The 72,089-nt window shown below is 47.2% G+C and overlaps 1 protein-coding gene, 1 long non-coding RNA gene and 2 pseudogenes across 2 annotated transcripts; 1 reads left to right on the forward strand and 3 right to left on the reverse strand.

The window, feature by feature from the left end:
* Positions 1–6,425: 6,425 nt before the first annotated feature.
* LOC146184785 (uncharacterized) lies at positions 6,426–9,104 on the reverse strand (annotated as a pseudogene).
* Positions 9,105–10,029: 925 nt separating this feature from the next.
* On the reverse strand, positions 10,030–11,802 carry LOC146184786 (uncharacterized; annotated as a pseudogene).
* A 41,878-nt stretch (positions 11,803–53,680) lies between these two features.
* On the forward strand, positions 53,681–54,457 carry LOC146184787 (uncharacterized). The gene is made up of 3 exons (XR_014708592.1): positions 53,681–53,816; positions 54,079–54,284; positions 54,434–54,457. It is a non-coding gene; the product is annotated as an uncharacterized LOC146184787 (long non-coding RNA).
* A 1,677-nt stretch (positions 54,458–56,134) lies between these two features.
* LOC146184788 (uncharacterized) lies at positions 56,135–56,752 on the reverse strand. The gene has a single exon (XM_084608620.1). The coding sequence runs from the start codon at positions 56,750–56,752 to the stop codon at positions 56,135–56,137; it is 618 nt and encodes a 205-aa protein (XP_084464746.1).
* Positions 56,753–72,089: the final 15,337 nt, after the last annotated feature.

Here is a 72,089-nt window from a genome sequence, read left to right on the forward strand (position 1 = left end):
AGAATTTTTCGACGGTGGCGATATTGTCGCGTATAACAGCGATACAACTCCGATATCGATAGCGACTGAAAATCTTGGAGATTCTTGACTGAATAAATTAATTTGTAATTTCCCGTTTTACAAGGGTATTGTGCTGCGTCAAAGGAAACAACGTAACTGCATGGAAGTCGTGAGTGTGGTGGGACAAAGATGCCGGTGGATTGCGCAGCGCCGTTTTGTGACTTCACCTTCCTATCTCTCCTGCCTTACGTCGTAGATAGCCTAACACTATTTCTTTTGTGCTATCATCGGCATCAGCTTTCATTCCTTATAAGGACACTGTCGTCAAAATCACCATGAGGGCGATGAAAGTGTCGTATTCTCGGTGCGGCGACGCTTCAGATGCATTTCAAGAACGTTGAGAGCCTCTATATTACCGAGCTTTTCCATATCCACAATAAGAATTCTCTCTCTTTTTTTTTTTGCATGCAGATGACGTCAACGTCTTTTTAACAGCGCAGACAGTCAATGAACTGCAATTGAAAGCCAGTACATTGCAAAAATATACAGGGAGTACCACATCTTCACTGAAAAGAAAAGCTACATGCTTTTCACGCGAAACAAAAAATGCCACTGTGCCCTAAACCTACTCTAACTCTTGGTACAGGGTGGATTCAAATATGTTCCTCACTGAAGGAGCGAGATCCGACATTTCAGCGCAACATGTATTGAGCTTTCATATCGCTCTTCGTGTTGAGAACTTCGCCAGATACACAGGTATATTACGAAGGTGCTTGTTTGTTTTCACTTAATATCAGGCTTTTATTAACGATGAAGTATTTCTGCCAAACTTTATTTCAACTTTTAACCTGTTTCTTTTAAAAAATTAAGCGTTAACTTCTAGCTCAGCATAGCTGTTTCTAGGCTCTTTGGGCATGCCCATAAAGTCACACATATGAACAAAAGGTCAATTGAACTGTATTTATATTCCTATAATCATTGTCCAAATGAATACCATGTGACTGCCAGCTTTAACTCAACTGTGTCTTAAAACTAAACCTGGGTTTTTGCTTCACAGTTATATCATTTAACACTCCGTTACTTTTGTTTCTATGACAATATCATCTCTTTATGTAACCAAAGCCGCATGACGACCATTTGTGTGTTAAGTGCTGGACTAGCGTTAACAGCCTATTTTAATGACTGCTGGCAAAATGGCTCCCTACCTCCTCAGTGGAAAACAGCGAAAGTTGTTTTTATTACAATTTCAGAAAGCCGATCCACCAGACTAATCTCCGACCCATCTTACTTGATGCGTTGCCAAGCTCTTCGAGCATGTGCATGTTCAGACACGATTGAGCAACTACTTGGAAGATAATGAGCTCCTGCCTACCAGTATGTTCGGTTTCAGGCCAAGTTTGCCTGCACAAGACATATTCCTACGACTACATCATACACTAGAATCTAAAACGAAGGACACCAAAGCCATATTAGCGGTAGACATCAATAAGGCCTTTGATCAAGTTACCCATGTGGCTATCTTAGCGAACCTTCAATCTCTTGGTGTTGGAAGACGAATCTACAACTTCATTCATTTCCTCAGTAACCGTACCACTCATCTTTCATACGGCCCGTACTCTCTCAGCGACATTTCCCTCGGTGCACGAGGTTCTCCACAGGGAGCGATCCTCTCTCCGACTCTGTTCAATATAGACCTGTTGGGATTACCCAAATCACTTAATTGGATACCTAACCTGCACTACAGCTTTAAATACAGAGGTAGCGACGCGGAGATAGAGCACCGTTTACAAACAGCATTAAATATAATTTTCACCTATGTAAATGACAAAGGGCTGTCATGCTCTCCAATGAAATCGGCACTTTTCATACACGAACCTTACCGAACGTCTGGTACACCACCCAATATTCAGATCGATTTGAACACAGGATCATTTACTACCGCCCAAACATTCGCATACTAAGCATGTTTCTCATGACCCACGGATCTCACACTGATACAATTCAAGCAGTCCAAAAGCCCACCCAGCAGACAATCAGGCTGATCAAACGGGTGGCACACAGGAAAACAGGCTTACGAGAATCAAACACGCTTCAACTTACACAGGCTTACATTACCAGCAGAATCACGTACGCACTACCCTCGTAGCGAAATATAGGGAACGTTTAGACGGACTGATTAGGAGCAGCATGTGTGCCAATTTATTCGTTCCCCCGAGTGCTTCCGCAGAGCGCCTCCTACGACTAGGAATGCACAACACTTTCGAGGAACTCTATGAAGCAACCAAAACGACACAACTAGCCAGACTCAAAACAACCCCTGCGGGACGAGCTCGTCTGCAGTCGCTTCACCTATCACTCGCCGGTGGAATATCCGACCCAATCCCCACTACAACACGAGCTGCGCTCCAATACCCACCTCCCCCTCCTATAACACATGCATCCAGAACTCGATGAAAAACGTAGGAAGGTCCGGGCCTTGCCGCTGCACAGACTGCATGGAGAGGATCCCAAAGTTTTATAGTACACTGATGCCACACCATTTGCATGGGAGGAGCCGTTGCGCGGGCCCCTCCCAAAGAAATCGGGGGGGGGGGGGGGACTAGGACCCTCACCTGCATTTTAATGGTCAATAAAGTTTGCACCTCCACCTTACGCGTCTTCGTGATAGCCCATGTTGCACAGGCTAGAATACATGGCGCGTTTTTGAAGAGGCAAGCCGGCGTTTTGCGCCCGACAGCGCGCACTCGACACCCGGTGTCGGAAAAAACGCGCGCCGCCGCCAATCTGGTCCTGCCAGATATTTGACGCGTGGGCGGTGCCAAGGAGTTGGTTGTGTAGCGCGCGTCACCCGTTTCGTGAACGAGGGCTGTCAGCTCCCAGGGCGGTAGCGATGAATCGAGTCGGCGCTGGTGAGATGAAGAAAAGGCTTTATACACTATTTACAGGCATTTACACAAAAAGACAAGATAGCCAAAGTAGCCGAGGAGTTCTATACAGATCTCTTCAGTAGTCAAAGTAGTCAGGACCGTTATGAGATTGGCGGTAGGGAAAAACAGTCAGACGTTCCACCAGTGACGACGGACGAGGTCAAGAAAGCACTAGAAACTGTGAAAAGGGGGAAATCAGCTGGAGAGGATCAGATAACTACAGATTTGCTGAAGGACGGGCGGGGATATAGTGCTAGAAAAACTGGCCACCCTGTATACGCAGTGCCTGGTGTCATCGACGGTACCGGAACCATGGAAGAATGAAACATTATCCTCATTCATAAGAAAGGACCTTAAAAATTACAGACCAATCAGCTTACTGTCTGTTACGTATAAGGTATTTACTAAGGTAATCGCTAATGAAATCAGGACAACCTTAGACTGCAATCAAGGAAAGGATCAAGCAGGGTTTTGGAAACGGTACTCTACTATCGATCATATCCATACCATCAATCAAGTGATAGAAAAATGCTCGGAATATAAGCAGCCCTTATACATAGCATTCATTGATTACGAACAAGCATTTGACTCAGTTGAAACCTCGGCGGTAATGCAGGCATTGCGAAATCAGGGGGTAGACGAGCCGTACGTGAAAGTGCTTGAAAATATATATAGGGGCTGCACAGCAACCATAGTTCTGCATAAAGAAAGAAACAAAATTCCGATAAAGAAAGCTGTTAGGCAAGGAGACACAATCTCCCCAGTACTATTCACAGCTTGCTTAGAGGAAGTATTCAGAGACTTGGAATGGGAGCAGTTAGGGATAAGGTTAGATGGAGAATACCTCAGTAATCTGCGATTTGCTGATGGCATTGCCTTGCTAAGCAAGTCGGGGGATGAACTGCAAATAATGATTGATGGCCTAGACAGGAAAAGTAGAAAGGTAGGCTTGAAAATCAATATGCAGAAGACTAAGATAATGTTCTACAGCCTCGGGAAGGAACAGCAGTTTACATTAAGTAGCGAAGTACTGGAAGTAGTAGGCGAATATGTCTATTTAAGACAGGTAGTAACCGCTGATCCGGACCATGAAAAGGAAATAACAAGAAGAATAAGATTGGGATGGAGCGCATTTGGCAAGCACTCGCAGATAATGACTAGCAGCTTACCGGTATCGCTCAAGAGGAAAGTATACAACAGTTGCATCTTTCCTGTACTCACCTATGGTTCTGAAACGTGGAGGCTAACCAAGAGAGTTCTACTTAAGTTGAGGACAACCCAGAGGGCTATGGAAGGAAAAATGGTAGGGGTAACATTAAGAGATAGGAAGCGTGCAGAGTGGGTCAGAGAAATAACTCAAGTTACAGACATTCTAGTGGAAATTAAGAAGAAGATATGGACATGGGCAGGACATGTAGTGCGAAGAGAGGACAACGGATGGTCGCTGAGGGTAATAAACTGGATTCCAAGGGAAGGAAAGCGTAGTAGGGGGCGGCAGAAAGTTATGTGGGCGGATTAGATTAAGAAGTTCGCAGGGGTCAAGTGGATGCAACTAGCACAGAACCGGGTTAAGTGGAGAAATAAGGGAGAGGCCTTCGTCCTGCAGTGGGTATAGTCAGGCTGATGATGATGATGATGATGATGATGACACAAAGAGATCGGCTCTGGGGCCGAAAGTTAACATAGCTATACGCGACTGTTCTCGCGCAGCGACGGCCGGGGAGATTCCGCCGCGTCCGGTCTCTCAGGGGGTGAACTGCTCCCGATGGACGCTAGTGACGAACTCACACTCGGAGTCTCGAACGGAAGCACTTGGGGCTCCGTAAACCGAGAAATCGTTGACGCTCAAGTGGTCCATTCCGACGGCAGCACTTTCGCAGGGCCAATGGGAGAGCTTGCTGCTCTCTTGCTTCAAATATGCCGCGGGGCGAGAAGGGGTCCACCGCCACGGCCACGGCGCCGAGCTGTCTGGAGCTCAGCTCATGTTCAAACACGTTACTTCTCTTCCCTTGGCACTGCTTGCTTCCAGTGCACCGGTGCTTTGCACACAAGTATCCGGATTTTGTGAAGGAGGCGTTCGCCGGAGAAGTTTGGCGTCCGGCTGAATTTCTGGGCGACTTTGGCCGGGAACAACAGCACTCCCGCCATCAGACTATTCAGCGGGAGGACGAGCTGCTCGCATGTGTATAGGATGCCGGGCGCACTCGTTCGCCAGGTTCCTCCAAGCTCACGTCCAGTGTCCGGGTGCCAGGTAGCCTCACAAGCCTCGGGTTCCACTCGCCAGGTCAGGATCTCTGCCGACAGCCTTGTTGCTGGGCATGTCGACCAACTTCGCTCGGGTCGCTCCGATGCCCTTGCCTCTCGCCACTGGTAGTGGCAGACTCTTCTGCGGCTTGCAAAACCGACCGACAACAGGCAACACCTAACACAAGCAAGTACCCTCGGTCACCTGTCAACCACCAGACGGAGGCAAAATTTCAGATTCAGTTAGCTAAATTGTTGTTCCTTTTTGCTCCCACTACAACAAGAGACAAGTGTATAGGATGCAGTACAAAGGTTCAAAAAACAATTTTGTTCATTAATAAATCATTAAATAGCAGGGAAAAGTAATAATCAATAATGAAAGAGTCCCCTTAAAATCACTTGGACCGTAAACCACAACTGAGGAAGCAAGGAGGTCCTTTAATTTTTCCCGGTCTGCCTGCGAACATGACAGTCCGTCGCGAAGCAGGAGAAGGTAAGCAACGCCGAGTCACTGCAGGAAGCGCGGCCTAGAAGGCCCAGCTTAGAGCGTCTGCGTTCGTGTTTAACCTCCCCTTTTTATAGCGGACGAGATTGTGCTGCTGGAGTGTCATGCTCCACCTCAGCGAACGGCTGCTTTTAGACGACATGTTAATTAACCATGTCAGCGAGCAATGATCCGTTTCCACAAGAAACTTAGAACCGAAGACATAGCAGGCGATCCTCTGAACGGCCTACACAAGGCAGACGCACTCTTTTTCAGAGGTGCTGTACGGCTTTTCTCTACAACTGTGTTTGTGGCTCAAGAATAAAACGGGTCGTTCATGACCATTAGCATCTTCTTCGTATAGCACCGCTCCCATTCCGCGATCACTCGCGTCACACTGAATAATGAAGCCCTTGGAAACGTCTGGCGCCGTTCGAACTGGCTTGTTGCTCAAGGCTTTGTTAGGTTTGGGTCGCGTGCGCCTGGGTAGCGTACCACTGCCAGCAGTTATTACGTGCGGCTCGCGCTTGCGCGCCCCTCGGTAGCGTTGGCCCGGCGGCTCCGTGGACGGCATGAACGGTTCCAGCAAAGACGAGGCGTCTTCTAACAAAACAACCTTTACTACAACATCGTGAAGTAATGGGCAGAGAAGCTGACCCGGAGAGAATACAGACACGTTCACACAGCTGGTGCCTAGCGTCGTCTCCACGGCGCGCCAAAGTAGTCTCTATCTCAGCGGAGTCGGCCGCTGCTTTTTGTAGGTTTCCAGTTCACATGGAAAGGGAGAGCCCAACATGTCTGGGCAAGTTGGGATGACTCAACCGCAGGTGATCCGAACGCATCTCCTCCACCTCCTGCAGACGGGCGAGGGCGGCGCACTCTCTCACGAGCTCCAGGCTTGGCCGGAGTTTGCACACACACGCACGCACACACATTTGGCGCGTGGCAGGATCACGTTGAGACATGCCCGCGGGAGGAAGCGTTGCGCGGCCGATGAACGGCGTCGAAATGGCCGATCCGCTCGCGGTTCTGCCTGTTGCTATTCGGTGGCCGCGTCAGCTGTCCCACTTGTCGGTGGAGAAACGTAACAGACTGCCCCGACGGGGAAGGGAGATCCCGAAGGGCAGGGGACTGCATCCGCTGTCCGGAGGGATCGAGATGTTGCTGCTAGCCGGGGTCATCCGACTGCTTCTCTTGAGCCAGTCAGCCTGAAGAAGTCCTTGGCAGTCCGGTTTCCAAGGCACTCTGCAACTTGTCTTCAGGAGAAATTTCTGACAACCCACAACGTCACAACCATGCTAAAAACTCAACCGGTCAGCCAGCAAGCACGGCACAAACTTCACTAAGTTTTGCCAGACTATTTCCCTGTTATGCCCCCATCTATATTAAAGGGCAGCTCAGCAGCACTTGGAACGCGTCCACAAATTTGAAAATTGCATTTTCAAAACATCATTCTCAAACAAAAATAATGAATATAAATGTTCAAAATCCTATGTCAGGAAGAAAAACACCAACTAGTGAATACAGGCTTCTTCTCACGTCATGGGCTCCGACTTAAGCCAACGGCGTTACCGTTGAGATCACCTTTTTCACTAAAGTTTCGGCTGTCCGTTTCACGGAACAACCGTAACTTCCTGCTTCTGTGCAAAAAAACACATGAGCTTGAGTCGCTCACTTTTCTAAATAACCTATCCCTCTCCTTACGCTTTGCGCACCAGTCACGTATTTTCTCGGCACGGGCGCATTTGTGCCGTTGGGATAGTCGCTTTCTTTTCTGGGATAGCCTCAATTTGCTCCATTCTTTCTCGCGCCTGCCTTTCCGTTTTTTTTTTTTTTTTTGCGGCAGCATGGGCCGTCCAGCAGGTCATCAAGGCGCTGGCCCGGCAGGGAACCAGCGAGCCGGCCACGGCGAGCGGGGACCCAGGCCGCGCGGCCGGTGCCTAGAGGACGACGTAGGCTCCGTCCGGAGCGCGCGCGCGCGAGCGCGCGTTCTACTGCAGGCCCCGAATAAACGTTTTACCAATCCAATTGCGGCAGCACTGGAACACAGGCTTTCTCCTTTCTTTTTGGAATCGTTTGAGTTTGCTCTCCTTACGATGGCAGCATCCTTTCTCGCATCTGCCGTTCCGCGTTTTTCGGTGGAAGCACTTGAATACTCTAGTTCGACTTTCTTTCGGCTCGAGCTCTGGAAAGCTAGCGGTAACCGGAGCTAGAAGGACACCGGTGTCGTCTGAGTGGTCAAAGTGTAGTGCCGCGTCTGATTCGCGGTCAGCAGCGCATGACTCACTTTCAGTCAAGTCCGGACAACAACAATGGCTGACGCCAGTCGCGTCAGTCTCACTTCTAGGCATTTTTTTTATAATATGGCCCAGATAAGTCACTTTTGCACAATCTAGGTGATATTTAGCCGGTTTCGCAGTAAGACCTGCCTCTTTCAACCCGCTGAACACGATTTGCAAGTGATCCACATGATCATCCCAAGTATTTGAAAAGAGGACCACATAGTCGAGGTATGGTAACGCGAAATCGCCCAAGCCATGAAGCACTCGATCCATCAGACTGGAGAAACAATACGGCGCTTTTTTGAGCCCAAAACTCAACATAACTGGGCCGAACGTTCCGAATGAAGAAACAAATGCGGCGTAACGGCTAGCTTGTTCTGTAAGGGGTATTTGCCAATAGCCTCTCACTAGGTCTAGCGTAGAGATGTTATTTGCCTTCGACACTGTCTCCACCCTTTCTTCCAGGTTCGGTATTGTATATTTCTGATCTCGGGTTATCGCGTTCAGACGCCAATAATCGACGCATGGCCTCGGATTCTTTCCTGGAGCCTGGACTAGTATTAGGGGCGATGTGTAGTCGCTCTCGCTTGGTACTATAACCCCCAAGTCACGCATGCGCTGGATCTCTTCAGCCATGATTTTCTTTTGCATAGGTGAACATCGATACGGTTTACTACGAATCGGTTTCTGCGATGTCAGCTCGTTGTCGTGCTCTACACTGTTGTTTTTCTGGGACGCTTCGAAAAGAACCTCTTCAAATTCTTAAACGATTCCCTTTAAATCTTCCTTTTGGGTTGCGCCTAGACGTGCATCCAACATCAACTGATTCAACATTACCTCTAAACCACACCCTTTCATGTCGGCCGTCGTCAGGATTTCCTCCCCTTCCTCATCGGCCGCGTTCAAAGTCAACTTTACAATTGTCTGACGCTGAATGTATGGTTTCATCAGGTTGTTGTGATAAATTTCTTTGGGCCGTCTTCCCAATTTCACTTGATAGTTAGTATCAGAAAGCTTCGACACATTCTTTGCGGGCCCTTCCCATTGAACTTCGAGCTTGTTTTTCTTAAATGGCCGAAGAAGCATTACTTGGCTCCCTACTTCAAAGGTGCGTTTTTTCGCTGACTTGTCGTAGTGCTCTTTCGACAAGATTTTCGCCGCCTTCATATACTTTCTACAATATACTTTGTTTTCCCAAGCATCTGAAGTTGGTTGAGGACGTATGAGACTACAATTGAGCCTTCATCGCTGCCTTCCCAAGACTCTCGCAGCATGCGCTGCGGAGTACTCAAGCTTCGGCCATACACAAGCTCTGCTGGGCTAAAACGTGTGGTCTCGTGGGGAGCAGATCTCAAGGCGAACATAGCGGCGGGAATGCAGGCCGCCCAATCACACTTGCGCTCAAAACACAGGGCTCTCAATATTCGCTTGAGTACCGAGTGCAGTCGTTCCACTGGGTTAGATTGCGGGTGATAGATCGAACTGTGTACCACTTTGATTCCGCTAAAAAGGTGGAAGTTAGGCAGCTGGGGAATACGCTGCCGTTGTCGCACTGATTCTCGGAAAGGAACCCTACGCGTGCAAACATTGAGAGCAGAGCGTCCACGACCTGGGGAGAATTTAGCTCCTTAAGTGGTACCGCCTCTGGGAACCTGGTAGCCACACACAATATATCGGCAACCATTCGTTGTTCCTGGCAGAGGACCTACTATATCAATTACCAGTCACCGAAAAGGTTCTGTTATGACTGGCACCAACTTCATCGGCGCCTTCCATTTGTCAGTGGATTTGCCCACTCTCTGGCAGGTGTCGCAAGAGCGCACGAATTGTTCAACATCTTTCCAACAAAAATAGGCAAATAAAACTCCAGAGAAATTCTAGCTTTGGTCTTTTTCAAGCCAAGATGCCCTGTCCACGCATTTTCATGCACGAGTTCCAGTAGCTGACCGCGATACTTCTGAGTAATCAAAAGCTGCTCATATTTGAAACCCTGCTTATCGGTGTAGCTGCGGTACAATAAGCCTGATCTGTCATAAAATTCAACTCCCTTTTTCTTCACACTCAATTTGACGCTCTTCATTAAATCGGCGATCTAGCAGTCTTCCTGCTGCTCAAGAATGAGAGGTTCCTTCTCAACTTCAGCCAGCGCTTGCCAGCCGGTGGAAATAGGAGCGAGAATACAGCCCGCGGCGCCGCCAGCGCAAGCATCATTCTCAGCCACGTCCAAACACGGCTCGCTCACACCTGCTCCCGCACCCCGCGTTTCCTGCCGTGCCGTCTCACCACTCAAGTTACCCTGTTCGTCCAGTGTGCCCCAGCGCGGTTCGCTCCCCGACGCAAGATCAAGTTGCTTCGACAGATTGCGCTCTTTTAATCGCGTGAGGGCCATGTACGCCACATCGGCAAAAGATGATTTGCCCTGATTCTTTAGAAACTGCTCCGAGCTGTTTGAGAAGAGGTAGGGAAATTGCTCCGGGAGGGCGGCAGACACAGCGGCTTCTGTGTTTAGTTTACCAGATTCTTCCTCAATGATGACCATCGCTATCAGTAGACAGACGCTCTGCTCGGCCACTTGCAGTATCCAAGCGCATTCTCACGTAAACTCACTCGGGGATACCAAAGACTGGTGGACAACGTCCATAGCTGCTGCCGAGTCCCGAAGTGCTTTGCATTTATTTCCGTTTACCTTAATCTCCTGCATATATGGCTCCAACTGTCGCAGGTTTTTGTCTGTTTCCCGAATGGTCGCCAACACAACTCTGTTTGCTTTACGTTGCGAGGTGCCTTGCACTCTTGCGTTTTTCAAAATAACGTGTCGCATCATTTCCCTGTTTGCGAACATCATTAGCCCTCTGAGACTCATTGTGCCCCTCCCTTAGTTTCTTTTGTAAAAGACGAGTTTACGAAACTCGCGACGCGTGAATGGCTTCCGTTCGTCGGGCCTCCTCGAGAAGCGATCTTTCCTGTCAGTTTTCTGTACGCGCACTGCCTTGTTGTGCAAGCTTCGGCGGGCGTAATATTCTTCCGCTAACTCTGCTGCCTTGTTTAGCTTAACCTCCGTTAGCTTATCTAGCAACCAGAGCCTGACATCATCATAGATGCAACGGTAGAATTGCTCTAATGCGATGCATTCCACGACCTTGTCGCTATCGTTGTAAACCTCTTCGCCCTTGAGCCACTCAACTAGGTCGGCTTTCAGACGAAACGCGAAGTCAACATGCGACTCCTTACCCTTATGGGCATACCGGAGTCTCGGCCGGAAAACTTCGGGCGACAATTTGTACTTCCGCAGTGGTGCTTCCTTGACATCACTGTAGCTTTTGAAAGCCTATTTCAACAGACACGTGGTTATGTCAGATGCCTCCCCAGGAAGCAAAGCCAACAAATTTTGTGCCCATAGGGATGGCTCGATGTCATTCCGTTCGCACAATGCTCACACTTCACGAGGAACTGAGCCATACCCTCGCCAATGGCAAAGGCGATAGTTGATCACGGATTTTGAGACTGTTAGAGGGGACTGTCGCAGAGCTGAGCTAGGGGCTGGCGAGCTTTTGCGGAGCTCCAATTCTTTTATTTTAAGTTCCTTCTGTCTAAGCACCTCACGCTCCTGCATTTCTTTCTTGCGACGTTCCCTCTCTTTCTCTTTCTTGCGGCGTCCCTTCTCCTCCTCCCGCTCAGTACGTTCCTTCTCTTCCTCCCGTTTATGGCGCTCAGTGATATCAACCCAGGCCACTGCGGCTTCCTCAACTGTCACGTCCTTAGTCTGCATGATCTCAAGGATCGCCTTCTTTCTTTTCGTTGAGCCCAAATCGATGCCCAACTCAGCACAAATTTGGAGAAGTTATTTGACCTTGTAACTCTCCATCTTTTACACCGGCCTCTTGTTGTCTGCCTTTAAGAATAGTGTACTAGACGTTCGCTGTCTCGCTCCTAGCAAGAGACGCGCAAGCTTTTCTCACACTGATTGCCCTCTCAGCAACCCTTGGTTTTCAAAACACTTCCTGTCGGCTTGAAACGCGCAAGGTCAACACAATGCTATGCTCAGCCCTTCTCTAAGCTACCCTGTGTGTCAGAGAAAGTCTGGCGTTTGAGGGAAACTTCAGGTACTCACCGCGCCAAGGTGCCTGACGCCGGTCAATCCCACCGCTGCCACCAATGTTGTGTCGGTGGGTTTGTCACACAGTAGCCCACCGTCAACAGGGTTGTGCCAAGGAGTTGGTTGCTTAGCGCGCGTCACCCGTTTCGTGAACGAGGGCTGTCAGCTCCCCGGGCGGTAGCGATGAATCCGAGTGGGCGCTGGTGAGTTGAAGAAAAGGCTTTATGCACTATTTACAGGCGTTTATACAACGAGATCGGCTCTAGGGCCTAAAGCTAACATAGCCATACGCGACTGTTCTCGCGCAGCGACGGCCGGGGAGATTCCGCCGCGTCCGCTCTCTCAGAGGGCGAACTGCTTCCGATGGACGCTAGTGACGAACTCACACTCGGAGTCTCGAACGGAAGCACTTGAGGCTCAGTAAACCGAGAAAAAGTTGACGCTCAAATTGTCCAATACGACGGCAGCACTTTCGCAGGGCCAATGGGAGAGCTTGCTGCGCTCTTGCTTCAAATGTTCCGCGGGGCGAAAAGGGGTCCACCGCCAGGGCCACGGCGCCGAGCTGTCTGGATGCTCAGCTCATGTTCAAACACGTCACTTCTCTCGCCTTGGCACGGCTCGCCTCCAGTGCACCGGTGATTTGCACAGACGTATCCGGATTTTGTGAAGGAGGCGTTCGCCGGAGAAGTTTGGAGTCCGCCTGAATTTCTAGGCGGCTTTGGCCGGGCACAACAGCGGCGCGGCGTTCACTATAGCGGCGTCCTCCCGAACCGGAAGCTGCTGCGGACGCGAGCCAATAGGAGCGCTGAAAGCTGGCATTTCCAAGATGTTACTGTATATGCTACCAAAGGTAGCAGAGTAGCGCGTAGGTCCGCCATCTTGCCTGTCAAGCAACCGAAATAACTGCGGCGAAGCCGCACTCAGTTTCCGCAGGCGGCATGCTTGTCATTTCCCCGATCGATCGTCAGTGCTTCTCCAAGGTTTGTACACCACGTTTTCGCTTGATCGCGGACAAAGAACATCAAAATGGCTGACTGTGTAACGCAGTCAATAAATATGTCAAGGAAAAAAAGCGCCGCTGTTTCTAGCGCCTGGCGTAATCAGCGCAAGGCAGCAGACAATTTACTATGTCGCCTGCTCCGAACATTTTACCTGATAACTTAAGGACAGTCTCAATATTGTACACAGGCGCCCTACAAATGCAGCATTCATCTTTGGGCCAATATTAACCCGCCTGATCTGCATTAGAAAAGCTGTTTATATACCTTTTAATTGGATGCGGAAGACATTTAAAATGTTACGAGTGAAAACTATAACAAGGAGATCATATAACTTCTAAAACACAGTTTATTCAAAACTGTATGAAATTTGGCATCTGAAGTAAACAATCAGATGCCTAAGCATGGTTGGCTTCGCCTAAAAATTGTTTGCATACAAGTTTTATGCCAACAGGGATAAATATACAATGCAAAGTAGCGCGGAGCTGTATTTTAGCGCCTAAACAGTGTAAATGAAAAAGCACTGAGCTGAAAATCTGGCTTGTTTTCGATAAAGAAACCCAAATGCAAGTTTTAGAAAAAAAAAAACAAGTGCCTGTACTTCGACAAAACACGAACAGAGTGCAAAATAACCAGATATTTTGATCTAGCTTGCTGTATAAAACTGATGCACAATTTGCATGAAAAATTGTGACAAATCAGGTCTGTACCTATTTATGCGCAGCAGCTCTCAACATCTAGGTTCTCTGAGATCATATCACTTATGCATAAAGTCATATCATATCACGTATGCATAAAGTCTGCCAGGCCTCTTCCTTGATTGCCCATATGGCACTACCCCACTGAGGGTTGTGAGCATTAAAGACACCCACAGTAATATGAGGAACTGGACAACAATGGATTGTTGAAAATAGATATGGCTGGTCAAAGTCATCTCTCGGTAGAATATGAGCACCAATTAAAGAAGAAACTCGTCCTTTCAGGGTTAATGTCAAACAAATGTAGGGATTCGTGTTGTGGGGCTGTAGAGCATGACGGACGTGCGCAGTGTCTTGGCGTACACATACCAACACTGCTTGTTTCTTCTGCTTCTCGAGAGCATAGCAGAATATATCCAGGAAGGCGGAAAGCAGACGGCGTGCAGGGCTCATAGTTCACAATCACAGGAAAGCGGCACTTCTGTACTCACTACCGGAAGTCACTCAGACGACCACGCAGGCCTCGGGCATTTCATTGCTTCACTAGACTGCGGCGAATGTACAGTCGGGAGCAAAAGGGGTATACAACACTCAGCCACTGGCGGAGTTCTAGAAAACTGCACCCCCACTTTATCTAGCAACAGCTATCTAAGATCGAGACAATAGCGCGGGTGCCTCATTTCATCCACATGCATGTACCGATGTCGCAGTCCGTTAAGCTGTTGCTAGATGGCAGTTTGATGCAGTTTTCCCGGGCTCTGTCTCTGGCTCAGTGTTGTATACCACTTTTGCTCACGACTGTACATCGTCACAGAGATGGCGTTAGTTTGTGGCGCCATTCTGAATTATTGCAATGCCGCCAAAAGGGGTTCAAATGCATTCAAAAACTGAACAGAAAACTTCGATTTTGGCCAGTTGATGCTAGAGAGCAGCACCCGCATTGGGAACGAACAAGCTGTTTTAGCATTTCGTTCACCTGCTGGCTGTCGGGGTAGTCGGTATTTTCAGCACGTGTTGCAACCAAACTAGGACATGGCCTTTGATGGTAGAGCAGGCCACTCACCATCAGAGAAGGCAGGTAACACAATAACTTCTAAGTGATCATTTGCATTAGCCTGTGATATTGCAGCCAGAGTATTCTTAGCCGGATTAGGCTGAAGCTGCTGTGACACCTAAGCTGATGTTAACTGTAAGGTCTACTTATCCAAGCTAGGCTTGCTTTCTGATCCCTTGTGTCGGCGTCGGGAACGGTGCATGCGGCGACGCAGCCGCTTGTTGATGAGTTGAGTTGTCTCTCACCATCTTTTTTAATATACATCTTTCATTCCGAATTTCAGGACAGTGCTTAACTGTCACTTCATGCACACCCGAGCAGTTAGCACACTTGACAGCCTCCGTCTGACATGTGTCAGGAGGGTGAGCACCGCCGCATTGACGGTAGTTCTGCGCGCATCCGCGAGGGGCTGCCACCGCCGCCTTCAATGTAGCAGCGCGCGTTAGAGAAGCCGCACCGCGCTTTAGTCTGCCTATGCCTGCCTTCGCCTCTTCGCTGTGTGACGTTAATTTCCTGCCTCTGTATTCTCGGCATTGCGACGGCTTTGTTTTGCGATGGACGATGTGACGGAATTGTGATTACTGCTACAAAGATTCGATACCGGCGACAAAATCACTGCGCTAGGCTCCTGGACAGGCTACGTGTACGTGAAAGCCAGAACGATCTTAAAGGTGCGATTCTCGGAAAATAATGGGAGTGGGAATATATCCTACGTAATCAGTGTAAAAACATGGTGACCTCCATAATCAGTCCGGACCCCTAAAAAATTGTTTCTTATATTTCGACAATCAGGCAATGACCACGCCGCTCCAGCCTAGTTTTTAGTTGTCTTTCATTCTGTGGCATTGTGGAAATGATAAGTCAGGGGAAGTGCGATCAGGACTAGCCATTGCTGTCGCATCAAGGGACCACGAAACCTGACACAGTTGTGAGCAGGGAGGATCAGCCAGTTACTGCACTGGCATCCGTTGACCACAGCCAGAATACAGCTGAAGTGATTTTAGGCTGATAATTTACATTCTGGGCATGTTGCTAAAAAGCGTCAAATGAAAATGATTTGCGAAGCTTTTACGTATATGGAAGCCGGCCAACCGCGACGTCACCTAGATAGAGATTTCGGCTTACTCATTACAACCTTCCGAGGCAAAGGGAACAGCTCTACTCGTCAGCTCAGCTGGACAGCTTCTTGAGGCTCTAAAATATTTTCGCGCAGAGAATTTTGTGCCACGAGCTCTATTAGCGTACCAAATTAATTGATGTACTTGGAGTAGTAAGAGACGCTTCCTCGCAAGAAATCGGATGCTCATAACATGCCTCAAGTCTCTCAGGTAACATTAGCATGGGTGCATTTTTTGTCCAGGAAGGAATGCCAAATAATAAGGAAAGCGAGGAAAGGCTACAGGCATATGAAGTTGAGGCGCTGTTACCAACCAGGTCGAGAAGCCTAATAAATGCTGGTTCCTATGTTCCTAGATCTCCTAGATGTCCCATCTTTTCCTTCCTATATATCGGTCAGTTTTCATAGCGTACGTAACAACATCGTGCAAACGAATATAACCAATTTGTAGTGCAGTTATACTGCACTACAAACTGCTGATAGTGCACGGAGGATGCGCAGCTGCAAGCTTTTAAGATGCGTTGAATATTTCGTGGGCAAATTTAAGCCAAGAGCGTCTTCAGTAATTTCACGATCCAGAAGGTGGGCGCAAAAAATGATACTGAGAGCTACGGCCTATTAGAAATACGAATACAGCTTTACCTGTTACCTGCGCAAACCTAACTGCCCCTGTACTGTTTGTATCATAGATGCCGCTAGTCATAAACCTTAGAAAGTGGGCCTATCGAACGCCGTAGTCATTTTCATAGATGCGTGTCTTCACTTTTCTGGGCTAATTTGCGCCAAGGACGCTGGAGAGAAATCAGACTCGCGTTTGCAGTTAGAAAAGTTTGACCTCTTAATCCATCGTATAGCACTAGAAGTAGCACAAGTCACTCATATATCCAACGTCGGCATACCTTCCACACACCAATATAAAAAATGTGGAAGAAGATGACGCATTTTTCCAAAGCGAGAAGGCCGGCGTCGCAGGAATAGAGCCCCTAAACCAGCATAGCGCGTCATTGAAGTTGCCAGTGGCGCCACCTAGCGCATGTAACATACACTGCTTCAGGGAAGGAGCCCCGACGAGCCGACTACCCCATTCTAGCTAACTTTAGCGCAGTGGTCGTGCGCCCGCCATCCCGAAGGATGACAAGATGACAAATATTTTACACAGATTAAAAATCTAGAAAAGTGGAAGTAGCTAGCTTGAGACGTTAGGAAACCTCAACTTCTAGTTGGCAGTGTTGGCAAGGCGCACCCAGTCTGAGAAAGAAAAGAATCTGCTAGCATCATCGGCGTAAAGTACGTATTTGGCTTCAGTGCATGTATTTCCAAGATCATTTTATAATGAGCTTTATTGTAGAGCTCGCTCGCTCGCTATGCATAAGTCCAGGTAGGCGTTTGCAGGTCCTGGCTCAACCAGCTGGTGCTCGCGTCTCGTGCCGGCGCCAGGTCATCATCTTTTTTACAATCACCCCCCCCCCCCCAGGAGAGGAGGGAGCCATCCTGGCGACTTAAGGGGACAACAATACGTGTGGGTCGTAGTAGGGTTTTAACCGAGAGACATGGACGGTCTCACGCCCACGTCGTCGAAGGTCTGGCAAAATCGTGACGAGCTCAGCAGTGTAGTTGACGGGTGAGGTGCGCTCAAGGACGCTATAGGGTCCTTGGTGTTTCGGCAGCATCTTGGAGAAGAGGCCAAGTGTTGTAGAAGGGACGCGTAGCCAAACACGGGCTTGCGGAGGAAGCCTTTCGGTGGCGTGACCGGCGTGAAAACAATTTTTCCCTGCCCTGGTCGGAATATGTGAACGAACGGGCGCGCTCCTGCTCTCCTCAGCGTATCTAGAGGCTTCAGACATGGTGGTGGCTTCAGAAAAATCGGACAGGTAAGGAAGCATGGTGTCGAGTGGTGAAGATGGCTCACATTCATATAATAGGAAAAATGACGAGAATCCCGTGGTGGTCTGCGTATCGGTGTTATATGTATACGTGACGAGTGGTAGCAATGTGTTCCAGTTGAAAAGGTCGGTCATTGACAGCATGTCGCCTAGGGTTCGGTTGGATCTTTCAGTCAGACCATTAGTCTGCGGGTGGTAGGCTGTAGTAGGTAGTAGTGTGATGAATGATATTGCATCGCTGCAGGAGGGATGAAACCCCTTCAGATAAAAATACACGACTACGGTCGCTCAGCAGTACTCGTGGCGCGCTGTGAAGAAGGATGAAGTGGTGTAACATGAAGGCGGCAACATCGCGTGCCGTAGCAGCAGGTAGAGCGGCGGTTTTGGCGTAGCGGATGAGATTATATACCGCTACACTGACCCAGCGGTTTCCGACTGCAGAACAGCGAAGCGGGCCGTCGAGGTCAATGCCTACTCGGTGGAAAGGTCTTATGGGCGAGAGAGCCTCGGAAGCCTTTAATCCCGGCTCAGAAATGCTGCTCGGGCACCCGGGCTCGTTCGCATACGGCTTGGTTGAAGCTGTACGAATATCTATATTGGGTGGCCCTTAACATAAATGTAGAAAATTCAGGATGAAGGGAGCGATTCGCTATAATGCCGTCGATTTAGGTTAGTTGGCAAGATCACCAGACGCTATATTGGGAGATGGTTGGATCGGTTTACAGCATCGACGGGTTGCTTTTCCTTTTAATATGTTTTGCCTTTCACTCTAAACTGATTACAGTGCTATGTTAGGTCAATAACTCAGTAAAAACTTTTAAAAAAGCCTTTATGCTTTCCTTGGCCTCGCCGACTGTTGGCTTCTTTCCTTCGATCGCGCATCATAACGATACCCTCACTTCCTCTTCAGTTTTCTGCTTAATAGCTCACGAGGGTGTCGGTTTTGGCTGTCTTGAATCCAAAGGTATAGTGCAAGGGGCAAGGGCTTCCTGCACAACTCCCCCCCCCCCTCCATCTTGATCTCATTCCGCGTCTCATCCGATCTCATCTTGATCTCACTCAAGCGGTAACACAGGACGTTCCAAGTCAGCCGCTGTGGAAGAGGGTGGCCTGGTGAACACTCACAAGGTTCGGTAACAGGCAAAATTAATAATTCAAGGGGCACTTAGGGCCACTATAGTGCAATGAGTCTGAAGACCTTCACTATGGCACCTCTTTCTCTCTTTTTCCTTTCCCACATTCCTCCTTTCCCTTAAGGCGCGGTACAGGTGTCCGCGGAGAATCGACAACTACTACGCCTTTTCATTGCTGTAAACCAATTAGAAACGCCGCCGATTACTGCTTTACTGTGCTTTGTTCTGTATGCCCTTTGGTGCGGCGTCCGAAGAAGCGCCAAATGAAAGACGCAACACGGATGTCTGGATCGGACGCCAGACGGAGACCGCTTCGTATATGCGTGAATGACGTCATGACCGAGTGTAGCGTCATGATTACGTCGGTTCCGGGTATTAGACATGACCGGATGTGAAGTCATCATTACGTCACATCCGGTCTTGACGTCAACTCACTGCAGATGACATGACCTTGTGATGACGACACAGTTATCTCGGTCATCGTCATCACTGTCACTGACCACCACTGTCATTATCGGTCACTCTTTACCACTGACTAAACTACTTCACTGACAGCTTTCACGGTAAACAGCAGCGGTGGTCTCTATGGCAACCGCGCTGAAATGACGCTAGAGAAGGAGAACTAAGATACGTTTCTCACATTACTGGCGTAGCTGTCAGAATGACGGACAGCTATAGTGGGACAGGACTCCGGGAGTATGAGCCATTAAAGGCTCTCCCCTTAATACCCAAAGAAGTAGAAGGCTGGACCGCCGTCGATGTAACTGAGTTGGTAAAAGCACTAGGCGCGATAATCGGAGGTCATGGGTTAGGTTCCCACCATCGGTGCGTTGTTTTTTCTTCTACTTTGTATTTATCTTTTCCCCTAAACAGATTACAGTCCTAATTTTGGTCAATAACGCATTAAAGGTTAACAAAAAAATCCCATACGCTTTCCTTGGCCTCGCCGACTGTTGGCTTCTTTCCTTTGTTAACGTAATATAATAACTTAAGACTGTATGTTAATGAACACTTTGAATAATGAGATCCTATAGTATGGAATTAGTGATTAAGTGAATAGCATAGTTCATGTACGGGAACGAGGATCCCGAAAAGGAGCCCCTGGTGAGAGGCATTATTCTTCGTCAAATCCTTCATGGCAAGCTTTAGTGTCCTACCAAATTTTCAAATCGAAATTATTTCTTGTGCCTGCGTGGCCTGGACAGCCTTTTTTGGCAGAGCCTGTCATCTGAGTGTCGACAGAGTCTGTAGGCATGAACTGTTGATCATAAATAAGGAAACAAAATGTCACGGTAAGGCATCGAAACAAAATACTTCCGTTCCTTACCCGTTGTCCCCACAAAGGCTCGCGTTCTCTTACTGCTGCTGAGACACGTCATCGCTCAGAAACGAGATTCCCTCGAACGCGTCGAGGAGGAGAGCCCCTAGCGAGGGAAGTTCACCGCCATGGTCACCGGCCAAAGTTGAAGGGGGAGAACAAGTTGGGTAGTTGGGCAGCAGCGGGGAGACGAGAGAAACCAGTGCAGCCGCCGACGCACCACCATTGCTAGGCCTCGCATCGCCAGAAGATGACAAACACGAACCGCGCACGAATGGTCTCTCGAGTCGGACCTGAGAAGTTGCAGGTAGTCGTCAGCCCAAGTAACACACATCGCGTGTACACGTCACCCACAGTTGGCACAGAAAAAACTGCTGGTTACTAAAAAAGCGGCCTTCAAGCGGCCAACGTGGGCGGAAATTGTTCCCGCATCCTTGGGCTCATAAGTCGAGTACCCTAAGCATTGCACCACTGTGGCGTAATAGACGCAGGTATGTTACAAATATTACTCACAGTCATGATCCTGTCGTGGTCATGATTAATATCTCATAATCATTACTCAACGCAGCATGACTGAGTACTTTACAAAATAGCGTAGTGCTTTAGCATCTCATACGTAAACAGTCCAAACAATGTCTGCCAAATATTTGAGAAGAGTTTGAATCAAAGAGCGGGATTCGCACTGACGCTTCACTTGGTTCACTTATAAGTGATTAGCCCCCGCGGGGAAATGTTCTGAATCCTGTTTTTCTGAGCAAGTCAGCTGGTTTACGAATGTCACAAGAACCTTCATCTGATGGAAAGTGATATATTTTTCTCACTTAGTTGCTTTACAAATACGTTGAAATAATATAGGAGCAGAAGGGCTGCAACGTAAAGCAGCCGCTCAGAGACCCATCATCACAGAGACAACTTGCGCTTTCTTTTTCCTGTATCGTGTTTGCGCTACTGGCAACCTATAAGTTTTGAACACTCTTGCAAATTCCGTGAGGTTACTTGACAAGTAGGTGCTTTCGCATTGTTAATGAATCCTGCATTGAGAACACGGGAAAGGATTTCAACCAGAGAAAAGATTTGCAGTAGGCAGCAAAGGCGCGCTCCGTTATGGAGTGGATAACGGCAAAATTATAGAAGGTAAAGCACGTATTTAGTGAACCCTATCTGGTAGAAATGAAACGCAGGAACAACCACACTTAGCAGTGTAGTTAGCTTTTGTCTCCGTGTAGACAAAGCAAAGTTCAGCAGTTAAAGGTTGATTTCTGCGCTACCGCGGGATGTTTATGCAGGGTGACGAGAGCAGAATGCAGGTCCACACGTAGATAACAAGACACCACTGCCGACACCACTTTCGACTCCACTTTCGAGATCACTGTCCGGATCATTGGGCGCGTTTAGTCACAAGCTACTATTGCCGCTGAGTGCCATGGTTCTTTAACACATTCCTGTCCGCGGGAAATGGATGGTTTTTTTTTTAATAACATTGTTTATTGCCTCAGAGCATAATGGAGTATGCAAACAAAAATTTAAAGGGGTATTAAATTGGTTTTTGGCAGGTGTCATTAATATTTTTTTCTTTAGGAAAACTTGCTTGGTACAGGTGTGTCTAGAATCGAATTGTAGAGAAGAAATTCTTTTTCAGAATGGTAGTAGTAACAATCCATATATTAATTTCATAAGTGATGAAAAAAGAGTTATCATCAAAAAATTGTGGTTAAAAGACATACAAAAGTATCAAAGTTTTTTTATACATATGAAACATACAAAATTTTCAAAATATGCGTTTTTTACAGCAGGGATCAATGCAACATTGCAGGAAATTCTAGCTTTCTGTGTACAGTATTCGATGAGTTAAGAAAGAAAACAGTCATCGAGGTCGACCCCTGGCCGTCCTTTAGCGAAAAATATGACTCCCTGCGCTGCTGGCGGCAAGTGATACTACCTAAAAGACGTTGTCACCCTGCAAATAACAGTTGTAACCTTCAGAGCAGTAATCTTTTTCGATCAGTGCGCAGCAAAGGCGGAAATTTGCGTTGGAGCGAACGCGAAACTTATCGAGGCATGGCTGTCCGCGTTCCGGGTCGGTTTGACGTAGTTTCGCTGTCAGTGCTAAAGTGTCTGAAGAGCTGAATTTGTCTTTCGAGTCATCACTGCCGCTGTTCACATCCAAAAACGAGCTTTCTGATGCGTCAACTTCCGCGGAACTGTGCGGAACTGCGCGAAAGCAGGAGAGCGCGATGTCAACGCCGTTATGTAAACAAGGAGCGCCGATCACCCGACTCCAGAGACCATCTCGACGGTCGCGCCACGGCGGAAAAAATAAAGCCATGAGCAAAACTGAAAGAAGGGTAATTCTATCTCCCACTGAATGATGCCAATCATCAAGAAGCGCTTCGAAAGCGGGAAAACTCGACCATCGATAGCGGTGACACTTATCGGGGCATGGCTTTCGACGTTCCGGATCGGCTTTACCTAAAGCCTGAAGAGCTGAATTCGTATTCCGACTCATCACAGCTGCTGTTCGCATCCAAAAACGAGCTTTCCATGCAATGCTTCAATTTCCGCGGAAATGCCCGTTTCCGCTTAGCGGGAGTGCTCGACATCGACGCCATTATGTAAAAAACGTCGATCACCTGACTCTGGACACCATCTGGACGGGCGCAGAACGGCGGAAAAATTAAATCAAAAGCAAAATTGAAAGAAGGGTTCCTCAGTTTTTCATTGGATAACACCACTTGTCGGGGAGCGCTTTGAAAGAGGGAAAATTCGAATCGTGAAGCCATCGATAGCGGGCTATCAATGAGAATAGGCGCGCACAGGAAAGTATTAAGCAGACCACCAAATCAGTATACGGTTTGGTATGTTGGCAAAACGTATCGAAATGGAGGCATAGAGCATGAGACAACGCGGTTAAACACTGTAGACATATTTCGACCACTAGTGGGTTCCTAAACGCCCACTGGCAAAAGCGTAGCACAGTGAAAGTTCTGCACCGCGCTTCTGCCCAGACACGGCTGCCATGGGTGGCATTGCATCTCCTGTCCTTAGACTCCCCTGAGCCATCGCGCTGAGTCTCTATACAGTGGGTAAATGGAATCATTACCATCATTTATTTAATTTATACTCTTGATATATTAACTTTAAAAAAGTCCTTGAGGTGTGATGAGTGCATACAACGACCACGGGGTGTACAGATAAGCACTAGTCAGATGAGCAGCATGTACATTTGGCGGTAATGCGCTTCGAGGCCACGCATCTGTCCCTCGTGCCTGGCAAGACCTCCTGTACGAGCCGTAGTTCTTCAATGGTAATAAATTCATCGCATGGAGCTTTCCTCAGGGCACCTGCCTCTCGGTCGGCCATCGGGGAGTGTTCCGCAGCTGGGAAGAGTGCCAGAAACAGTGCACGCTGCATTCCAGCCCGGTATCTGATGTGGCGCCCTCGAAGGCAGAGACGTGATCGCCGCGCCACCTACTACACCCGTATTTCGCTGACATGCAGGCCCACAGCGACGCCCACTGTGTCAACGCTCCTCGGTATGGAGGAAGGATAAATGCTTCTCGGCGAACGCTTCAGACGCAACCCTGCGTCATCGGCTCCAACGAGTTCTCCTCTATGTCCACCTGCCGCCAGGCCTGCGTCAGGGGCTAGCGTCCCACGGCTTGACAGTGGTCGCCTAAGCTACTCCCACCAGCCGTCTCGCACTGCTCATCTGCAATAGTTGGTATCGCCATTATGGCTGCAGAGTTCGTGGTAAACAACATTTCCGCGGAAAAGTGGGGACTACAAACCGTCGATTTTGTTTGCTGTGTGAGTGAATGTTCCGGAATTTACAGTCGACACAATATGGCTACGAACTTTCTTCGCGTTGTGCAAATTTAAAATAAAGTTGAGCCGCATAATTTCGCTAAAGTTTGTTTTCAAATGATATGTAACAAATTATTTGTCATAGATTATCGCTTGAAAGATGACTATAGGCTCATTAAATAATCTATATTTTAATTTCACTCTCTATACTCTTCGAGTGTCAGTAGCCGAACGATTGCAGCTAAGCTTGTTAATCCATCGCACACTAGAGAACAGCACTATTGTATCGCACAAGTGCCTCATCAAGCGAATTCTTTTTTTTTTTTCATATATCGCGGGCTTTCATTTAAACGCAGAAGAAAGGACTACGTGAGAAATATCGTGTAAGAAAGAAGTTGATCACTCATTTCTGAAGCTGTCCTGCATAACTGCGTATCACATCCCTGCTCTGCAGCCAGTATTTATCGAGTTGAGTAAGTTAAGAAGAAAATAACAAATAGCTTTAATTACTCTATGCCAACACCATCGCACCTGGCTCATTTTGAGTCCGAAGTGCCTTTTATTTTTTAAACCTTGGATCAATCTTCGTGAGTCGACCTGTATAGCGCCAGTTCACACCATGCAGTCGCTGTTTCCAGGATGGTGTGATGCTTATGTAATGAAAAATGTAATATCATGTGCCAAGGTTCCCAAACGAATTTTCTATTTCCGAACTCTACAGTGCGGCACGAAAGGCATTCGCGGAGGACTTTGAGTCTTGAAAATGAGCGCACTGCTTTTCTCCTTCTCAGCTTTACACTCGTTATTCAGAGTGGAAGCCGGATGCATCAACGAACGTATTCTAAAATTCGTAAAAATATAAAAAGATAAAAATAGAGCAAATCTTCAGCAAAAACTTTCAGGCCCAGCAGGCTTAATTTCCTGCAAAATTCTAGCAGTTGTATAACAGTTGAACTAAAGCTCACAAATTATGTTTTTAATTGTCCCAGTTGGGTGGCTAGCGTCAATGTGGAATATGAAACCGCGGTCAAGGCGATACCAGTGCAATGTTGGAAACAGAACAAGAATCGTATTTCAAGACTTTATCACGTGACGAAGTCAGCACCACCCATAATTAGAGCGGATAAGACGCGCATCATCATCATCATCATCATCAGCCTGATTATACCCACTGCAGGGCGAAGGCCTCTCCCATATTTCTCCACTTAACCCGGTTCTGTGCTAGCTGCATCCACTTGACCCCTGCGAACTTCTTAATCTCATCCGCCCACCTAACTTTCTGCCTCCCCCTGCTACGCTTTCCTTCCCTTGGAATCCAGTTTGTTACCCTCAGCGACCATCGGTTATCCTCTCTTCGCACTACATGTCCTGCCCATGTCCATTTCTTCTTCTTAATTTCCACTAGAATGTCATTAACTTGAGTTATTTCTCTGACCCACTCTGCACGCTTTCTATCTCTTAATGTTACCCCTACCATTTTTCGTTCCATAGCCCTCTGGGTTGTCCTCAACTTAAGTAGAACTCTCTTGGTTAGCCTCCACGTTTCAGCCCCATAGGTGAGTACAGGCAAGATGCAACTGTTGTACACTTTCCTCTTGAGCGATACCGGTAAGCTGCTAGTCATAATCTGCGAGTGCTTGCCAAATGCGCTCCATCCCAATCTTATTCTTCTTGATATTTCCTTTTCATGGTCTGGATCTGCGGTTACTACCTGTCCTAAGTAGACATATTCGCCTACTTTTTCCAGTATTTCGCTACCTAATGTAAACTGCTGTTCCTTCCCGAGGCTGTTGAACATTACCTTAGTCTTCTGCATATTGATTTTCAAGCCTACCATTCTACTTTTTCTGTCTAGGTCATCAATCATTATTTGCAGTTCATCCCCCGAGTTGCTTAGCAAGGCAATGTCATCAGCAAATCGCAGATTACTGAGGTATTCTCCATCTACCCTTATCCCTAACTGCTCCCATTCCAAGTCTCTGAATACTTCCTCTAAACAAGCTGTGAATAGTACTGGGGAGATTGTGTCTCCTTGCCTAACACCTTTCTTTATGGGAATTTTATTGCTTTCTTTATGTAGAACTATAGACGCGCATGAATCTGTCTAAACGCAACATCCGCTGACAACGGCGGCTAATTTTAGCTACTTGCTCTAATGTGCCACGTCAAGAAGACTGTTTAGCTTCACCACTTGGCTGAAGGAAAAAGAGTGCCTTTGCTATCTGCGCGGTCGTAATTTATGAGTGAGCCAGAGCAAAGGAAAAATCCTGATACATCTCAATAAGGGAGTCAGTTTGACTAGGGCGCCGTATTCACTGCGGAAGTCACCAGTGGACATGCCGTTTTCACTGTGCTTTCTGCTTGTGTCCTGCGATTAGTTTTTCTTTTGTTTTCTGAGGAGAAAGTCGGCGAATTTCGATGAGCTGCCCAGCGTTAGAATTTGATTTTTTTTTTTCTAAACATAAGACTCCATCATCCCCATGGCTTCGATCTCCCTGTTGGCACCAACCAGCCAACTGGTTTAAGGGTTATTTAAAAGTTACCTTTTGAGTTTCATTGACCTAATTGTTTAATTAAAACGATTTTTGCATAAAATTACGTCTGCCGTGATGCAGAGATTGTTCCTGAATGTTTTGTTGTTTTTTGAGCTGTTTATCGAAAGTGTCCGCTGAAGCGCCAGGTATATTTACAGAACTCTTCATACCCTTCTAGACCCTTCAGTCAACTACGAGCACTTTCTCCTGGCCGTCAAGCAGCACATTCGCAAGGAAGTCCAATCTTAACCCATGTGATCGTTACGGCTCAGGTGTATACGGGTGCGACCGCTTCGTTCGCACACGTGCTTTGATTTGCGCGCCCGCTGCCTTTGTGCTACTGCCGATTTACTATGCCGATGTGCCATGGGTCTTGGTACAATGGAAGTAGCAACCTCGCCGACGGTTTTTTTGATCAACGAGGCTGGGAAATATTTTCCTTTAAAAATAAAGGCAATCGAATTGTTGGAAGCCAAAAAAAAAATAATAAAAAGCATGCAAGGCCTCGCTGATCGCCCTTCTCCGTTAGCTTTGTTTCGATACTTCTCGGGAGCTTGCTTTGCCTGTTCGTGTGGCGGAGCTTTTGGGATGCCGTGATTTGTAAAATTAAAGAGTTACAGATAAAATCGAAGTTTCCCTCTGTATGCTCTTTTCACGAAGTTCACGCCTCGACACGCAGCTCCCTATTGAAAAATATCTAACCTGAGACGTCCCTGACCCCAAAAAGCGTCCCCTGCTAATTCCTTCAAATACACTTGGACGTGTTGTCGATTTTCTAATGGTCTGTCGGCGAAGTATTATTCCACTGAAATCTGTATGCACCGAAGTACTCCGCGAAAGTTTCCGTGAAACAGTAAGCGTTACTTCGATTGAAAAAATGTTATTCAAGAATGGAAAAGCGTAAAGTGGAATTAAAAGTTTACTTATATTCTCTCCCGTTTCACTGTAGGACTAAATGCGTACTGAGCAAATTTATGGACCTCCGTAAACGGTGATAATTGCCTGCAAACGAGGTATTTTACTACTTTGCTTTCAATTTTCTCATCCACAGCTGTTAAAAGTTTTAACGTTTGATTTGTTTGAGTCTTGCATACTAAGGTCACATCAGCGATGGCGGTCGTTTCTTTGCACTGATAATTTCTTTATATAAATTCAAACGACCTGAGGAGCCGTGCAGAATTCCCCGAACTTGGCTAAACTCGGGATCTAGTCTGAGCTCTGGCTACACCTTCAAACGAACTCAGTAATCGTATCAAGACATCAAATTGAACTCTTGGCACGTCTTCAATGCTTCATTTGTTTATCTAGAGCGACTCTAGGGCTGTCACTGCTTGGGCGTCCTCCATGGTCATCGTGGGCAGTCGACAAAGCATGACGCACGTCATCACACTCTCGGGGCATTCTCTCAATTGCTTATCGTTCCCCGAAGTGAAGTGCATATATTGTGAGAGCAAACTGTGGAATAAAACTTTGTCGCATTTGTATTACGCTTTACCTGTTATTGCCTTACAAGCATTTTATAGTCTCCAAGAGTTGCACTGAATGCGCGTTAGAACAGTTTGCAACTTATGAAATTTTCCACTGCGCCGCGAGGGAATGTTACGCCGGCTTGATCAGCTCGGGTGGGTTTTATTACATGCCATAATTTCATGGTGGACATAGCCCCTCTTACCACGTGACCGTGCAGACTACGTGCCGGATTTGAATGGAGCGATGACTCTGGCGGTTAGTTTAGGCAGTCATGTAGAAAACTCTTCGAAAACGTGTATATAATAGTGGCAGTATAATGTCTGCTTCAAGTCCATGCTAAAGCTATAGAAAACAGTGTTTAGCACATGGTGACAGTCAGCTTCAGCGTTGAAAAACATTTTGTGTTTAAGATGAGCAATCCGGAACCGTCGTAAAAAGTAAATGATGTATGTTTTAAATTTCCAAGAACTTTTTCTTTGCAATAAGTGATTTTTTTATTGAGCTCCGCTTCTACGCACAGTTAAAACAATCAAGTGAGACAACGTACGCGGGGTTTCATCCTTCCGCCATCGTCCTAGCTTATGTATTGTAACCTGCTTAATTCATTTACCATGTCAGCCTTTAAATTCCGAGGAACGCTTAGCTCAATGCATGTGCTGTCTACACTTCTTAACAAAACCCGCGATGCTGCAGGGAAGACGGAAATTTTGCTTAGCACAAGAATGCTCGGCCGGCAGTCTGTAAATTGAGCGAGGCATCGCTTATGCACTACGTCTTCAATAAGTACGCCGAAAACGCCGCTTGCAATATGCATCAGTTGGCTGATGGCCCCAAGTGTACAGCCTGTCAATTCTTTAAAAGTACTGCACGAGCGCCGACTTCCTGGCACTACTGCGCCGGAAGATACAGGAGACAACAAAGCGAGAGCTAGGGCAAGGGCATGTCCTCATTCCTGCAGATGCAGTGAGCGTCGTTTAGCTGCAACTAGGCTGTTCTGATTATTGCGAAGCAATCTGTGCCCACAATCGGCTATAACTCATCGGCATGCCAAGAAGTGCCGCTACTTGCTTTTATCCGCTACAAAACAATATTTGCAAAGATTTACATTTGGAGTAAACAATTTACCATCCCCAATAATTAGTTGCAATTGCTACTATATGAGGAATGAATTGTCGAGAGCATTAAATGTCGATGCATTAAGAAATTTAGAAAGGAACCCCCCGAGCCTGCAGGCGCAGATGAAGCACACTCAAAGCTCAGTAATTGGAACGTTAGAAGTTTGCTCGAATCAAAACCACAGGCACATAGCAGATAGGACAAACTATCTAAATCAGATATAAAACTTCATTCGCGCTGCTGCTTCCAACGAAGCAGAAAATCCAAATATACGACACCCACTCGAGAAGCATTCTTAGGACAACCCCCCTCCCCCCCCCCCCCCCTTTTTTTTTTGTTCACCCTCTGGATTTCCCCTTTGCTGTGGCCCTGCGGCGATGCGCCGGGAAGTCGACGATCGTACGACATATACTGCTAATGGATTGGCCTGGCGTATTTGTGTCGGCACTTTCTCACAGTCTACCACTATATAGAACCCAGAGGACGGAGAGGAGTTACTCTTGAACTCTGGACGAGTGAAACCCGCCACAGTCTTCGAATACGTGTGTCGTCGTCTATCTCTTCGCGCAGCCAGTGCGACAGCATGCGAAAACGACGTTAAAACTCTACGTCGGCCACATCCTCGTTTGCCACAGCACATAGATAGATAGGTGGATTTATTGAAAGGAAAAGGTAGAGAGGTTGGCCGGAATAATTCAAATCTGGCCTGCTACTCTGCACTGGGGAACAGGAAAGAGAGAAGAAAGAAGGTCATGATGGGTGACGATGTGGGAGAGGGCATATGAAATACATATACAGACACAGTAGCTTGCTTTACAAGCGCGAATCAAGTCCTCTGGCGCACAAAAAAACGGCAAAGAGCACGCACTGCCTGGACACCCTTCCCTTGTCCTGCCAAGCGCCCAGCAGCAGTTCCTCTGACAGAGGCCTCTTAAACGCTTCAAGGAAGCGTCTAGCACACTTCTTTCGCACGCATACGCTGGGCACACCAATAATACATGGTCCACAGTCTCTGGGATGCCACAAGTTGAACATTCCGGTAAGTACATCTGTCCAATTAAATGTAAGTACTTGCGCGTGAAAGCCACGTTTAAACGAAGTCTATGTATCAAGCACGCCTGATGACGCGGAATATCACGCGGAACATAATATTTCAATGTTCTATCGAGCCTTCTTAGACGAATGTGTCGGGCGTCTGGCTGGGCCCAATAAGCTGCTGTAGCATTAGAAGAAGGCACTCGTAAGAAGGCACGTCGCGTCACCTCTTGAAAAAGGCACAGCTGTTTGGAGGCCATTGATGAGTGCGCTTTTCGCTTCAACATCGGTCTGTTCATTCCCATGGAGTCCGCAGTGGGCAGGGATCCATTGAAACCTTATCATGTGGCATATGTGGGGAACCACCTTAAAAATGGTGTATATTCACGGACTCAAAGACTGCATTACAAATTTTGGAAAACTTCTTACGCCACATTGCCTATCAGTCCCTGGCACTAAATATTATGGAGCTCCTCACAGCCGCAGCAAAAAGTGATTGCTCATCTAGCTGTTGCTCTTGCCGAGGCAGTTCGCAGTCTAACTCAGGAGTTTTTGAAATTCACGAGTTTTGTCCTACTTTGCTTCTAAGTCAAAGCGATATCTCCGGGCGCGGAGTGTAAATATTATGGGCGCCTTTTCCCGGCCACAGTTTTGCGGAGCGTGGGAGTTTGCGACAAATCGGCATTCCAGTCCGTCTAACAGCCCATTCTCGCTCTCTCATCTCTCGTAGAAGCTCTCTCTAGCTTCAGGCCTTTCTTATGCCAGCCATTCACGGATAGAAAACGGCACGGAGTGCCACTTTGATAGCTCGCGCCCCAAAGGTCGAACGTTGAGCTTCTGGGCCACTCACTTTGACCACCGAAGGATACCGCGTATCACTTTTCATGGGGCTGCGATTTTTGCAGAAGGGAAGAAGAGCACGTTCAATCGTACCTTTTCGCTTTCTACCTGCTTTTGCGCTCTTCACATGTGTGGCTTTGACTTTTCATTATCTGTAGACTAAATTACTTCAAGTACCCAAACAGAAAAACTGCCCTGACTCCAGCGACGGCTGCAGTACCAAGAAAAATGAAGTCACAAAGAGAACGTGCCAATCAGTTTACACGCGAACGGGTGTCGCGAAATTGGAGCAAATTTTTATTAAGCCAGCCCGGCGCGAAGGAAGGCCGCGCGACGTCTGCTTCGAACGTTCGACGACATTCCAGAAACGTCCTTCCCAGCGCGAGGAGAGCAAGTGGGCTTATACGTATCGGATTCACCCTTTTTTTTTTCTTTATTGCCTGATTTTTGCAAGAAAACACAAACACACCCTTCTCATCACTCGGCGACAACGGTGATATACGACGACACCCTCGGCCGGAAGGTGCTCGGCTTTTCTAGAAGTTTCGGCCGCACCTAACCAATGACGATGCGCGGCTTGGCGGGAAGATGAGAGGACATTTACATTAGCGAAGTTAAGTGTATGTGCGCACCAGCCTTGGCGCGTCGTAACAGACAGACGAGGCGCTCCCTATCTATTGAGGTCGCGTCGCGTCGCTTGTGTGAGTCACCCAGTGTTTCAGCTACTACTGCGGCGAGTTCTCAAGTGAAACGTTACTAGAACCAACTTCAGTTTAAAAACTCCGGAGCTCCACATCGCACCGCCGCTACCTTGCGCGGTGAGTGGCGCTGCAGTCGAACTTAGCTTCACCGCGCCGGCGCGTTTGCCGGCGGCTGCAGGCGTTTTAGCCGCGTGCTCGCGATTTCTAAGCACTTACTTGCGCCGTGGAACCTAGCTGCTCCGGAAATATGTTGAAGTTAGTATTCCTATTTACTTGATTTTTTATTCATAGTTGCTGAGTTGAGTAATATATTTCATTCATGTAGACGTGGTGTGCTAAGTTGCCACTGCACCTAATAACGGCAGTGAGAAAGATAGGAAATGAAGAGCACTGCACAGGCCTGATTTCCGACCCAGGCCTGTCGTTTGAAGATCGAGCCCAGCCCGGGCTCATTGCTCCCGGCCTGTGCCCACGCTGACATGAAGCAGGCCCGAACCGGGCCCACGCCTCTATACCAAGTCTCGCCCTTGCCCATGCCCGGCAGTAAATAGGAGCAGACTCCTTAAAAATGCCCAGTTAATGCGAAAAAACAAATGCTTAAGGCTTTTTTATTCCATCATAAATGATATAGTTCTCATTTACATGCAACAGTACATAAAAGAGTCAACATTCCAAATAAAGCGTAACGAAACCAAGCGCGTAACAGAAAACACTTCCAAAACCTGAAGTATTTCTTTGTTACTGAAAGAGCGCGAGACTGTACTACCAAAGAGGCTGTGCTACCAAAGCTCCTATCTGAGCTAGTTGTTTGCTAGATTCGGTTATAGTTGTTGTCAAACGAGGAACTGCCCGCCTCTGTATGCACAGTCCACGTGCTCTAGCCACTAAGTCCGAAGTGAGATTGTGATAAATTTATCAGTATTACTGTATGTGCTAAGAGCCGCAATTCACTCTGTTATCTCACTTGCTGTATTAGCGCTTGTGGGTATGATGTATCATGTTTAGTGCAATCAGTAGTGCAGTCGTACTCAATGCAAACTGTCCAAAGATATATGATTTGCTGCTGTACTATAATTTTCTCATTTAAGCACAATTTACTAATTACAATAATCACTACCGAAATGATGTTATCTTAATCATAAGCTATCTAGCGATATAGGATTTGATGCTGGAGCATGAAGGTATCCATTTTAATCGCGGATAAGTAATTAATGACAACTAAATAAGTCCTACACTTAATCCAGCGAAAGTATGACTTACAAAGCAATCCAACTATATATTACGTAATGATGTAACGTTCAATGTAGTCACAATAACGAATTAAAGGGTAACAATGGAGAACTACTATTAGTCGAGTGCAATCATGTCTACATAAGCTACACAGCCACTGCGGACGTAATCTGTACACACATTCCGTACATGGCGGGTAAGAAACAAGTAAATTTACTTGTTTCTTACCCGCCATGTAAAGCTTAAGCTACGCATTAAAATTGCCCATTGATCAATACGCATGCAAGCTCATTTCATTTCAGAATATTTAACCAACAATAACCAACCACTGGGAATAGTCCGTATTTATTCTCGCAAATTGCCCGACCGGCAGTTCCCTATGCCACTTTTGCGATATTTCACTATTCCAATTGCCAAGTGTGGCAGTTCAAAAATTGCAAACCTGCTCACGAAACATTTTACCACATAGACAACTTGCGTTAATTAAAGCATGCGCGCACGACTAGTTTATCACAAGCAAGACCGACTGAAATACAAACCTGCACAGATAGCACTGCTCCAGCGCGCAGCTTCTAGTTCATAGCCTTCGCCGCTAGGGAACGAACACTACGGGTAACCTGGCGCTACTGTAAACCTGTTAATAAGAAGGGTCTATTAGTTCTGTCATTTTTCTTCGTCGTTATAGTTTAATTTTCTGTCCACGCTGTAATGCACAAGCACCTGTTCTGCGCATGTGCAGCGAGTAACTGCAGTGCCGTCGCACAAAGCAGGAATCGCGGTATGTCTTCTGGCGAGAGAAAAACATTATAAAAATAAACAGTCCGCTAAAATGCAAAAAGGAAAAATTTTAGAAGTATAACTCGGGCAAAGATCTTTTTTTTTTAATTTGGGTACAGTTTGTTTATATTAATTTGTGATTTGATGATGATGAAAATGACAGACGAACCGGTCAACCAAGCGCCCTCAACGACGAGAAAGGTAACGAAAGTTGGCGCACGAGGTCCCATAGGACCCTGTTTTTTGTGCAGGTCTGTATTTCAGTCGGTCTTGATCAAAAGCAGGTGTGTAGCGTTTGATTGTTCGCACAAATCGCGCAAATTATACCAGAAAAGTCTACTCTTCTTTGTTGGCGAAAACCAGACAAACATCCCGTGCGTGGGCTGCTGCACCTTAAGAATGGCTGCAAGCAAGGCTTTACATCAGTTCTTAACCGTTTTGGGACCATGATGGTTTCAGCTACTAAAAAAAAAATCGTATTATTACTTCAGACAAATCATTACTTCGGAAATGCTGCGCTTCACCCATTGCGCCCTTTCACTGCCGCTGTAAGGCGTCAGTCAGGAGGCGGTTTCCGACCGCCGCGCCACATATCTGGGAAAGGCGCCGGGCGCCGCCTGCGATGTGCAGCCGAGGCGGAGAGTTTTCAAACAGAAGCTGGTTCTAGTAACGTTGCTCAAGTTCTACTTCTCGGCTCCCGGGGTTCACCCGTTGCTGGCAAACCCACGGATCTGCGAGGGAGCGACGCTCGTCTTAGGTGGCGGCCACATCGCGGCTCTCTAGGCGTCTTTCTGCGACAGTGCCCGGTCAACAATTCGGTGTTTGTTTATTTAACTCGTGTATTGTCAGTGTTGTAGTGCCTCTGCGTTATTGAATGCCTTTAAGTTGCATGCTTAGCATTGCCCTTCTGTGAACCTCTAGTCTGTGCATTTTAAGCGTTCGTGTGAATTTCTCTGTATCGTCTCTTGCTATGTATAAAGTTTGTTTTTGTTTGTTACTTCTGACTCCGACCCTTAATCTAGCTGGAACCGGCGAAAGCTGGGCACCAAACGCCAGCCTTTTCAGTCACTGCACGGCAGTTTACTTCCGGCTGAGCTTGCCACGCAAGTCGAGGCAAATCCTTTGCGACCGGAACAGCTACCCCCACTCACTCTAAGGGTATTTGGGAGTGTGCGCACCATTAAGGGCCTGTCACACTAGCGCGACACGACGGCGACGCAGACCCGACAACGACACCGACGGTCGGCCAACTCGTCGGCCGACCGTGTCTGCGGCCGACCAAGCTGTCACACTAGGCCGACGACGACACCAACACGACCGAAAACCAAATGTCTTCCCAGTGTGACAGGCTTTGAGGTCGGGGACGCCGACAAAACCAGCCTGCCGACTGTCGGTGGCCAAGTCGTGAGATCGGCCGCCGAGCAAACATATTCTAAAGACAAGATCCCGTTCATTGTCTAGCCAGCGGAGAATACATTTTGAATGTTTTGCGGCACTCATAAAACACTAAATTATTGTGACATCCGCATTGACATCGCGTCAACATTGCTCGGCTCTCCATGCCTACTTAGCTTGCGTGACGCCTACGAAAGCGTGCGCTTGATCAACACAGATGGAGGTGCAGCTGATCTCCCTTGTAGAAGAACGCCGTATAATATGGGATATTAGAGATAAGCATTATCACCACAGGGAGCTCAAAGAAGCGGCACACGCTGAGATATGCGAGGCGCTGGGAGGCCAATACACTGGTATGTACGAAAACTTCGCACGGAGATCCGGCGTCCATTTCGGGTGCGGTATCTGATGCTGTGATGTCTGTTTTTATTTTTCCTCTACCCACACCCTATAATTTTAGCACTGCTTGTCTGGTTGCTGTGGCGTTGCGACGAGCCGACCGCCAATTGCAATAATTATGACTGGGCGCCGTGCGTACGAGAAGCCAAACACAAGTCAGCCGCTTTATCGCTGTCTCCCAATACCCACTGCTGATTTTCTTACTTTTCAGTTGCACAAGTGCGCTCGCGTTTGCGGACGCAGTTTATGCGCGAAAAGCGCAAAATCAAAGCCCGCTCCGGGACCAGCCCGGACGACATATATGAACCTAGATACAAGAGGCTGCTCTTTTTGGCAAGCTCCTGTTCCTCACAGCCCAGTACGTCAACGCTGGACACGCAGGAAGAGGAGGAGATATGTTGTATTCATCCGGCAGCCATGCAAGCGTCAAGACTGCCGTAGTAGTAGTTTTCTGGTCCCTTCATTGAAAGGTGCGGTTTGTGTTTATAACTTTCAGATAATTTTTCAGGTATCTATGAAAATCCCATATCACTGAAGCTGATTTTTTGAAGATTGTTTGATGATGAAATCTGGCTTGCGTTTTTGAAAAGAAAAAAAAAAGATAATCTTTCCTTCTGTCAAACTGCTAGAAGGAAGTAGTTGTGGTCGATACAGATTACATGAACTCAGATTTGCTCTGGGCCACATTACACTTTGTATATGCTGATATAATTTTGCCTCTTCAAAGGAGTATTTTTATATGCGTGGCTCGAATTAACTGTGCCAAATTTTTTAGAGACTAAGCTTCCCTATGGATTTTAACGTTGTTATATGCTAACTATTTCCAGACAGTCGACTTGGTGCAAATATACAGAGGTTATTTAAGATGTCGGTTATTTAACAAGTCACATTAAATATAGCCACCGAACAAAAGAAAACAGTGACTTCCTCGACCAAATATTTTCATTGAATTTTGAGAGCCGGACACCAGCGCAAAATTCCGTATGATGACTGTTTTGTGGTTTCATGCTTTTCTGTGCCGTGTTGCCATGCCGACTGGCGTTACCATTTCTCATATGGCATGAACAGTTACTTTTTCTGATGCTTTGCTATATTAGCACTTTAATCTGCACGTCCTTATTTCAAAAGTAATGGCTAGCACAATACCACAATTGCAGTTGCCCGCCACTCTGCTATAAAACAGATATTAGTCAGAAGCATTTTTTCTTAATCTTTTTTTTTCATAATTACTTCACGCTGAAAATACAGAAACGGACAATAGTTTTTCTCACTGCTGTCGACATTCAATGAGACAAGAATACTTGAATCCGTTACACATACTTTATGAACCACTTAGCTTGAGAACCAAAGTGTAGATATAAATGAAGCACAACTGCTTTGCCTGACGTCACTTTACCTGTGGTGTCAAAAACTTGATACGTAATTTATGGAACTGCAGTGGTAATTTATGAAAGAATTGCAAAACATTCAGTTGAATAGCAAAAATGTTTACTATTTAGTGTTATTTCTCAAAACAAGTGCCAAATCATGTATTGCTTAATATGAGCAGAAGCTTATTCAACATATTGATAGTTGCCTATGGCATTATGCCATTATGAGCAGAAGCTTATTCAACATATTGATAGTTGCCTATGGCATTATGCCATATATCATTCATCATATGGTAAGCGGTCAGAATTGATCACTTGCACTGATGTTTCCACCTGTGTTCAGTGGCACAGAACTTTTTCAAATTTTATTTCTTATTCATGCTGTGTAGCTGCTCAAAACACTTGCAATGTGTTTTGCATTTTCATGTCTCATTCAAGCTAGCAGAAAGTATCACTGTTTATTGCAATTATGGCTTGCACACTTCTTAAGTTAACGTGATAAGGCTTCCAGAGTCGCTATAACTGCAATAGAAAACAATGTTTAGAGAGCTGTGGATTGAACAACCGCTATGCGCTTTTAAAGTACGATTGCAGCAGAGCAACACACAAATGTGAAGAACATTGCAAAAGAAATTATATACAAATAAATGCAGAGACATTAGCACTATTGAAAACACGAAATGGTTTAATGAAGTATGCCCTGTCAATACTCCTAATGACTGAATCAGCTGTCATAGAGTACAATGAAATTATGACATTAAGGTATTAGGCACCACCGAGTTCCTTATTGCGCTGCAGAAAATGTGTTCACAAACGAGCAAGTTAATGGGCTTATCCAACAACAGGTTTGTACCCTGCATTATGATGTAGCTCACTTTATTAACGAAAGAAATACTCTGGATGCCTTTAGGTTGGTCGCAAAGATAATATACAGTAGGGCATCTATCAAAAAGCATTAACAAAAGACACAAAAAGACTGATATGCATGAGTTATTCGAAGGAAACAAGCAAACAAGTTGGCCGCCAAAAACAAAAAAGAACGCAGAATGGCCCAACGTGGTTCTACCTATGAGCCTAGTATAATTTAGGCCTGCAAATTTTGATTTCTATACTTCTAACATAAATTAACCCCATTTTTCGTTTCTTTCCATGTTCTCAGTAAAGGTGTTCGCTTTATCACCAATAATTTTAAAGTGCAATTGGTTGTCATGTTCTTTTCTTGCATAGTGCATTAATACAGAAACTAATAACATCCATCACGACATTCATCTTGTAGCTCATTGTTTCAACAGATTGCATTATTACACATCACATTTTCCTGGCATCATTTAGTTTTCCAAAACTGCATTTGCAGTATTCACTTCAATACCTTAACGAGTCGCTATGGCCTTTTGCTCATAAGCCAAAGGGTGCAGAATTAAGTTCTGGTCTTAGCTGCTGCATGCTGATGAAGGAAAAATATGAATTGCCCATGTACTGTGCAAAGACAATGCAGTGCAGGCCCAGGTAGTCAAAGTTATTTAGTAGCTCTACACTACACTATTTCTCATACTCCATGTGCAGTTTTGGGTTTTGAGAAATACTGTACGGGATAAAATAACGACTAACCATTAGCAGAAGTGTGGTTTCAGTTGTGGTCTCATACCTTATATAAGAGAAACAGTGAAAAACAGTTCAGCCTGTGTTGCTTTGTCTCAAGCTCTTGTGTCCTTTATTTCAGGATATTGAACGCCAGTGTGACATCTGGAATTCTGAAGCTTCTGTTCCAGAAACCAGTCCCGAGGTGGAAGATTCGCCACCAATGTGTGCGAGTCTTATTGATCCTGAACAGAAGAGGCTAGCTGAGTCGTCGCCTGTGACCGCATCAAGACCTGCACAAAAGAGGAAGGCCTATGATGAAGAAAAAGAGCAGAGAAAAGTTCTGCTGACGTCGACGGCTGAAACTTTGCAGAGGAGTCAGCAACGTCTCGTAGCTGCCGATGAGTGCGATGCATTTGGCAGCATGATTTCCCATGCTGTGCGGCATATGCCGGCAAGACCAGAGCGCCAATTGGCAATGTTAAATGCCCATCAGGCTATCGTTAAAGTAATCCTATTGAAGCATACTACGTGAAGTACCTTGATGTACGTTAAAACAGATGCTTGGGCAAGTTGGTAACTCATTTTGACCGGAACAGCGCGCACTAAGACACAGACAAGAAGAGAGACACGACACACACGAGCGCTGACTTTCAACTGGTGTTTATTGTTTGGAACGAGGCATATGTACACAGTTCCAACAACACAAGGAAAACAACCATCCTTCATACATTCATAGTCAATTCATGCAGTCACACTAAACAAGGACGATAACAACGATAACAAAATTGAAGGGAAACAACAATGAAGGGAAAAAGATAATTTTGTTATCGTTGTTATCGTCCTTGTTTAGTGTGACTGCATGATTTGACTATGAATGTATGAAGGATGGTTGTTTTCCTTGTGTTGTTGGAACTGTGTACATATGCCTCGTTCCAAACAATAAACACCAGTTGAAAGTCAGCGCTCGTGTGTGTCGTGTCTCTCTTCTTGTCTGTGTCTTAGTGCGCGCTGTTCCGGTCAAAACCTTGATGTAATCCCACCAGTCTTTGGCAGGGGCTGGATGGCACCACGAGGGCCTGCTTGATCCCGCCACGTTCCTTGACAGATATGACCTGCATGTGAACAAGCAATATGCAGCAGCAGCATGAAGCATGTGTTTTAGCACATGAACACGACACTACCTTGTAAAGGCTAAGATCCTTCCACATCCAATTCTTTTGTAAGAGCTGACAGTGCATGCTCTCTTCTGAGGTATCTAGCCTAAAAATATTCTTACAATACCTCATAACTGAACCATGTACTTTCCTGTTTTAGCTGAAGATCACAAATCAGCATCCACCAGTAAAAAAATTATGGCACTGCTGAAAACCAAAAAAACACCGATTTCTGGTATGTTCGTGCTAGCCAATGACTTACTCTTGACATAAAGCTTCCCATTTTCCTTCCCTTCAGAGTACAGAAAGTGACTAGCAAGCACTCAAAAAGCAAGCAGTCAGGGAGAGGGGGGGGGGGGAGGGGGTTCTAGAGGCTCCACCCTGCTGGCTGCCGAAACACTTGCTGGCATCTCCAGTTATCAATAAGCCAGATTGTCCCCCAGGCCTGCTTTTTGACCGCAAGGACTCGTTCCCAGACAATACTCCCTCATTCATTCATTCTGGAATAGTAGTAGAAGAGCTACTAGATGAATTCACTAGGTGCAAAAGGTTTGGCAGATGAAAGAGTTACCACCAGCGCACAGTGTGCGCTCTTGTCTAGCCTCCTTTGTTTTGGTAATTGCATGTGATTGGCCATTATATTAGCTTAAGCATTTTTACGTTTTCCTGCGTTATGCACTAATGCTGAGCGAGTATTCTCGAAAATTCGTGCTTGCAATACAAAGGCCCACGACAGTCTGTCTAAGTATGCTTGTGTCTTTTACAATAAGCTCTGATAGCAGTTACTCCAAGGACAGCAAATTGTCTTTGTTTTGTAAAGCTGCATGCTTTGAGAATTTTTTTTCAGCAATAATCGCCATGTTTTACAGTTTTTCACCATGCAGCTAGTTTAAAACACTGATTTCAAGAAAGCATATAAATTTTGAAAAATATCCGACCAATTTTCGAAAAACTTCAGAAAGTACATGGCATACACATAACCGTTATTGAAAAGCACTGAACCCAACTTATCCTGTTATAATGTGGTGTAATGGCACGTCGAAGAGAAAAGCATTCTGCATTTTGAATGAAAGCGTCACCCTCCTATCTTTATCCATGTGATATTGTAACGTAACGTTACACAGAAGGCGCTCTGGCACCGAAGAACACCAACAACCAGTCAGGTCAGCACGAAAGCGGAGCACCGTCTTTTCTTCGTCGTCTTCTCCGAATCGCCCGTTCAAATCTTCGTCGTCTATGAATGGCATGTGTCAATATGATGGACAGAAATGTACGTTGTTCCTGCTGTAGGAAAACTACTACCAGGCGACATTGACAGAAAGATTGTGTGGTTGTGCCTCGTAACTATGGGCAGGCTAGTCTGCAAAAAGTGAATAATGAAGGGGAAAATGTTCAGGCAAAGGACAGTAACTTTATGAGTAAGATCTCTGGACCTCCCAGTGCATTATACTCACAGCCAATCACCGGGTTTCACCACTGCACTTGCAAACGGATAAAGTGCTCCCTTTGATGACATCTGGCCCTGTGCATGCTCCAGCTATCAGTATTCCGAACAGATGGCTGCATTAAGTAAGGTCATCAGCGACTTGCATATTTATGCAGCCTACTAGTGCAAAACTTTAAGGCATCTCTTTTAAAATGTTCGCAGCACTAAAAAAAAGAAAGTAAGGATCCAAACATCGGTGTTGTTTCAAGAAAGATAAACCAAGGCTTCTGCAAATATTACAAAGTAGAAGAAACTGACATCTTGCCTGTAAGGACATCTTCAACATCAAGGCTCTTAGGTGGCGTATACAGCTCCCTAGATGCCCTCCTCGACCACAGGAAATTGTGCAAGGCCACAGTTGCCAGCACAAGCTGCATGACCTTGATAAGCTTATGCCTAATTGGCGCACGGTATATTAGCCAGCAGCTGGCAAAATGCCGAAGGCATTCTCAGAAGTACGCCTGGCACGAGATAGCCTGCAAAGAATAGGTTAGAGCATGAGGACAAATGTAAAACAAATGAGCCCTCATTGCTGCTTTATGCTTTCATGATTGAGCAGTCAATGCTCTCGTAAAGTACTATCGGCGTCAAATGAAACACGAACAGCGCAACGCGTGGCGATAGGCCCAACTGAGGCCATCTGCCTGTCGTTATCAGAGAGAGGCGTGAATTTCCGGTTCGCGATAGTTTGCTTCTATTTTCTTTGGCGTTCGTTTTCTTGTTTTGCCGCTGGAGCGCCACATTTATACTTACCATCGATCGCAAGTGCTGCAGCGCGGTTTATGTGGCGAAAAAGGCTTATTAGAAAAAAGAAGTGATTAAAAACGTCCCGTATCGCACCGACCGTTCCCAATCGGCCGCCTGCGCGGTTCGCATCGCAACCAGATGCTCATAACATGGCCTCGGTGGAAGCACAATCAAAGCGCTGTGCAAGGTGCAATCGGTGCTAAGTATGAATGTGGCGCTCCAGTGGCAAACCAGAAAACGAACGCCGTAGAAAATAGATTTAAACAATCGCGAACCGGAAATTCACGCATCTCTCTGATAACGACAGGCAAGCGGCCTCAGTTGGGCCTATCGCTACGCGTTCCGCTGTTCGCGTTTCATTTGACGCCGATAGTACATAACATTCCAGGGCAATGCTGAAAGCATGGTTTAACTACACTATAAGACAGTATTAATTTAAGAAAATTAGTTATAATGCAAACAAGTAAGTTGCAAGGCCACTACGTCTAAACTACATCCAAAACTGGGAAATCAGCAGGCTGAAGGTAAATTCAGTCACTGTGCAACCTGCTCCCTGGCCCTCATCATCATCAGCTCAAGACACAAACACAGCACCCACCCCAAAAAAAGCTTGTTGCGATGAAACTAATAGTTTCTTTACACTAATTTCTGAAGTAATTTCAAAGGTTGAAAAGAAAAACCTTGAACAGTTGAAAACAGTGAAATAATTTTTAATAATTTACGCAGATCATACCTGTAGTTAAATATCCTTTTGTCTTGAAGCCGCTCAGCAACAGGATAAGGCCACATAAGGTACGGCTTCAGGCCAAATCCCTCATCCCTCACTACTACATAGGAGCAGTACTGTTTGAGTTGGGCAGGTGATCTGGATGTGGAAGGCTTGTTGGGTCTGACTCGATTTGCAACCGCAGTTTCCTTCGCTCCAGACCCCACTGTCATTTAGGCGTACGTTTTTGCCAACATCAACAAGTATGAAGTTGAAGTCAGCATCCACAAGTGCCATAAGAACTATACTAAATTTTCCCCTGTAATTTCTATAGGCAGCTCCACTTCTGGCTGGTGGAGCGACAACAACATGCTTCCCGTTGAGCGCCCATAAACAGTATGGAAACTGCCACATTTCTTCGAACCCTTTCGCAATTGCCATTTTTCATGACTCGAAGGTGTCTGTAAAAAAGAAAGTGCAATGTTGTTAGATACTGTGCTCAACTATATTAGTACCGGTGCACAATTTCAGCATAAAAATACTCTGCTGTAAGTCTCCATGACAACTTTTTTCAGCGTACTAGTTCATAGATAATACACGCACACATTTTGTTACTGCTTATCAAGGAACCTTAGCAAAATATTGTTAAGGTTTATTTACAGAATGGTTCTGCACCTTAGCCTGATGTGCTAACCAACAGATGGTGAGCTTCCTCTTCTTCCACTTCTATCCCGGAGAGCCTCTTTTTGCACTTTTTTCTCTTCTGTTCGCATGCCTAACATTTCCCCCTTCGCAGACGAAGCCCCTGGGCTGTCAGTCAGAGTCCCGAGCGAGAGTGGCAGCGCTTCATTCTTGCGACATGAACTACCCGTGTTTTTCGAGAGGGGTGACCTTGGGAACATTGGCGAGACACGACGTAGTTCAACTCATTGATGCGTTTGAGCACAATAAATGGGCCTGTGTAGTGCGACAACAGCTTCTGGGACAAACCACGCTTGCGGAGAGGTGTCCAGAGCCACACTAAGTCGCCGGGAAGATAGGAGACATCCTGACGCCGACGATCGTAGCGCTGCTTAGAGCGGTCCTGCGAGGCCAGAGTGCGTAATTGGGCGATCCGACGAGCCTCTTCAGCGCGGCAGAGGGTGCTCGAAACAGACGGCTCGGTGTCGAGCGAGAACGGCAAAATGGTGTCAAGAGAACGTCGAGGCGGACGGGCGTAGAGGAGGAAAAATGGACTATAGGAAGTTGTCCCATGCTTCGAGGTGTTATAGGCGTAAGTAATGAAAGGAAGCACGTCATCCCAGTTCTTGTGCCGCGAGTCAACATACATCGCAAGCATGTTCGTCAGTGTCCGGTTTGTACGTTCGACGAGGCCATTTGTCTGGGGATGGTACGACGTAGAGTGACGCAACTGGCAAGTACAATAGCGCAGAAGCTGTTCCACAACATCTGCCGTAAACTGGCGGCCTCGGTCACTGATAATTACACGAGGAGGCCCATGACGGAGGACGACAGCGTGAAGAAGAAAGAACGAGACGTCAGCGGCGGTGGCGGAAGGGATGGCGGCAGTTTCACAGTAACGCGTGAGATGATCAACGCACACGATGACCCAGCGATTGCCTTTGGACGAGCGGGGAAACGGGCCTATGAGGTCAACACCCACTTGCTCATATGGTGTGGTCGGTGGTGTCACCGGATGTAAGTGGCCCGGCGGAGAAGTGGTGGGGAGCTTGAACCGCTGGCACTGCACACAGGAGTTCACGTAACGATGAGTCGTTCGACGCATATTTGGCCAGTAGAAACGTTCCTTAATGCGCGTAAGAGTCCTGGCAAACCCCAAGTGCCCAGCTGTAACGTCATCGTGCATAGAGTGTAGAACAGAGGAGTAGAGGCTAGCCGGAACGACTAGCAGAAAGCGTGCACCGCCAGACGAGTAATTTTTTCGATACAGCAAACCATCGCGAATGCAGAAAGGGTTCGCAGTTGCCGGATCACGAGCTTTTTCAAAAAGTGATACCAAGTCTTGATCTTTTCGTTGTTCTCGCTGGAAAGTGGCAAGATCCGGAAATTGTACGGAAACGGCGGCAAGATAGTCGTCAAAGTTGTCATCGCAGAGGGTAGTTGCGAGAGGCAGCCGCGAGAGGCAGTCAGCGTCAGCGTGTTGGCGGCCACTTTTGTAAGACACTGTAAAGTTGAACTCCTGAAGGCGTAATGCCCAGCGGGCCAGCCGACCGCAGGGGTCGCGTAGATTCACCAGCCAGCAAAGCGAATGATGGTCGGTGATGACTGTAAAGGAACGTCCATAAAGGTACGAGCGAAACCGCTGTACGCCAAAAACGACGGCAAGGCACTCTTGCTCCGTCACGGTATAGTTGCGTTCAGACTTGCTAAGGGTGCGACTTGCGTAAGCGACAACGTGTTGGTTTCCGCCATGCCGTTGTATGAGCACAGCACCCACGCCGATGCCACTTGCGTCAGTGTGGAGTTCAGTGGGAGCTGTCGGGCTGAAATGACGCAGTATGGGCTGCGAGGTAAGAAGAAACTTGAACTGGCGAAACGCAGAATCACATTCAGGAGTCCATTTGAAAGGAATATCCTTCTGCAAGAGGCATGTGAGGGGGTAGGCTACTTCAGCAAACTTAGGGATGAAGCGTCGAAAGTAAGAGCAAAGTCCCAGGAAGCTCCTGAGTTCTTTCACAGACTTGGGCTCTGACGCAACTGACAGCTTCAATCTTCTGTGGGTCAGGCCTAACACCGTCTTTGTCAACCAAATGCCCAAGCACAACGATCTGTCGTTCACCGAAGCGGCACTTCTTAGAGTTCAGCACAAGACCCGCTTCCTCCATGCAGTTAAGGACCACAGCTAAACGGCTGTTATGCTCGGCGAAGGTCCTCCCGAAGATCACTACGTCATCTAGGTAACACATGCAAATTTGCCACTTCAGTCCACGCAAAAGAGTGTCCATAAATCTTTCAAAGGTAGCCGGAGCATTGCATAGGCCGAAAGGCATCACGTTAAATTCATACAACCCATCGGGAGTCACGAATGCCGTCTTCTCCTTGTCTTTCGGATGCATCGGTATCTGCCAATATCCGGACCGTAAATCAACAGATGAAAAGTAGGAAGCTGAATGGAGGCAGTCAATGGCATCATCAACACGCGGGAGCGGGTAAACATCCTTCTTGGTGACAGTATTGAGGCGGCGATAGTCGACACAAAATCGCCAGGTGCCATCTTTCTTTTTCACGAGAATCACAGGGGCGGCCCATGGGCTAGATGATTCCTGAATGATTCCTCTTTGCATCATATCACGGACCTGTTCGTCAATTATCTTACGTTCTGAAGGTGATACACGGTATGGTGTCTGTCTAATCGGGTGTGCAGATCCAGTGTCGATCATGTGATGGGTGCGGGAAGGCGGAATCGGTGGTGGCTGATCTCGAGCAAAGTCGAACACGTCCGCATGTTTCATAAGAACCTCCATCAATATTCGGCGATCGTTGGTGGGTAGCGATTGATTTATCATGGACTGAAACTGGGAATCAGCATGATCTGGACATCTAGATGAACGAGCAACGCCGTCACTGAACGCGGCGATATGCATGGAAAGGCGTTCTTCAAAATCGGCGAGTTTCAAACCACGCGGCAATACGGCAGGTTCATTGTATGGTTGACAGTCCAAAGCGTGACACGGCCCTCGTTCACTGGAACAACGCTGCGGGGTACCAACACACTCTTCTTAGCACCGGAAAGGGAAGCGGGTTCCACCAGAGCGTCGAAGGCATTGGGAACCGTGCCCGAAGACACAACTGGGACGAAGATGGCGGACATCGCCGGAACGACGGTATCCTCGAAGACAGAAAACACTTGGACAGCCCGCGGCGAGTCGTCTATGAGAGCCGGTCGAAGGCTGGGGCTTATAGATATCTCGCCACTGTTGAAGTCGAGAGTTGCGCCACACTGCTGTAAAAAGTCAACTCCTAGAATAACGTCGTGCGTAGAGCGAGGGAGCACGTAAATTCAGTTCTAAACTCGTGTCCAGCCATAGCTACATTAACATAACAAATACCAAGTGGAACCAATGATTGTCCCCCTACACCTTGAAATATGACAGTTCTATCCCAACCAAACATAATTTTGCGGCCGAGACGGTTCTTAAAATCTAAGCTCATCACGGAAACTGCAGCACCCGTATCCACTAAGGCCATAACACAAACACCATCCACTAACACTTCCAAGCGGTTCTTCAGCATAACGACCGGTAGAGGAATTGGAAATATCGATGACCTGGCGACCGCACCTCCATCGGCCGCACACGCTAGTTTCCCGGTGGCGGAGAAGAACGGCGGGGAGAAGGCGATTGTCGGGAGCGGCGGGCAGGAGGTGTCAGGCTGCGATCAGAAACTGGTGAGTCGTTGCGTGGTGGTACGTAACGGTAGGAGCCCGAAGGAGGGGGATAGGTCGGGTCACGGACTTCTGGACTCACGGTAGAGCGGCGATTCCACCATTGGCGCTGGTAGCGTGGTGGCGGGTTCCGGCGGCGGCAGAATCTGGATATGTGGCCAAGCATACCACAGCGGTAACAGACGGGTGGTTCACGAGCATGGTCCAAATAATAGTCCTCGGTAACAGGATCGAAGCGATCAACAAAGTCCAGCCGCTGGGGTTGTTGCGGAGGAGGTGGCGCCCTGTAGTGGGTACCAGCTGGGGGAGCAGGGCCATATGAGTCGTTTGGGTGGTTACGGACGGGAGGAGGAGCGGTAGAACGCCAAGAAGAGCGCTGGATGGGAGCTGCCTGCAGGGAGCAGCTATCACTGGGGATTGCACTGCGGTTCACATCTTGATGGCGGGAGAGCTCGTCACGGACAATTTGGCGAATCATGTCGGCCAAATGCGGGGTCTCATGTGAATGCTCGTGAGAATCCACGCTTGCAACAGTGGTCACGTTAGGCAGACGGCCGAATTTCGGGGTTATGCGACGCAGCTTTAAAGTTTCGAATGTACGACAGTGCTTGATCACGGCCGTGGGAGAATCCAAGTTTTCTTTTGTAATTAAAAAGTTGTATACGTCCACCGCGATGCCCTTTAAGAGGTGGCCAACTCTGTCTTCGTCGGACATGCTCGGATCCACCGCTTTGCAGAGTTTTAGGACCTCTTCTATGTACATTGTGCATGTTTCACCAGGCCCTTGGGCTCGCTGGAATAAAGTCTGCTCAGCGCATTTCCGTTTTGCCGTGGTGTCCCCGAAACAATTACGAATCTCCTCTTCAAAACGCTCCCAACTCGTTAAGGACGCTTCATGGTTCTCAAACCATGTCAGGGCTGTGGAGTCCAAGAAAAAAACAACATTTGCCAGCATTACAGTGGCATCCCAGCGATTGTACTTGCTCACCCGCTGGTAATTGGTGAGCCAGTCGTCCACGTCTTCGCCAGCCTTGCCAGAAAAGGTCCGCGGCTCTCGGTAATGCTGCCATGCGGGTGCCGCTGGACCTGGCTGCCGTGCATCGCCGTCTTGAATCATTGTGGGTGTCAAAGGGGGGAGCACAGCGAGTCGTCGGCTCGAACGAGGTAGAGAAGTATCCGTGGTGATCTTTCAGCACCTTCCACCACACTGTTAAGGTTTGTTTACAGAATGGTTCTGCACCTTAGCCTGATGTGCCAACCAACAGATGGTGAGCTTCCTCTTCTTCCACTTCTATATATGAACAATATGCATACTTATATGCACTTTGCTAGTGACGCACATTTTTTGTGCGACAGGGTTTTGACCAGACCTGTACACCTGTAGACTGAGTCCAACATTACCTAAACTGCAGGCAACACACTAAACAATTGCCGTACACCATTGACTGCATGTGAACTGCAGAAAATGGCAGTGACAGATACACACCTTCAGCAATTTGGCTTCAAAACTTTGTATACTGCTTTGCAGACTTCAAATATTATTCCTGCAATAGTGTTGTGTGCTACATAGAAGGCAAACTGGAGCGACATTTCTTTGTTTCCTGAAAAAGAAAATGTGCACATTAGTGTACTCTGGTCACCTGCATTCCCTCTAGCGATAAAAGATGTGGATTTCAATATGTGGCATGTACAAAAAAAAACCTGAAAGCCAGCTCGAAACCCACACTTGATAATGCTTAAATATAAACTGCCCTTGCAGAAAAGTAGCATGCAATGACTGCACTGTAGACTTTAAGTGTGAGTACTGGCAGGTGTAGACACCGTGAGACATGTCAGGGCTGCATGCATGGACAGGGTATAGCCAGGGAGCCCTATAAGCCCCTGCTGGTGCACTTGTGCGCGCCATGTCTCGTAACTTGAGCAGGGCAGACGCGAACAGCCGTGCGCCGTCGGACAAGACCGTGTTATATATATATATATATATATATATATATATATATAAATATATATATATATATATATATATATATATATATATATATATATATATATATATATATATATATATATATATATATATATATATATATATGTGTCTGCTCGCCGGCGGCACGTACCGCGCCAGCGTCTGTTTTGTTAATATAATCCGAACTCGTATTTCCCGAACGAGGTCCGGTGACGTGCTACGTAGACGGCTGAGTGCTCGCCGAACATCAATGCGCTTATAAACAGTCTGTTTCATCTCTGTCTTCATTTGCTAGAACACATCGCGACCACACATGAAATGCAGCAAGCGATATGCTGAAATTATGCATTCGACTAAACTAAAAGTTTAGTTAAAAAGACGGAAAAGGTAACAAACTTCGCCGCCCACGCAGTCCCACCCTTTTGCTGTGCTGCTTATGCAGTGTGTCCGATGCCAAAAATCTACTTGAGGCGCCCTGCTCGCTCACCTGTTGCAAGGTACCGGAGAGTGATCGCGAGCCTCTCTCCAGCCTGGATCGCTTCACGGAAGGGTGTATCCGCTTCGTGATGAGCGGCAAAACTGCACCCAGCAGGGATTCGAACGTAGCCGTGTCCATCATTATCCAACGGAGGTAGTTTTCACCATCTTCGAGGGCTAGCTCCCGCATAAGGTTCTCGTAGGCGACCTGTTGCTTCCTGCGCTGTAGCAATGGCAACACCCAGGAAGTACGCGGCTTCTTTGCGGGTGGCTCTTCAAGCAGCTATAGAACTACTAAAGCATGCGGTAGCAGCAGCTGTCACCGATTCAACGGCTTCCATATTTCTACGCGGAGAGCGGAGTCTGTGGCCGGTGCCGGGCAGCGCAATGACAAAAATCTCGGAACTAACACTGTAGTAGCCCCGCTCATGATATCGCGAGAATAGCGATAACGAGAGGGCGTGAAATCGGCGAGAGATTTTCAAGGGTTGTCTGGCTAGTGTGACATGGGAGTTTGCAGACCGTCGGCCGACAGTCGTTTTGCTACCGACACGAGGACGACGCCGACAATCGGCCGACTGTTTCCGTCGGCGCATTGTGACATAGGCGCATGCAGACATCAGGAAGACGCTCTGTTGGCAGACCAAATAGGCGTCGTGTCGCGCTAGTGTGACAGGCCCTTTAGTGGCGCATTGTTAATAACTAATAAGTGTTAACGGGTGACAACGAGAGTGCAAAAGTATCGCTATAAAAATGGTTCATCTTATGTGTTGGCGTTGAGTTCACGGCACTCGCTGATTATGGGTGCTCTGACGTAAACGGAAGCATGCTGTATGTATATCGAGGCCGACCTCATGGGAAAAAGCAATGGGCTGCATGTCAATGCGGATATAAACCATAATGAAACCAGAAATAAATGGAGTGCAAGTAGGCCATGTATGCTGCCAAGGAAAGAAAAAAACTGGCAAGAAAATCTGGACAAAGCATTAGCTCCGCTGGACTGTATGCACTGAGAGCGATAAAAGTGGCTGACGCAGGCTTACTTTAGTGTGGCTGAATGCCCAAGCGATCTAAACAATACCTAATGGCAGTTCCTATCTGCGCAGGCACGCGCAGTGTGGCGGTGAAGATACTGATCTGCCTGACCAGTCAGTGAGCGCGTTCTGGTACAGATAGCATAAACCCAGCTTTGCCACGAACTACACCATCACATATTATTGTGATCGCAACAGGATATGCTACGGTCGAGCCATGCCCAATGTATTTGCCGGCTATAGTAAATCCGCGCTACCCGTCACCAATAACCGTGGAAACTTACCGGCCACAATGGCAAGTCTATGTGACCACACTTCTCGAAGCCTTATGAAGCGTCAACTGATACTAGTTTGTTATCTGAAAGGGCGATGGCATAACGGCGCTATATACTGCACTGTAACTGTCACAGCGTTTGCTTTGGCACATAGCAAAAAACATCGAAGAAGGATAGATAATTGGGTAAATTGGTATTGGGTCATATTGGAAAGATAAAGCACAAAAAGACACAAGACAAAAAGAAGCACACGTCTGTCCGCCTTCTTCTCGTCTTGCGTCTTTTTGCGAGTACCTTTCCAATATGAAGCAAAAAGCTATTGACCGGCCACTGCAGTGGCTTTCAAGTCGTTAAGCACACAGGACCGGAGTGACGACACGGTGCTATGGGCCGAAGTACCCGCAATACTCCAACACATTCATACCACAGCTGTCCACTATGCATGGTCGTCCGATCAGCGACGATGAATCTGAGCGCAGCCGAAATTTGCTGTCGCCGCCTGCGAACGTCTTTTCCCTCCAACTCCGATGGTTGACTCCACTGCATAAGTAATAAAAAATTGAATGCTTTGTTTTCGATTTTTGGATTCGCTACTGACACAAGCACTTCGCCTTCATTGCGAAAATGTTCGACAAATATGTAGTACATGCAGAAGGCCTTCATTAAAGGTCCCCTGAAAGGGGTCACCAAGAAGAGTAAACAACGCCATAACACTGATAGTTATTGAACCACCCATCATTCTCCCGCAAAAATTTTCGATCTAGCTTCTGCAACACCAGAGATATCGGCGATTAAAAATGACCCTTCCAATTTTCCCTCTCAACTCGTACGCCGAAGGGAGCCATAAAAAAATAAAGAATACAAGCAAGTTCAAAGCTCCGCCCAGACATACGTCACTTCGACGAACTTCCGGTTCCCGCGCGCTCGCTCTGCTGGCGTAACTCGCGTCGACCCGTCCTCGCTCACACACGCCTTAGGAGTTCGCCAGTTCGCGCAGCGACGGTTAGTGTAACCGCGAACCCGTGGTTACCCTATGTTACACAGCGGACCAAACCATGGTTACACCGCTAACCGCGGTTATCGCAAACCGAGCTTGACGACCTCGGTTTGCGTCGTTTAACCGAGATTAGGGAGTTTTAGAATAGAGGGACCCAAGGCTTGGGGCCCCCAAGGAAATAGCGTGCGGCAGCGCAACGTGCTAGCCGAGCGGCGAGTTTTAGAATAGGGGTTTTCCCGACGCAGCGGAGCCGGGCTTGCGTTCGTCGATTGCAGCGCCACAACGGTAAACCAAGAAAAAGCATTTAAATATATAAGAGCCAACAACGCTATTTTGTATATAAAAAAGTGCTACTATTGCACAAAACTATATTAAAACTACCAGTTATACAAACTGTTTTTGTCATACAAGACGAAATCGGCCAGTTGTCAACCCAGGCCGAGGCCGGGAAAACTCATTTCAACCTTCCGCGCTTTCCGCCGTCTGGTCCCCATGGCAACCGAACGAGGCGAACTCGCTAGGCCTAGCAGCTCGGTAAATCCGGAAGCAATCAGAAAATACAGGGCGTTTTATTGCTAAAATTTGGTGGTGCGGGCATCATAAGACATAGCATAAGCTTCGTTGGCCTTTCGTTTGCCATGAACGCGTGACACCATGGAGCGGTGACGACGAATGTGTGCCGAGGCGAGCGGCCGCCGCTTGGCCGGTCGCCGCCATGTTGCCGTAACCCAAGCGACCCAACGGCGGCTATGCTTGGGGCGAACGCTATTTCCGAAAAATAGGGGCCGCCCCTAGCGTTAACCTAAGACCCCAAGTGCACCTTACGTTCTGCGCATGCGCATTTCGACGCCCCAAGCTCCTTGGGGGCCCCAAAGCTTGGGGCCCTCTATTCTAAAACTCTCTATTATGACGGCGTCTGTTGACGGAAGCTACTCGTCGGCGCCCGAGTGCGCGAAACGTTCGAGCGGGTCTGCTTCACAAAGTTATTCATTTGCCCACTGCATCACGTTTAAAGATCGATGTATAGAATAGACCAGTTGCATAAATGCCAGCAACACTGTAAAACATTGTTGCGTGTTCTGGCAACAGTGTGCTGAGGCGCCATTATACAGGAACGCGAGTGCGTTCGCGAGCGTTGTTGTATGGTTGTTGGCGTTGTTGCAGCGGCGTTCAAACCTGCTACATCAAATCGCAGGCAACAGGCCAACAGCGAATGGTTGCCTTCCCCCGTGGCTTTGCAGTTATGTTACGGTCTGTTATATTTTCCATTACGGGATGCCGGAATGACTTGACTGTGATGCCGCTGCTCTCGGATCGGGGCATCCGTGACTTCTATGAAGGCAGGGTGGGCACAGAGCGAAGTTATGAGCGTAGCTACAACTTCCACGTTGAGTCCTACGTCAACGTGTCTGCGCTGAAGACCAACACCAGCCAGAGCAGGTAAGACTATGTTCTGTACAAGCGTTTATCTACCGTAACGTTGAGCTCATTTTACTCGCATGCACCGTTTCCTTCGCTAAAGCGTGTAGAAAACAGAGAGGACTTTTCACTTCGTGGGAGAACAACGTGTTCAAAAAATTAACTCGAAGGGATTTGCCGAGGCGCCAGATACGCTGGCATGCACAGACTTGCCCCAGCAGTGGAGAGTACCTCGGGGCAAAGCAATAAAAGGGGTCTCAGTTCAGTCGGTAGACTGGCGTAAAGTGAAGGAGGGTGGAGGCGGCACACCGAGAATGGCACTGCCAAAGGAGCGTCGTGTGCACCGTAGAACTCGCCCCAGCAGGAGGACGCAAAAAGGCGACTGGCGTTGGACCTTCTCGCTTGCGACCCAGACAATGAGTTCGCCAAAGGCCTCCTGCTAACAGAGGAAGGGGAGTCGAGACAGTCTAGGTTCGGGGCCGTTTCCACGCTATCACCACAGAGCTACCAGATGTCACTGATACCTCACGGATTTGAAGTCCTCATATCCGGGGTGGAAAATGCTCCAGCAACTTCGGCAGAAGACATCCCACCCTGGAAATGCTTTGAGGGGTTAAATGCATGGATTCCTTCAGCACACCTCAACGGAAACAGTATTGTGCAGGTCAGTGAGTGTTAAATGATACATTGCTTAAATGGTGTTCTTTAGTGCAGTGACCGTAATGTTCAGAACACTTGCTAGCCAGTGTTTTATTTTGCAAGGTGGCGATGCAAGAGGATGTGTCATTATTCACTTAGTGTTTGTGTTGCAGGTGAATGTGAGGTATCACTTCTAGAGCATTAGCGATCACCTACTTACTCCATTTTACGCCAACAGTAGGAACAAAGATGTGTTGCTGTTACATGAGTAGCCTTTCACAATGCAGGAGATACGTGTGACGACAGAGGCAGCAAAAGCACTGGAAAAGGATACTCGGCAGCAAGCAAAAAGTGCAACATGGCAGAAAGAGTGGAAACTCCGACTAACATCATCTAAATTTGGCCAAGAATTGAAACGGAAGTCAGCATGGACGACCAAGGGTCTTCAGGGCATTACAGCAGCTAGAGACCTTTCCAGGGTCCCTGCGGTGAAGTGAGTAACCTTTTCTTTCGGCTGTCGTGAACTCGACTATAATACTGATGACATGTGTACTATGTAATATAATATTCACATGCATGACGGTAAAAAGGGCCTGAGAAGCAAATCTGTTTTCAGTACTTCTAAGTTGTGATTCTTTTCAGCTACGGAGTCAAAATGGAAGCTGTAGTTGCTCAGCGCTATGAAGATGTCCTGCGAAAAATGGGCCACACTCCTGTCGTCACCAGCTGCGGGCTGCTCATCAATCCAGGCTTCCCATGGTTGGGCGCCTCACCTGACAGGATTATGTACGATTCTGTAGAAGGCTCCTATGGAGCTGTTGAAATCAAGTGCCCATATAGCCTGCGGGACCACAAGGCAAATGAAATTTTGGCAGCTGATTTTTGTAGCACTTTAACAATGTGCCACATCTGAAGAGAGACCACGATTATTTTCATCAGCTTTCTGGACAGATGGCCATTTCCCAGTTAGCTTGGGGAGACTTTGTGGTATTTGGCACAGACTTCATTCTTATTGAAAGAATAAGGTTTGAGCCAAGTGAGTGGGAGAATGTCATGCGTGTACTAGACGAATTTTACTTTAGTACACTGCTGCCATACCTCTCTGGCGACATAGTCTAAGATGAATGGAGCTAACAAACTTGTGTGTAAATATCTAGAAAAAGCAGGTGGGCTCTCCATGTGAGAAAATGGATACAGTCGATGTTATCTACCAGTACCAATTAGGCTTTGCAAATAGTGAAAAACCTGAAAAATTGAATATGCAGGGGTAGAAGTGCTGCTCCATTTGCTCCAAAATGCAATATTGCTCCAAAACTGCTCCAAACCTTAATGTTTTGCCATCAAATTTAGCAGAACCTGATTTTACCGCTCAGTGGACCTAGGAAACGTTTCTCTCTGCAATGAGCTACATGAAGTTTTCTAGTGATTCTGCTGTGCAAACAACTGCATACTTCACCATTGAGCCTCTTTCTTGAGAACAAATGTGCCAAACCTACACGAGGCAAAAGTACGCTTGAAGCATTACAGGGCGATGCCACGAAGGTGCATTTCTCAAGAGTGTTGGAAAGCCATACAAGGTATATCATTATTGTGTTGAACTTAAAGCCTCAGCATCGCTAAAGCAAAAAAAAAAAAGAGGCACTGGCAGAAGCTTACGAAGTTAATAATCTGATGAGCAGAAAAGACTCCCCATAAGTGCGGTCAATCCTTTCAGGGAGCACTGACCAGTGCTCAGGAATTTATCGACACAAAGCATTCCATTTGCTAGTGTTGTTCCAAATTGTTGCTCATGTCAGCTGTGATATTTTAAGCATCTGTACATGTTTTGGTTGTTTGTCTTGCCTTGTCAGAGATGCATGCACAGTCAAGCCGAGGAGAGAACTTTGAAAAAAAAAAAGAAGAATCAGAATGGATTTTTTATGTGTCCGGAATAGATATTTGCAATTATTATAAACGGTAAATTCTAAAAAGATGCTCCGAAACATAATTAGCATGCTCCAAAATGGCATTACTGCTCCCTGAGCTGCTCCACAATGCTCAAGCCGGCTTCCACCCCTGAATACAGCAAGCTATTGTAGGTGCTATGAGAGCGATTGAAAGAGCAGCATATGTTAAGAATGAATTGTTTTCATTTTCAAGCTGAAATAATGAGGGGAAATGCACTTTGCACAGGATGTATTGTACGGACAAGACAGAACGTCCATTCATTAAACAATTTGTTGGGCAAGTGGTTTGGAAAAATTGTTTCTTGCCCATATGAAAACTGAGCTGTTCAGGAAGTTACTGCCACACCGCAGTAACTTGCACATGTCAGCAAGTTTGCACAATACTTGAAATCTCTTATCACTCTACGTCCTTTAGGAGTGGTGGCTGAAAGTTTGCGAGGATTGCACACACCGTCCATATTTGACTCACTAAGGGCACCAAAGTGATTGGAATGAAACGGTCGAATATATGGTAGCCTTTGATTTTTCTTATCTTGCGCTCCACATGAATCCTGATGGCAGCAATTTCTTGCGTTTCTTCCACTTGTGTAGCAGTGAACTGCCCACGTGTGAAAAAGGGTAGGATGTTGAGCTTGATCTTCTTGATCTCCAGCAGGTCTGCTATTTTGAACCCTTTATCGGCCATTACCGAGTCATCTGGATCAAATGGCAGGTTCAAAAATCCGCTCTGTATCACACATTCCCTATCGGAAGTGCTTCCTGCATACAGTTCGGAAACAAATGTCAGTATTCCGTGAGGGGAAATTCCTACAAGTCCTTTCAGTGTGTGAGTTGGCTTACAGGCAGAGTAAACTTGTGACTGTGTCACAAAAGATGTAGGCACGTCACATCGTATTTCCGTTGCATCTAAAATGACGCGTGTCGATGAGTACCTTTCTTTGAAGGCTGGAGGCATGGAAGCATCAATTGCTTGCCGCGAAAGCCACAGTGTCATCTCTGTCAGCTGCAAAAACATATAATCAATCCAAGTGGAGAAAATTCTTGACGCTGTGCTGACAGAGATGTGAAACAGATGACCGAGGTGCTTATGGAAAAGGCCTACTTAGGTGCTTATGGAAAAGGCCAAGTATCACAAGTAGCAGAAAGAGTTGGTTTTCAATACTGATTTTGTGCCCTCAGCTTTTTCTTTCGCAGCGTATGATGTTCTCTCCATATTCCCCAACATCCAGGAAGTTCAGGAGAGAGAGAAAATGATTATAGTTTCGAAGGCCTGTGTAAAACTCTACGTCGTCATTATTGTGCTTGAACTGTTCAATACCAAATGGAGGCGACTCTTCCAGCTTTTCAATGTTTTTCTTTGTGTGAACCAGTTCTCTGCGAAGAAGGTTTAACTCATTGTTCTTAGATATTAATTTCAATTTCAGGTCCTGTACTTCTGCTCTGGCTTCTGATTCTTCTGCTTTGCATGATTCCAGTTGTTCTTTCAAGAGTGCAATGGTTTTACTGCATGTGCAAACACTCTTCGACACTGTTTTCCCTGGAGATTCCTGCTGGCTGTTGGCAATGTGACTCAAGTTTTCATCTTCTGCAGGGAACAGATCAGTTCCTCCAGTAACTACCTGATTAATCTGCATGTCAGCTGAGTCTTTATCTGACGAGCTCTTCACATTCGGATGCATTTTTTGTGTAGGCTGTAAATCCACGACACTCCGCTTAGTTTTCTGTGCTTGCACACTCCGCAGTGGTGCCCTTTTGGCTGGTGGCTTCCTTGCAGCCTTTGTCTGTTTGAATGGAAAGACTGATGGCACAGAGGCCTTGTGCAAATGCCGGTGACCATTTGCAACATTAGCAACAAAGTCGCTCTCAACTAAATGTAGAGAGCACACCTTTGTCGCTTTCGACACTGTAAAAAGTGGCCCTTCGTCCCTCTTGATGGCCACAATCCATTTCCCGTAGGTGTCTGCCTCTTTTGGAAATCTGTGGTAGGAGACCTGAAAATAAAACATTACCTTTATGTGCGTTGTCATGACTCGCAGCTGTCGATTGCACAGACATCCCTCCCCTCTGTTTTTTTTTCCTTGGCCAGGTTTTGAGATCCTATATGTCATGAGAGACAGAACGGGAACAGAATGATCAACACTAACAGCTTAACTGTGTCATGCATACAGCTGTTTCTCTCAGACACTTCCCTCGCTGTTTGCAACATGAAGTTCAACGTCACAGTCAAGAGAATTAATGCACAGGGTGAAGCAGTGGGGCCCAAAGAATATGACAGCATGTGTGTACTTTCCTAGAGTTTCCTTAGAAAGGCAGCATCATATCAGGTATCGAATGCCCTCCTTCCTCCCATGCTTTCTTCACAACCCACCCCTGGCTCTAAACCCCTTCCTAAGTCCTGCGCTGACAGTAAATGCTGGATACACACAAGCATGCAAGGCAAGTCGTTTACTCCAGGGCTTTAAATGTGGGCCATGCAGCTTTGAGTTGCCACTGTTGATAGAAGTAAACAGCAGGTTATATGTCAACTATGCAATGACATTTATGCAGCTCATATGCGGAGTCGTCACTCGAAATGCTTTCACTGGCCGTACGCGTCATAAGAATCTGCGCTTCTGATTTACCCACCGTCGCGCACGTCTAAAAGGCGTCGACAGAAATGCATGGTGAAACGCGCGCATGAGGTTATTTAAGTCTCGGATCAGAGCATCCGTGACTTCTATGAAAACAGATCGGGTACAGAGCAAAGTTATGATCGTAGCTACAACTTCCATGTTGAGTGTTACGTCAACGTGGCTGCGGTGAAGACCAGCTACAACAGATAAGGCTATGTTCTGCTCAAGTATTTAACGGCCCCAACATCGCGCTTCAAACCCACCGTCGCGCACGTCTAATCGGCGTCGACGACAAATGCGTGGTGAAACGCGCGCATGAAGCTAATCTGAGCTCGCATATTCAACATGTGCTCACCTCGCCTGAAAAAGGTCAGAATGCGTAGACTTCACCACTCGAAAACCTCTAGGCAAAAGAAGAGAACACTTACTTTTCGGCCACATTTGTCAAAGCTGCCGTATTGCGTACACAGCGGCACGCAGCAGTTTACTGGCATCACGTCAGGTCATTCGGTGGTAAAAAAACAAACAAACTAATAAACAGATGCACACTGCGACAAGCGAGCGACGCAGACCAAGGAAATCCTGCTGAGTACACTGCGTTCATCTGATCTCTCTCCTGTATTACAGTGGCTAGAATACAGGTACAGTGTACATTATACAGGTACAGGCCACTGTACCTGTATAATGGCAGCCGTAACGAACTTCGTGCAAGTGCGTGTAGATGGCGCTGCTCTAGATCTTGTTTTGAAACTCGTCTATTCGCCGCGAGATCGACCTAGAGGTGGCGCCACCGTCACTCCGGTAGTGTGGATCGGCAGTCGGCGGCGCTCGCAGAAACGCACGCTGCGTAGGTCTGCTCCCGAGTTTACGGCGGGTTTGTTGGCGATGAAAACGTGTCTTCTGCAGTATTTCTGCAATATTGCAGAAACAAAATCCAAGGATTTCGCCAATGCAGCAGAAGAAGAGCGGATTTTAGGAAAACAAAGCACGCAACCACCAGTCTTCTAGATTTACTTTGCACGTTTCTTGCGCTGTACCGCGCTCACGCGCTTAATGCTTGGGCCTGCCTAATGACAGCTTTTTTTTTTCTTATCGACTCAAACGGTTTGCGCGTGTCTCATGCGAGTGAGACCGGCGCATTTAGTGTCAAGCCCACGCAGATACAAGGTTCGTGATCTGACCTGCAGTAATTTAGATCGAATCGAGGCAGCCTGATTCATTATATCGTACTTGACTCGAGGATTAAGCAGGTTAAATGTAGCATTGGCAGCGCACTGCATGGCGAGTTGCTTTAGACTGAGTGCACATCAACTCTGGCCCAGACAACCACGCACAAGTATTCCCCAAAAATGAGATCACGCCTACACTATACAGGAAACCTCGCCGCACAGGAAAGCTGATTGTTCACGTGTACTACGCTGAGTGGATTGAATTTTCCGAGATGCTTTTTGCGACCACTGTCATAGAATGCGATAGTGTATTAATGCATGCGCCACTAACTGTAAATGATTTCCTGAAACAGAGGAAAGTATAAGGGATTTCTGATGTGTGTGATGTTAATATATAACGGTAAATTAGTAGTGTAATTATTTTGTTTTGCAATGCGAATAAATTTCACCCTGTGAGAGAACGTTTACACACTTGACAGAATTTACAATAATCAGCGATTAATTTTCATTAACGTTAAAGTGCAAGCTACGAATGACTCACTGCGAAGACATCGTTATAAACTGCGCATGGGCACTGTCATGTTCTGGGAAGCAATTTTACAGGCTGAAAATTTCTTTATCATTAATTATTTAGCAGTGACTAAATCTTATGCGAAGTAAAATATTAGGGTTGCTTCCAAAACAGATGCCGGATATAAAACTATTCCGAAAGAAATGGAGGTCATATTATCATGCGACTATAAAAATGTATTTATTCCCAAACGAAACACTGATATTTAAGCCCGCATGAAGCTGTTTTACTCCCCCTGTCAGAAATGAGGAGTTCTATCGGAAGACAGCACTTGGACGAAAAGGGATTATAATGATTATAATAGGCTACCAGTAAAATACATTGATCTAGGTGTATTATGTAATATTTAGGGTAACAATTAGGTGCAGGGAATATGTTTCCCAAACATTCGAGCATTTATCTCAAGCAAAACGGGCTCACTAAAGCTTTTACGGATGCACAGAAGCCTTCAACAACAAAATAAAAGAAAAGAAATGCATATGGGCCCGGGTTTAACGCATGAAAACGGCATCGGCTATGACGGATGATTGCAGAGGCTGGTTTTGGTGTCGTTTTTCTTTTTTTTTTATTATTAACACCACACTTACCACGTGGGATTGTTTATTGTGCAGTCAAATCCCACAGCAGTGGAACTCCTTTCGAAACGGTTGTAATTGAATCCCCCGTTCTCGAAATCAGCAGTCGAGCGCCCTTACCATTGAGACACTGCGACAGAGGTTTAAAAGCCAAAAAAGAAAATAAGTACTCACACAACTCTATCGTGCATACAGACGGCATAGCAGGCATACAGTGGTCTGTTCAAACTGCATTCTGCTATATGAAGCAGTCTGCGGTGGCATATGTTTTAGTAGCTGCGGTATTTCAAACAGAAACGGAAATATGTGATTTCTGAGCGTTTGCATTAACTTTTATTGACGGCAACGGCCTGTTTTGCTTTTACACGGCGGTAACGACAGTACCACTTCGTTTGAGACATTGCATGTCAAAGGATCTCAAGCGCCGAAGACCGCGATGGATGATGTCCTTATCCAAGCATGACATGCTCGATACGGACAAGTATATATATATTTTTTATGAAGCATGGGGTTATAGACTGTTAATATTTATTTTGCAAGAGGCATATAGGTAAGCAAAAGCTCACAGGAACTGCGAAACAAACAAAAACACTCCTGTACAGGCTGCATGCGCGCGCGTAAATCACTACGGGCTGGCACGCGACGCGAAAACGCAACCACACTGAGTAGGTTTCGCCGCTGAGCCGCAAGGTGACGACTCTGCTCGATCTCGAGGCCAATATGGTGCCGCCCGACGTTTGCGATTACGGCCGACAGCGCAGCGACTGCGTACTGAAGCCTTGTCTTGCCTGCAGTATCGTTTGAACGGCTTGTTGCTGAGCAGAACGTCAAAAATGCGCGGCCTTAGCTATGAATGTAGTACACGAGTGTGCAACGCTTGCAGCACGGGATGCCGCGAGCAGGCTGAGGTACGTTAAACAGTTACCGCGGAGGTGTGGCGCGCGAGCGCGGCGAACGACGGCGCCGTGCGTGACCGTCCCTAGTCGTCTCTAGGCCTAAATTGTGTCGCTTCGAAGCCGCGGCGGTCGATGCTTTGGAACATGATCAACGCTGTCGTAAATCGTCTACTTATGAAACTGCCTTATAGTGAATCCTATCCTGCTATAGTAAAATAATTATAGGATCAACTCTGCCGACGCATTAATCGCAGAGCTAGTAGTGAGCAGATCGGATCAGCCGAAATGCACCAGCGGCAGCTGGCTTGAGCAGAAACTTGCTTGTATCACGGCTATCGCTCTTACCAGCAATTTGCTGCTGGTCAGCGATCCTCACGAGGGCTTCATACTTGATATTCGGCTCAGTATTCCAGACGCCAACAAATTTTGGCACGCCTTATTTCGGACATCGGTGCTGACGATCCGCCGTGTCGTTCGCGAACGGTATGCGGGAGGAGGGGCCACAGCGGCGGTGTTTACGGCGGTCGAGGAGGTGCTGCCATCGTGCGGTGCTTGACCGTGCTGTTGACGCCTCGTCGGACTACACTCCGGTACTCCTGAAACCACGTTATATAAATAAGATATTTGTAAATGTAGCTTCGTTCTGCCGATCCCTGCGTCGCTTCGGTTGTTGTACTTAATGGGCAATGGCCACCTAACCGATAAAGACGGCGAGCTGTGTAACAGCCCGCACAGAGTTCGAGCAGCGTTCGCAGCTACCAGAAGTGTGTCCGTGACGTCATGGCAGCAGTGGCCGCAGCGAATGGCAGCTTCTAGCCAGCCTTGCCAGTCAACTCACCCGTGACGTCGCGGTTTAAGGAAATAGTTCCATGCGACACCGCCAAGCGACATTCTCTCTGCCCGCGAATTTCAAAAAACGCTGTTTTTAAAAATAATACATCGCTGGCTTTGTTCCAAGGAGTTATACTTTGCGCTAATGCTCAAAAGGATGTGGTTTACACACTGAACACATTTATCAGTGGCTGCTTGGGGGCCGTTTCCGTGGACCTTTAATGATTCGGGCGACTGCACTCCTCGGCTGTGCGCAGTTTCAGCGCGAGCGCGTGTTTTAATCAGGAACCGTTTTTCGATCGAAAGTGCATGGCTTCCAAAGTAGTGTGTTGTTTCGACCACTAGTACTAAACTTTGCTTGCATCGCGAGAGTGATTGTGACACGCATTCAGTTTTTCGCATAGCCAAAAAAGTTAACCAACAAAGTTAGCTTGTAGAAAACGCCTAAAGTCTCCTCAAGGTACAGTCGAGCGCGATTTGAAGGTTATCACGCGAGCACCGACCGGGAACATGAACAGCGCCATGGCCCAGAATTCTCAGCCGAGGCGAGGGAGGTATCAAGTAAGCTTCCCTCACTCTTTTTGCTGTTCCTTCAGCAGCCGTCACTCCCTGCTGGGACATCACTTCCTTTTTTTATTTTTGGTTCTGCGAACAGGCAGTAATTGTTGTGCGCATGACGTATTCTTCGGTATTATCTGAAATTAGACACTTTATCGCAACAAATGGAAAGCTTAAAATAGAAAGAAAGGGTGGTGAGTTTGTCGCGGGAGTGATGGCTGTTGTATGGAACAGCGAGCGAGAGAGAGAAGATTGCGAAATCATGATTTTTCCTTTTCCAAACCTGGCCGCCAGGTGCCTGGAGTGCTGGGCTGGTCGACACTCGCGCGATAACCTTCAAATCGCGCACGACTGTACGTTTGACTTCACCGCCCTCCTACACGCTGCTCACTGTCGGTATTCGCGATAGACAGTGCCAACGTTTTGAAATTCACCTCATGTTTCACTATACATCACCTGCTTCTTGCATTCCAATTAAGAAAAGCATTCGCAATAATATAGGTTAATCTTTAACGTATTCGAAAGATAGGAAAAACGTAAGCTCCATAATTTACCGCGTGCACATGCCCGTCGCCGAGTGTCGATACAGGTAATAACCGAAAAGGACAGCACGCCCTTGACGCGCCCGAATCAAGCATGGCAACCTTCTTCCAGCGAGCCTGCATATAGATAATGGGTAAGTCATAATATTATGATTATGATGTTTCACTGATAACGATAAGCGGCGCGGCGAATTACGTTGCTCAGCCTGCTATGTTTGAAAGGAGCAAGCGCAGGGCACTGCTGCATGGCTTCGTCCCGGCATTTCATTGTCTGTTGCTTTTGCGGTTTCCGCGCTGTGTATGTACATTCACTGACTGCCGTCGAGCAAACTCGGATAAAACTTAGGTGAGCGAAGAACACGGGATATCGAGCACAGCGTCTTCGGTTGAAGTCTTTAACTTGCTTGCTTTAACTTTTGTTCAAATAGAGGCCAGCAGTGAAATGCACATGTCAAGGGTGCATTTTACGTTTTGCCTCCATTCGAATGTGGCCACCACGTTGGAGTTCAACCATCGTTCCTGCTCACGGCTGCCGAGTCCCCAAACCGCTGAGCCACCGCGAAGGCTTCGTACTTTCTGTTCGTCACAATCACAGCATCTTTCCTATGTCTCTTTGTAAAGTGTACCATTTGTACTGGAAATAGGAGAGGCCCATTTTCAACACTTTCAACCTCCTCGATGGCAATGGGTTCAAATTTTCATCGCAGGTGCATTCATGCAGTGGAAAAAGGAAGATGATCGCGGTAATTTGAGTAGCACGCGCTGCAATCAGGACGTGGCTCGCGTAGGGGCAGAAGCGGCGATGACGCAGCTCGCAGCGTGCTTATCGAGCGAGAAGACGAGCTTAATTCTGAAGCTACCAGGGTTTACTTAATCCAGTCTCACCTCACATCCAGGTTTCTGTTCAGAAAGGCATCATAACCAAGTGCCCGGCCGCCCCTCTCGGGTTCAGCTACGTGGATATCGCTGAAGAGGTGGCCAACGCCTACCACAACGGGTCCGCACTCATTTCCGCCTATTCAGGCCTGGGGGCTTCCTGGGGAGGTCGGAGCATGGTTTCTCGGCCACGGGGACCTAGATCCATTCGTCGCACTCGGCGCGACGTGGTCGTCTTGGAAGAAATGGCGAAACCGCCATATCCAGCTTCTGTGGAGGGAGCCCGAGCCGATACTCGACTGTCAGCGCCTCTGCGCGCACTCGGTGCACAGGATCAGCATGGAATACTGTCAGCAGAGCAAGTAAGCTTAGAATGTAAACTAGCTACTAGAGTAGCGGGGCCTGTTTGCGTTTGCAGAGGAGACGTAGTCTTAGGGGCGGTAAATACATGCTCTAGCAATTCAGATTCTGATGACTAATAAGGTTACTGGTGGGGCGGTAGCATTTGACTTCCGGGGAAGTGATGCGGAAACAATTATTTTGGGTGGGATAATAAGCTTCGGATTTATTTCCAGGAGAGGATAATATTAACGCCTTCCGTCCGCGGCTGCACTTGGGGATCTTCGCTGGCGTTCATGCGCTTTGTCGCACGGTTAATCACCAATCCGTAATTTCGTGCCTGCGTTATCTATCAAATATTTGTTAGTCATAAGCTACGATATTATGTGAAAGACCACCCTGCGTAGATACAAAGTACCCCTTAACAGAGCTGTTCGAACTTTACCTGCTTGGTCTAGGGGCAGCACGGAAGACTAGGAATTCAAGGGTCCTCGAGTATTCGACATCATTCACCCTCCTATGCGAATTAACCAGCCCGAGTTCTCATCTCCTGCTCAATGTGCTGATGTTGCACAATGCTAAGACTAATCAGTTCCCGGCCAGGTCAGTTGCCAGTGGCCAGCTGCCATAGCTACATGCCTATGGTTTTTATTTCACAATGCCGACGATGACGCGAAGACGCCAACACTGCACTTTCTGAAAAATTCTGTTTTGTCCCTATCCTGCTAAAATGCAGATACGTGATTTTGTCCACGTTTCTTATTGCTACATTAGCGCCTAAGCTTGTTTATATATTTTAGAGGATACTAATACCTGTCCCAGGAAGCTGCGAACAGTTTTCGCGTAACCGGTATGCATTCATGAATTACAGGCGACGCTCCTCGCAGAACTCTACGCACTGATCGAATGGCTCTGGCCACCCGTGGTTGGTACCACGCGGAAGTAGGCGGCTGAAACACTCTTCGCATTACAGATACATGAGACGTATTGAGCGGCACCTGCACATAGAACTTAGCAGATATAGGTCGGTAACCTCATCTATAAGCGTGCTGAAAGGGCCCTTCTTTGCAATCGCAGATCTCTCGAAAAAAAAAATTGTTTAGCGTTCGCTTTTGTTGCTGCCCGCGCCTTATCACGCTGTCGCGACAGCACCGCAGTGCAGTATGAAATAGGCTTGGGCCGGTTAACTCGGGAGGCATAGCGCTGGAAGAAGCGAGAACGAGGACAACGCGTAAGTTCTGTGTTGTCCTCGTTCTCCGTTCTTCCTGCGCTATGCTTCCTCAGGTAAACACCGCAGTGCACACACGGACTTTCTACGATGCAGCGATGTAATCATCGTCACAACCATCCGCTTCATACCTACCAAGAAAGCGTGTAAAAAAGCGTACATGGCAGGTGTGTCGGATACGCAACGCGAAACTACAAAAGATGGTTAATTGCCGGGAAGAAATCTCGAACTAGCTTTGCGACCTTAAACACAATAAACCACACAACCACTCTGCTTCCCGAACTGCTCTTAAAACGTTGCTCGCGCTTTGTAGCGTCATTACCTGCGATTTATAAGTTTATAGATTTGAGTGCCGTGACATTAGGGACGATTGCTACTTAGAAACAAAATGAGCGTCTGCGTAATTATCGCTTTGTGCAGAATAGTCACTTTTTTGCTTGTGCATTTCACCGCGTGCTCAAATATTTAACGGGGATTCAATTTTGCCAGTCGCGTTAGGTGTTGAGAGATATGCAAGTACTCCGGTCGAAAATTTGCCGGCGTAGAAGTTATAATACGCACCGCGAATCGGAAATAATAGGGGGCCCGAGTAAAAGAAATCGTACCGTGATAATCCTTACAGTTCTAGTGATTGATGACCGATTGGTTTGCGGTAGATGATAGCGAGTTAACAAAATCACTGAAGCTAATAGAACGGAGAATTAAAGGAATTGAAAAAAAATATATAAGTGTCAGGATGCTCAGAATGGAAGCCAATCCTCTATTATGCTCATTAATTAAATTTCAGAGTGTGCGATCGATCGATTAAGTAATTGAAATAGTTGAAAAAATGAAAACTGCGTTAAGAGGTGTACTGCTCAGAATGGAAAGACAAGGTTAGCAGATGCTAAGTATCGGTGAGTAAATACTGTAAAAATAAAAAAAAATAAAAGTGACAAGCATTGTCTGTATGTGCGAAATGCTATAGCATCTTAACAGCGGATCATTAGTGTCCCTCTTATTTTTACATGTTCCGACGTGGATGGATGGATGGATGGATGGATGGATGGATGGATGGATGGATGGACGGACGGACGGACGGACGGACGGACGGACGGACGGACGGACGGACGGACGGACGGACGGACGGACGGACGGACGGACGGATGGATGGATGGACGGACGGACGGACGGACGGATGGACGGACGGACGGATGGATGGATGGACGGACGGACGGACGGACGGACGGACGGACGGACGGACGGATGGACGGACGGACGGACGGACGGACGGATGGACGGACGGACGGACGGATGGACGGACGGACGGATGGATGGACGGACGGATGGATGGACGGACGGATTGATGGATGGATGGACGGATGGATTGATGGACGGATGGACGGATGGATTGATGGACGGATGGACGGATGGATTGATGGACGGATGGACGGATGGATTGATGGACGGATGGACGGATGGATTGATGGACGGATGGACGGATGGATTGATGGATGGATTGATGGACGGATGGACGGATGGATTGATGGACGGATGGATTGATGGACGGATGGATTGATGGATGGATGGACGGATGGATTGATGGATGGATGGACGGATGGATTGATGGATGGATTGATTGATGGAATATAGGAGCGTCGCCTTTGAAACGGGGTGGTAGCAGTAGCTATCATGCTCATTTTTCTCCCTATATCTTAACTATTGTTTTAGATTGGTTATTCTATTTATTGAATTTTTGTTTCTATATAATTAACATTATGCCACTTTTCTGCTCTTAAGCCACCAATCTTCTAGTCGTTTTTTGCTAGCTTCCACTGACGGTTTGTTCACCCGGCCACTGGTATCTCTAAACCCCAGAGCTTCAGGAAGGGTGACTGCGCCTGTATCGACTTCCGGATGGATACCATTACATTCGAGTATAATATGGTCAATTGTTTCACTGGAGTTACCACATACAGCACATGCGTCATCTTTGTTAAATTTCTTTTTGCAGCTGCATGTTCTAAGGCACCCTGATCTAGCTTCAAAAGGTAGGGCACTGCCTCTTGAGTTATTAAAGAAAGCTTCCTTCCTGATCTGCCTTTTCCATTTTCGGTATAATTCCACACTCTGTTTCTTTTCCCTCGAATTTATCCAATTTTTACCTTCTGTTAGCTTTTAGAGTTGCTAACGCGAAAAAGAATGTACAAAAGGATAGAAGGATGGACTATAATTTACAGTTAATGACATTTAATATATAAATACACACACTGTACAAGGGTAAAATACTAGGCACGATTTCGCACAAGAACCGCTCGCGCACACGCTCGGACACACACTCCCCTCTTCGCCCGTTTCGCCCGTTTTCCGCACTCCTCTCTCCGCACAAAGAGGGTGCTCTGCTTTTCGTCAAAGTTGACAGTCTCGAACTTAAAAGTTGAAAGAAATACAAACACTTCCCGAAAACACAGAAAAATAGAGAGAAGGGACGCACACGTGCAAATGTCCTCTTCCGAGAAACGTCGGGGTGGGAGCCGTCCCGCGTCTGAGCCAAGGTCGCTTCCTCGGAATTGGCAACATTGCGTCGGCCCCCTCCCGCACAGGGACTCTCACACAAAGAAGGACCTCAACCCCCTTGGCCGTAAAATAACAGGAATGGCCATTAGAAAAGCGAGCATATAGAAAGAAACGGACTGCCGCTACACTTGCCTACACTCGGGAATCCTGACATGTTTGACGTGCTCGTTAAACTGAAGAGAGAAAGAAAGGAAGGGTGCAAAACAAACAAGTGCGAATGGTACAAATTTCACAAAATGCTACGCGCGCAAATAAAAACAACATACACATTCCTTATGGACATCGTGTAGAGCGACACAAAATCAGGTACAAACAACGCACAATGACAAGCACTGGTTAAGATCATTATTCGAGCTCGTTCGAAAAAGTGCTTTGTCGTGTTTCCTCAGCTTGACTGAAATCCTTCAGGAGGTAGTCGCATTCCCTGCAGTCTGGCATTCACGGAAGCTTGCCCTGGGGCACCGCACTGATTTTCTTCGTCGTCATCTTCCTCCGAAGTAGAGTCGTCATCTCCGGCGGTGCAGTCGGTCATAGGCCACCCCTTCAGCTGCGATGCATGCGCAGTCGTCGCGAACCTATTTTTGCCTTGTCTAGCCAAATCCGCTACTCGATAGGTGACCGACGGCAAGGCTTTCGTTCCAATAAGCGGACCCCGGTATCTTGCTTGTGCTTTTGTCGGCTTTCCCGATATCTGAGGCGCTCTGCTTATTAAAACCACCTCTCCCACATCGTACAGCATTGCGGGAAAGTGACGACGATCGTAGGCCTGCTTGCTTTGTCCCTGCTCCTCGATAATACGAGCTCTAGCCTCTGTCCGAAGTTCGTTTGGTTCTTCAAGTGCGTTTGTGGTTGAATTGAGCTGATTCGATGCGATAAACAACTGCGCTAACAAGACAAGGATGAAGGAAAGGCTGCACACACAAACACGCAGGTAATCGACGACGAGTCGCTTTTCGCCGTTATTTTTCTTCACCAGGATCACCGGACGCGCGTAAGGAGAATAGGTCTCGCTCACATTGTCCTTCTGCTTCCATTCCTGAACGATTTCTCTCATTGTCTCTCTCTGTTCTAAGTTCATCTTGTAGGAACGCACTGCCACAGGCGAACTTCCGGGGGCTTCCTGCATGTCCGTTTCAAGAATATTTGTGCACCCCAGCTCTTCGAGGCTCATCGCGAAACATTCTCTGTGTTCATTTAGCAGCTTCAGTAGCTCCGAGTTCTGTTCGGCGGTGACACACTCTCCAACATCAACTTCACGCTACAGAATTGGCCGCTTTCTGAGATCGTGCGCACTTCTCTGTTTTCGCTCAATGGTTCATACACATTGCTTGGTGCATCTTTGTTTTCCTCGGTGATATCAACCGCCAACGTACGCCCAAACGTTGTTGTTTCATGACTGTCATTTCACCGTCGAACGGACAAAGTGGCAGCGTCACCTTAACGCCTACTATATCGACAAGGACATCGCGTCCCAAACGGCTCACAACAGCTGGTCCTGTAAAGCCGCTTTCTGTTGTGGGAGTGACCCAGCTCACGAATTCACCTTCTAGCTGGGTGTATTCGGATGTCACGAGCCGCAGCCGCTCTCTCGGCGCTGCCTCCAGGTGGGTGAAGGGGCATTGGTTTCTCGGCCAAAAGCGGAAACAACCATCCGCACTCCCATAGGTGACATGCGGAAGTTCCGTGAATGTTCTTCCTATTATCACGTCAATTGAGAGTGCCTCGTACGCAACAACAAGAATGGTGACAGCTCTCGCAACCACGCCATCTACTTCCAAGTCTGCCTTGCAGGTACCAATGGTGCACGCAGCGGGTGAGTTTGTATTCCCAAATCCATAATGTGTCTTGTTTCCCGCCCTTAGTTCGACGCCACAACGGGAAGCAGCGGAAGCGCGCATAATGCAACTTGAGCTTCCGGTGTCCACCATCCCAATTAATTTAATTTTGCCGGTGATGGGGGGCCACGTATTTTAGCAGAAGCCGTCGCCGTGCAGCAGTGTCGTCAACCACGCTGATTTGTTGCCCGCAGTGCCTTTGCGTGTGTGCAGCCCGTCCACAGCGTAGGCACGTTACCTAGCGCTTCGGTTCTGGGAAATTCCTACAAATGTGTCCAAATGCGGCACAGTTGTAGTTTGTGCTCTCCCTTGTCGTTCCGTAAGGGTGGTCTTGGTCACGCATCATAGGCCTTGTCAAACATTCTTGGTCACCTTGCCTTGCAGTGCGCTTCAGATACGTGTAGCCCTCCTCGAACCCTCGCTCATGTACGCGTCGCTCCTGCCTCTGTCTTTCCACTCTCTCATAATCCTGGATATCATGAATGAGGTCGTCCTCATAATCATGCGTAAGCCCCATCAACATTGAGCACAGCTGGCTCGACCTCAGGCCTACCAACACCTGCTCACGAGTTTCATTAAAGTCTAAATGAGCCTCTGGGCACAAACGTACTTTAGGGTGAAAATACGTGCTGGAACTCTGATTCCTCTGTTGCACGCGCTCCTTCATTCGCTGGTACCGATCTGCCGCGCTCGACTGGCTAATGAAGGACCGACGGAAAAGATCTTCGAAATCATTCCATGACTTTATGCGCACACGACGGCTCCTGTACCAATCCAAAGCCGGTCCAAAGAGATGCGATTTAGCGGTTTCGAGCTTAAATTCAGGAGGCCAGTTGTGTAGAGTCGTGTTGTGTCCCCTTTAGATTTTCGAGCCAATCGCTTGCTGATTCTGAATTTCCGTCTGCGGAAAAGTCCTTGATCGATTTGCTCATATCGGGCATTATCTGAAACCTCGAGACGGCTGGCTGAGGCGGCATGCTTAATTTCTTAAGCAGCTCATTAATAATCTCGTTCTTCTCATTGACCATTTTCAGCAAATCGGCCATAGTGGGTGTGCTCTCGCCTTCAGCCATAGCTTACCTTTAAGGTATAGCTCAGCAATTATCAATTTTCATCGAAAGACCTCTCAAAACACTCATTACACACACACGAACAAAATGATGCTCTACAGCTCGAAAAGAAATAAACAAAGAGCATTAATATAATGAGGCAATACATGAAACACACGTGAAAGATTACAATCCTAAACAAGAGACTCGGCGGCTCAAACAAAAATAGGTACAGTGAAACGTCTACACAGCTATGCTAAGTACAGAAATTTTGTTAAGCAGTTGAAATTGTTAAAATTTACGTCGAATCGGATCTGTCCACTAAGGGTAAATCGCTGAGTTCGCTCACTCACGTCTTGTTGCTCTGCCGCTAGTTGATATCGGGGTGTTGTCGCTCTCGTCGTTCTTCACGAATGGTTGGCGGGAAGGTTGGAGATGCCGTGAAGCTCGAAAGTACCGTGCAGGTTAACGACTGATCCCGCTTCTGAGGTAAATGTTAGCTTTTAGAGTTGCTAACGCGGAAAAGAATGTATAAAAGGATAGAAGGATGGACTACAAGTTACAGTTAATGACGTTTAGTATATAAATACACTGTACAAGGGTAAAATACTAGGCACGATTTCGCACAAGAACCGCTCGCGCACACGCTCGGACACACACTCTGCCTGCTTCGCCCGTTTTCCGCACTCCTCTCTCCGCACAAAGAGGATTCTCT

The sequence above is a fragment of the Amblyomma maculatum genome, chromosome 7 (genome assembly GCF_055883805.1).
Source record: "Amblyomma maculatum isolate TAMU_Amacu chromosome 7, ASM5588380v1, whole genome shotgun sequence".
In the NCBI taxonomy this organism is placed as follows: domain Eukaryota; kingdom Metazoa; phylum Arthropoda; class Arachnida; order Ixodida; family Ixodidae; genus Amblyomma; species Amblyomma maculatum.

What these genes read in the sequence shown, in the direction of transcription:
- LOC146184788 (XM_084608620.1), bottom strand. Translation starts at nt 56,752, where the DNA reads ATGTTTTTGCAGCTGACAGAGATGACACTGTGGCTTTCGCGGCAAGCA.